Source organism: Cygnus atratus, chromosome 1 (genome assembly GCF_013377495.2).
Source record: "Cygnus atratus isolate AKBS03 ecotype Queensland, Australia chromosome 1, CAtr_DNAZoo_HiC_assembly, whole genome shotgun sequence".
Taxonomy (NCBI): domain Eukaryota; kingdom Metazoa; phylum Chordata; class Aves; order Anseriformes; family Anatidae; genus Cygnus; species Cygnus atratus.
In genome coordinates this window covers 118,654,470-118,726,558 of record NC_066362.1, presented here as the reverse complement: position 1 = coordinate 118,726,558, position 72,089 = coordinate 118,654,470, and positions in this window count along the sequence as shown.

The window sequence follows — 72,089 nt, the reverse complement described above, 5'->3', positions numbered from 1 at the left end:
GGCGGAAAAAACAGGCTGAAGTTACGTGTTTATCCATACAGCTGTGGAGAATAACATCGTAAAAATAACAGGCAAGCTTGTTCCTCTGGTCGTGCCTCCCTCCCTCTCAGTGAAAGATCCTCACTTCAAAGGGAAAATGTGAGCCCCCCCTCCCCCCCTTCTGCATTATTTTTTCCCCTGAAAATGTTTTTCCTCCGCATTTCCAAAGCATTGCCCAATTAATTACTTCTAGACAGCATCTCGCAGCACGGCTGAGCAATAACGAACAGATCCTTGTGGCTCACAAGCTGGTGGCTTAAAAAAAATGACTTTTAATCAGCCGAACGAGCACAGGGGCAAAGCCTATTGAACTCGAGCATAGCAGAGAGCCCAGAGCAGCACCAGGAGCAGAGCGTGGCTGCTCGGTGCTCGGTCTGGCCAGCGGCAGGAGCCTTCCCCCGGGCAGATCCCTGGAAGAGAATCATCAGGGAGCCACCTCGTGCACGCCGCTGCTGATCCCAGGCTGCTCATCAGGCAGTGAAATGGTTTGTGAAATGTTACGGCTCCGTCCCTCTCCCGCTCTCTCCCTTTTAAAGCCCCGTTTTTCAACCTGAGTGACTCCGATGAAAGCAGTCGGCACATGCTCCCCCTCCTCCACCAGCGCAAGGAAAGGTGCAGCAAAACTTCAGCTCTACCGACAAAAACCACGAAGCAGAAGTTGTGCTTGCCCTCCAGTGTCCCTGCTGCTTTCTCATTACAAACATTTTGGGACCAGCACTATCTTTTTACTCTCTGTACAGCATTAAAACACTGAGATCATCAGCATGCTTGCAATTTGCTACCGCAGCCTGGGTAACATAGGAGTAATAACAATTCCCACTCCATTTTCTGGTCCTGTTCCTAAACAGGATGGATGGAGACTTTTGTGAAGCGCACAGCTCTTTGTTCCTACGTTCCCTTGAGGTCTCAGACATTAAGATCCTTCAACATATCCTTGCTACACACTTCACGCGCTTTTTCTCCTAGCCAGAACCTGCCATCAGGAACCACATCCTGCCTCTGTATGCCTCTCTCTCTCGCTACAGAGCTTTGTTTAAACATATATATATACACTTAACTGTGTAGAGTTAAGGCCCAATCTGCTGATATTCTGGCAGTTAGCAACATGCCTCTCACACAGAAAATGCCTCAAAGCGCTGTGCAATTTTACTTACAGATTGCATCTTCCTTAATCTGATCAGTGAAATAATATTTACCATACTGGGTTAGTAGGAATCCTGCACTTGGGGTGAACGCTGGGAAATCTTTAGCAAAGACATTGTGCTGCCTTGCTAAAATTTCAAAACTCTGCAAGCATCGACCTGTGTGTGGGTTGAAGATGACCAGCTCGTGAAGATGCTGTTACATTTTCCTCCTCTCAAAATTTCAGTAAACTTTGCTGGCAGCTTCAGAAAAAAAATGCAGCTGGCTCCTCCGATCACCAGTGAATCACCTGGCCCACACATCAAGCATTGCCTCCTCCGGGCTGGAATGCAGCATGAGACGTTATGCAAAATTAATTAGCGTTGCACAGGTTGATTAAAAGCACTTCCTAGGGCAACAGACTGTTTCTGCCTCTCCTTTTTTTATTTTTATTTTTTAACAGAAAAGGAAAGGAAGAGAAGGGATGAGATTCCCCCATAACTGATGACTACAGAGCAAACCTGTGACTTCGGTGAGAGGTTCGTACCAGCTCCTGTTAAAGTTAATCTCCACCCGAGAAATGATAGCTCTCCCGAAAGCCGTAGCCATTTCACTCCAAGAGCTTGCTGTGATCTCTCCCGTGTTTCTTGCGCTAGCTGGGCACGACAATACCAAGCCTTGGACCTCCAGTTTGAGAAATTGCTTGTATTGTCCGCGAGTGTCACAATCACATTATCATCCATAATTGGCAGTGTACGGAGGAACTTCTTGGGGCCCTGCTAGCTTGTCACGGTCTGTCCCTTCTGCTTTGACCATGCTTGATGCAATACAGGGAGTACAAATGTGGCTTGATTGGATTAAGGCCTTTATTTCTGTGAGGTCTGCTACTATTCACAGAGGTTTAATTAAATTTGTGACCTCCAAGTGGTCAGGGAATGTGTGTCAAGTAAGACACATAGGAAAACTGATTCACGCTGCAAAAGCTTTGGAGGTGGACAATGCCATTTGAATCTTTTATGACACCGATACCAAGAGAAGGGCCGCGGCAGCATCAAGTGGTGCGGTTCCACTGAGCCTCTGGGCTCGAGCTGGGAAGGTGCAGGAGCCCAAGTGAAGGCCAGAGCTTCTCTTTTTATCCCCACCTGATCTTTACTGCTTAGTTGGTCCAGTTACACCAGGGCAGTGAAACTGAGAGACAACATCCGTGGCAGAGCCCGTGGAGCAACAGCACCGGAGGGCTCGGTGCTGCCGCTCCCTTCTCTCACACCCCAACCCACAGACGCTGGCAACTCCCTTCCTTAGGGCAATCCCTTCCTTTATCCACTCCCCTCTCGGTCTCCTGCTTGCCCCACACACACAGCAGCTCTGCCCTGCTCCAGCGCTTGGTGGAGAGAAAGTCATGCATGGACCCCTCCATGCAGATAAAGTCTCCCCGTTGTTGGAGAGAGGGGCAGGAAACACAGCAGTACAGCAGATCCTGCAGTGGAGACATGCCAAGCGAGGCACAAGATGAGTCTTGTGGACTTTATGGCCTCGGCACCTAGTAATTTTGGCAGCGCTGGGTAGGGCAGACTTTTCAGATTGTAATGCTGCCTTGGTCTAATTGCATTGACAAGTGTAATTTGTCAACGAAAAAAATTGCTACTTCAAACGCTGTGGGAACACTGGTGTGAGTTTGCCAGTACATTCCAGTCCACTACTTTGGGAAATGGGTATGTAGTCCCCGTATCACCACTGGAAGGAACCTCTTTGTCTGGTTTTCCAGGGAGCTGGTGGGCCCTCTGTTGTTGTTCATGGCAGCCTGGTAGGGACTTTTCCAGGAACATGGATTTCACTGAAAGCAGAGATAGAACAGGGATGTTGCCTCCAGGGAGATGGCAAGAAGCCTCTCCTTTCTGAGAAAAAAATCTCTTTGAATGCAAGAGAGGAGAGAAAGCAGATGTGTCTCAGGGATGAAGGGAGGGAGACGGTACCTCAGCATGTCTTTAGCCTAAAAGGATAGACGAGTTGTAGGCAGAGGTAGTATCTTTCATTAAACAAAGCAGTGCAGCTGGGAAAACAGCACGGCTTTTGGGAATGCAAGCCCTTCGTCAGGTCTGAAATAGAAGCAACAATCTCTCCAAGGTAAATACGGGTAAGGACAGTTGGGTTTATGCTAATCCATTGGTTGATCTGAGAGAAATGATAGCTGGTATCTGCAGAGCAGGGGGGGAGTGATAGGAAGAGGCAAATATTATCAAGGCAGTGGTGCTCAGTCTGAAAGGAACAATGGGGCTACATCCTGCCCCCAAGCCAGAGAAGAGCCGGGAGCACTGGGTGGTCTGCAATCCAAAGTAATGAGAGGCATTTATGCTGTGTCAGGCAGGGACCAAGTGAGGAGGAGAAGACCTGCACTGCCACACAACAGCAAGTCAGTGAGCACCAGGACGTAGTCACAGCACGGAGGGTAAAGGTGGAAGCAGAGGGACATCTGACATAAAAGAGGGGCGCTGTGATGGTGGAGGAGGGAAGCAGAAGATAAGGAAGCAGAAGAACAAAGCTGGGGAAGACAAGGAGTGACTGATAAAAGCACAACGGTGGGGGATGAGAGAAGACACACAGAGGGAGTTGTAAACAGTTGACAGATTGGGAAGCGTTCTGTAGGTGTTGAAAGGAAATTATAGAAAAGAGGACACACTTTTCTAGGAGGGAAGGAAAGACACTGCAGCTAAAAGAGAGCTCATAAATACTGCAAGGAGTGAGGGGAAGACACCTAAGCAAGGATCCCACTAAAACAAGGCTCCTGCCCTGTCTGCCAGTCAGGTGTTCCCTCTGACAAAACCAGTTCAGGGATCCAGAAGGAGCAGCTCAACCACCTATAATAAGCAAGAAACATTTAAAATGCCATAAAAAAAAAGAAATAGTTAAAAATGAAAGGCAGAAGAAGCCTGAAAAAGAGCCCAGAGGGGCTCCGACTGAAGTATTTCCAAATGCAGCAGGATTGGACCATCAAGAGGGCTTCTTTTCCAGATGTAAATAAATATGATGAAAATACACACATCCTGCAAAACAGCAAAGGATACTGTATGGTTTCAAAACATGTCTTATATCTGCAGGCAGCCCCCCTGCATATTTCTTTTTCCCGTTGCTTCAAACTGCTACGGAATTGCAGACACAAAACTTGGACAAATGTCATCTTATTAGAAGACATTTAGGATGTGTGTCTGTCATTTAGGATGAATTAAAACCTTGGAGATGAAATTGCCCGCTATCCTGAGGCACACACTGAGGTATATCTCAGCTTATTTTTACTCTGGTGGTATATGCTGGAGACATTGTCTTGTTCAGAGTGTCAAAAAAATCGGTCTTAACTTTGGCAAAATTGTAAAATAGCAATATTTTGTGTATTTGTTGTAACATGCATGCCTCTTCTCAAGCTTTGGCTTTGTGTCCTTATTGGGTTGGAGTTTTTTTTAACTATGACCCTAAATCTTACTGTCCTTACCCCTTAAATACAATAATCATACTTAATGTGGAGAAGGACACTCAGCAAATGGTCCTAGAGCTTTAAGATTTCTCTTCAAGGGCGTTATCAATAGTCTCTTGGCGAAAGAGCTCATGGCTTTCCTTCTGTCTGATGGTGCCCAAGTGACTCTGTAGTTTAAGCAAATAGCTTAGCAAATGTATTTCTAAGCAATCATCCTCTACACCATTCTCTGCGCACCAATGCCAGAGAAATACAGTAAGTGCCCCACTGCTCAAAGGATCCGATATATCCTCTTCCGTCCTCCAAAGCCTGCAGTTTGTAGTAAATGGCCAGTGCTATCAATTCAGTACCTGCCCTTGTCCCCTCTACACATTGCTGAGGTCTTCACAAGAAAGCTTGTAGGACAGTGGTCAAGGTTTGGAAAAAAGCATGTTTGCATATATCATGCACCCAGCACCGCCTGCTCAATTTAATCATTTCCCCAACTTATGGCAATCAGATAGTGAGCCCTATAGTCCACCTTAGCAGCCACCATGGCTTTGGGTCACAAAAAGAAGGGCCATGATCGTGCTTGGTCCTCTGATAGCATTCTGCCCAATTCACAAAGCTTCTCACCTGGGCCACCTGTGATCTTGGTCCGTTGCATCCCATGGGTACAGGCAAAACTCACTGCCATATCAAGATAATTCAGCCAACAGCCACCGTCTCCTGGGGCCATCTGTGTTGAACCTGCAGATCTTCCTCACTACATACGGGGCCAGCCGGCCATCAGCCTGTTTGCCAGCTGGGCCTCCGCATAGCTGCCCCATGTCTGCAGCAGATGGCTGGATCCACAGCACGTGTGGTAGCTGCCAGCACCTTCCCTGCGAGCAGGATAAAATCAGATGGACTCTCACATGCTGCCCTTCCTGGCACTGATTCCCAATGGACGCTTCAAGGTCAGGGATGGCTGAACAGAAGTCATCCCTGCTTGGGGCCATGAGGGGGACTGTCTTCCAAGCTGGTTGTTGTGGTCTTTCCTTTTCCAGCATCCCTGTCTCAGGAGCCCTCCCCTGCCAAAAAGCAGAGTCTGTGTTGCAGGAGCAAGCACAAGAAGACACTGGAGTATCTCATGATGAAACCAACCCTCTCTTCTTGCCAGTGCCTTCCACATACTGCTCTTGTCACTGACTTTTACTGAGATATACCCTTTTGCCTATCTGAGAAACCTGTGTGTCCAAGTGCACAGGAAATTGCCTGGTCCCCAGTCAGTTCCTTCTCTCTGCACTGGACAATCAGAGCAGATCCTGGGGAATGCTCCACATGGTTTGGGACATGGTGGTTCAAGTTCATCTTCCATGCTGGCTGAACCCAAATGCAGGATTAAGTCCATAGTAATTCATTGTTTCTACTTCTTGTTACAACCAGTGGCACTGGCAAAGGAGACCTGGTTGCTGGCTGCATTTCTTTCACACTTTTTACAGGTTTCTGCAGCCAGCAATGGTTTTAAGAGAGGGTTTCTCCAACCTGTGAATGCCCTTTTTGAACTGTCATATCTCCCAGTTCACAGAGTCTGGCAACCAGTCCCCGTATGAAACCACAATATATCCTTTTCCCTTGTTCAGGGGGACTTGTTCTTTAATATATCCTGACATGAAAATCTGCATGGTGACAGAGATGAAAGGGTCATCATACCAGAGTGTGAGTCACCTCAAGTTGCTGACATTACAGGAGTATAATCCTGTCGTGTAATCTATTCACCTGTGTTACTCCAACTATTTGACTTAGGATGTGTGAGTCTGCAGGACAGATCCTGGCTGCAGCATCATTGTGTATGAGGCTTGTAGCCACGTGGTTTTTCATCATTGTTGCTGGATAACATTAAGATGGGTGTTAAAACATTGCTTATCTGAGGTTTTTGAAGGCAAATATGGCCTTCAGCAAGGAGAGGGCTCCCTGTGCCTGTCCTATGCTGTGTAACATGGTGGAGAAGGGTAACCTCTCCCTCAGTGCCCTTCTCATGTGACCTACCCAAAAGGAGGAAAACAGATCTCCCCAATGGCCTACTTTAATGACTTTCTTTTTCTGTTTTTGTTTCTGAGAAAGTTGGGAGGTTACATTTTTCTTAACAATCAACTGAAGTCTGAGGCCTTCAGCCGGTGCTTACTAAATCTTGCTGAACTTAAAGGGCCTTGCCTGACTAAAACCAAAATAAAAACTGATTAGAGTCTTTATGATTTACATTATTTTCCCTAATTGTCCTATGATTGTGTGTGTCATTTCCCCTTTGATGTATTTTCCGCCTGTTGGGTGTTGCAATACCTTCCACACTCTTACAATGCGTCCAAGCCAAGGAGCCCAAGCGAAGGCCTACATCTAATGTTGGTCGCTCTTGGCTGTTTTTGAGGCCTCTCACATGGCTTGTGGCTAAAGTCTTGAGCCTGGAAATATGGAGGTTAGCCAAAGATGTGGTGACCCAGCTTCATCACCCCCTGCGAGGCCAGCAGCCTTGAGCTGGGCAGGCACTGGCAGGACATTGTGTTAGCAGCACTCCCCTTCACACCGGCTGGTGCTGTGCAGGCTGGCCCTGGCAGGTCCAGCTCCTGTAGAGGGAGAATGCTGAAAGAGGAACAGTATTTCACTCTATTAGCTCTCCCTTATCCTCACGAAATCTGCCACATGCCTAGTTATCTGTGGTGTGGCAGACGCTCCTCAGCTGGGAGGTGCGGTGTTGTACCCCAGCATGACTGACAGCAGTCCTGGGGCCCTGACTGCTGATGAATACCAGCAATGCCCCACATATAACGAGGACTTTACCTCTTCCCAGCTTGGAGAAGAGGAGGCCTGTGAGCAGCACCATCGCTTATAAGTAACTGTGCCTTTCAACTTCAATGACACGTCGCATCCATCCTTGAGCTCTTCCAAAAAATCCCTCCTGGGACTTTGCTTTCCTCGTAACTTGGTGTGACATGCATCGGCAAGGAGGCAGAGGAGGGTCTCCCTCGGCATCCGCTATGCCTCCTGTAAATGAAACGGCTGGAGTAGGGGCAAGGAGGGGGTTGTGGCGGAGAAAATAAATCACACCCTGTGTGTATGATGCCAGCGAGGCTCTGGAGCGGTTCTATGGGCCTTCGCTAAGGGGAATTCATATCCTCCATCGTTCAGGGACATGCTGTCAAACAGCGTTGCTTGGCTTGTGCCTCATCCAGCAGCCTCGCATATTTCCCAGGCCACCCCACTCCAATCTGCTTTCACCAAATGGTTTTCCCTTTTGGGGAGGGGAGGAAAAAAGCAGAAAAGCAGACCCAGGAAGCACATCGGAAAGCCCACCCGAGGGCTGCGGGAGGAGGGGAGGCAGCAGGTGAGCGGGAAGGACTGAGGGCAGGCTGAGCACACCAAGGGCTTTCACAACACAGGAATTCAGTGTCTTCCCCCCCTTGCACCCTCGTCTCAATTTAGCATGTATTCTCCTATGGTGTCGTAATTACTAGGATTACCAAATGAATCTTTTGCTTCTGTACACACCGGGCATTCAGCGGAGCTCTAATAGTTGTCATTAAGTTTTCAGGGAGGTGGGAGAAGATAAATTGAATGCATGCACTCCAGCACTGCGCAGAGCCCATTGATGGCTGCTGAGTAATGATTTTTTTCTAATTGGTGGAGAGCAGCGGCCCTAATGGATGGAGCCTCTCTGTGCATTTACACTGTCTCCTCAATCAATAACCCTCGCTGTGCCTGGCACGGAGGAGTTCCTGAAAGCCCCTTTGCAATAATGGATTGCTGGAGGTTACACAAACCGCTGCCTGCCGCTGAGTCAGCCCTCCGCCAGGCACCTCACGTGGGACAGGCACAACGGGCAGGGATGTCCTGCGGCCACCGGCACCCCGCAGGCAGCGCGAAAGGGTTTTGCTGCCTGCAGAGCCCGTGCAGGCTTGCAGGAGTGGGGACAGCTGGGAGGCTTTTTATTGGCTTTGCCTCAGGAAGTTTGGCTTTTTACGAGGAGGCTTTGTGGTTTTGTTCCCTCTCATCTTCTTAAAGAAAAATCCACAGGCCAGATCTTGAGTCTTTACTGAGGCCAAAATCATTGAGAGATCAGGCCACACGTCCCAGGCTGTGCAGAGCATGAGTCCAGCTGAGGGAGAGCAAGCTTTGACCCTCTTAAGCCATCATCCTGCACCACACGTGCACAGGCTGCTTGTATCTGAGCCTTCAGCATCCCTGTTTTCTGCTTTCCTCTCTGATGGATGATAAGCAAGTAACAGGTGCAAGGAGGCTCTTGAAATTCAGCCTCACCAGTGCATTTTCAAGAAGCAGACAGGTCTGACAGGTCAGGGGGAGACATGATAAAAGGGACATTATAAGGCATCTAAAAGGGAGGCTTCAACAGGGTGCCAGCCCAGCTTACCCTTCCTCCCCAAAGAAGAGCCTTTTACTGATAAAAAAAAATAAATGAAAGGGATTTCCATGGTTTGCTGAGATGTACGAACGACCAGGACTTGGCTTCTTCACTGCTACTCTGTTTCTGGGAGGACCACATCCTCACAGAGTGACATCCTCACTTCAGAGTGACAGCACATTTTCACCGTAAACTTCAAGCCCCCCAGAAAGGTTCCCCTAGCTGGGACCTTTTAGAAGTGAACCTGCCTTAGATATGTGGTCTGGACCCCAAAAACTCACAGTTACACCCTGTACTGTGTCTGCTCTTCTTGATTTGTTGTCAAGGCTTTTAAGCTTCATTGCTTGCCTGAGCTTTACCCAGCTACACATCCCAGGCCATAGCCACAGTTTCTGGAAGGGAGGTTCATGTGGGCAGGGGAGGGAGGGCTCGGGATGGCCCTGCTGGCATGGCTCACTGCTGTCAGTCCTGCTATAAATATATATAAATATGGATGGTTGTGATCTCCTCCGGCACTGAGGCATTTGGCATTTTCAGTTGTCCTCTGCAATGCTGCTTGGGCTCCTCAGAGCTTGTAACGCTCCCTGATCCTTCTCCCTGAGACTGAGCATGAGTTTAAGTTTTGCTCCCGGCTCACCTTGACTACAAGCTGAAAACACAGAAAGGTAAGACACAAGTGTGGGGATCTGGCCTCAAAACTCAAGACCAAGGCTCAGGCCTCGACCCTGGCAAGTGGAACGGCTGCATGGGGCTGTGTCGCAGGGAGCGTTTAGGTAGCATGATTTGCTGATTCCTCCAGGACAGAGGGCTTAGCACAGAGCAGGTCCCAGCATCCCTGCATCGCTCCTTGGGAACATGGCAGGGGACAGGAGGGTGAGCTGGGTCTCTGCTGTGTCACACACACCCCTGCTCGGCACAGTACCACTGAAAAGCATCCCCCAGGATGGAGGTCAGCAGAGGCTATTTCTACACCATCAGGTACACACCTTAGTTTCAGCTGAAGGTGTGGCAAGTAAGAGGGTTGTAGAAGAAGTATTTTTCTTTGATCTTGCGAGGGAATGACTACTGAATTGTTTTAGGAGGTGGAAGTCTGACTCACCCTCACTGTCACTCCTGACTCTTCCTCTGAGTGCAGGGAATGAATTTCTCTCCCTTTTGCAGGGGGAATCAGTCATACATAAGCCAGTTTCTCTCTGAGCAAGGAATGTCAGAGGGAGGCGGGTGGCTTCGTTCACCTGTTTTTCAGCAGCATCTCTCTCCAAGATGGACAGAGGTCCAGGCTCACAGAAGGTGAAGACTTGGAGGATTTCTGTTGACCACAGTGTGCCAAAACCCAGAGGGGAATAACCCCCCCCCCCATGCTCTGTGAGACCCTCCTGAGATCCTCCTGATCCCTAGTGCCTGAGGTCATCCCTGAGATGCCCAGGGTCATTGTCACAGGATGAAACATCCTGGTTTAGGGTCCTGGGGCTGCTCTTTGCCTGGGCCAGAAGTAGCCCATGTGTCCTAGGTGACAGAGTGCACACCAGGAGGACAGGGTGGGAGAAAGCACGAGGGAGGCACAGGCAGAGTGCCAGTGGGCAGAGAGGGGATATTAAGAAAGAAAAAGGGGCCAGGTAGGCCCTTCTGTAGGACAGAGGATCTCGGAAAGGAAACTCAAATAACTGTGACCATAGGGCAGAGCTGCAATGGCAGAGACGTGGAGCAGGAGCTCTCAGGGCAGCTGCTAAACTGAGCTCTGCAAAGGGGAAGGCTAGTAAGAAAATACCTAGATTGGGAAAAGCTCCTTAGCTAGCACAGAAGAAGCCAAAGCAATGGCAAAAGATAGCATTCAGGAGCAGGATCTGGCCCAGCTGTTGGCCCTGACTTGCCAGTGCAGATGGTGACAAAGGGGAAGGATCTGCCTCGTTCACTCTCGGTCATAGCTGTGTTAACTCATCAGTGCTGCAGGACTTAAAATAAATAGCTGGATTTTCAGAGCAGGACCACGATTCACCTCTCATCGAACACATTGTGTAAACTAGAGAGGGTCTGGGCCCCATGTCCCATCCCAGCAACATTGATCCTTGTGGTGGGGCTTGCTGATGGTCTCGCAGCACAACTTTGGGAAAATGGAGCACAAGATCAGGGGATCCACAATGCAGCCCGAAGGAACCCAGCCGTTAACTTACACTGCTGCTGCTTCACAGTCCACTGACTAGCAGGTGGCTCAGATCAATCAAACTGGAGACATTTCCACAAACCGTACTTTCTGCCTAGCTTTTGGAACTGGAAAAAACCTGTGGACACCATCCGTGTGCTCAGGCAAGGGGAACTACGGCAGCCAAGGCAGGAGTGTTCATGCCTCCCTTTTTCTGCCTCTGTTTTCCTGCAGCACACCCTTCCAGTGCAAGGAGCTACGTGAGTGCCTGCCTATCTGAGAGGCAAGTCAGCAGCGTGAACCAACGCAAGATGCCCTTTCTTGCTCATGGTGATGAACCTGTATTCTTTGTTTATTCACAGACCTCCTTAATCTAGAGGCAGTCATCTTCACCTCGGAAGCATAGCTTGCTCTTTGTTTATAAAAAGCACAACCTCCTCACCTGCGTTTGTGATTTCTCCCCTGCCCTGACAGCTCCTCAGGGACTCCAGACCTGTCCTCTGCAGCTTCTTTTCCTCACTTAGCTTCTGCTTTAAGAAGGCAATGTCTGCTTTGGACTTTATTACCAGGCAAAACAGGCAAACGAGGATCTTCCCAAACTATCGCTCAGAACAAACCCCAGTTCACATAATTTCAGCAAAAGAGCTTACAGTGAATGATGTGGGGATACACATTTCTATTATGGAAAAAGAAAAGAAAAAAAAAAAAAAAGAAAAGAAAAAGAAAGAAAAAAAAAAAAGAAAGGAGCTGTCTGAAAGAAAATTGCCATGAAGGAAATGGAGTGGGGCTCAGTCTCTCTGACAATCATGGTGATACAGCTTGCATGAGAATTTATTTCAGTATGCTTCTTCGGCACACACCAGACTCCTGGGGTGTTTCGGATCTCATTTCCTAACTTTCCTGATTGGAACTGTGGCGTGCATTTGCTTGACTTTTTCCTTTTACAGTATCATTTGGGGTCTTGCTTGGTTTCTCACAGCCTTCCTGCCCTGTGTGCCTCACCTCTTCCCCAGCCCCGCCACAGCCGGGAGAGATAAGGAAATGCTGAGCCTATGCCAATGACCGCAGCTCCAGTGAACTTCAATTCATTTCTGCCCTTCTCCCAGCAGGAAGCACTCCCTTCTGAGAGGCATTATCCCACCCATGGCTATTTACAGCAGTCAAGAGTTCAACTTTTTTTTCCCAAAGCATGTTCTGATTATAGTTCAGGGTAAAGGCTCCCCAAGAAAAGCAGAAACATCTCTTCCATACTTTCCAGCTCCAGAAAAAACAGCTGAGCTGGTCTCTCAGATGGTCTCCAGAGTCTCCAAGATCACGGAGTCAGTTGTAAAAGGTGCCAAGGGATAAATATGCTGGGGGAGTTTCAGATGCTCTCCCTTGACATGCGCAGCAGCTCACATGCTGGCCCAAGGACAGCAGCATCCTAGGTTCACAGCTGGCCTGAGGGTCTAGGTGAGGGTCTATTCCCGCTTTCTCCCCACGGTATTTTAATTTGACACAAGAGAGTTTCGTCTTCCAACTGCTGCTTCAGTTCAATCTCTTCTTTCAGGCTTTTTTTCATCTGATTTTGGGACGCCACACGTTTGACGCAAGAAATCCCTGCATTCGATTACACACCTTGGGGCAGAAGGCCAAAGTGGTGCTTAATAAACTGTCACCTCTGCCAAAAGCAGCAACATTAAATCCTGTGAAATGGGCAATTGCTGCAGCGGAGATAGCTTGAGCTGGTGCGCTGGCAGGACGACTGCCAATTGCCTCTTGGCAACTGCCGAGCCAGGTTCAGGAGCTTACACGTCGCTGCGAGCTCTGGCAGCGAGTCTCGGAGGCACCACATGCCCACGCATCCCGAGGGCAGCAAAGTCCCTCACATCAGTGCCTGCCACCCAGCCCGTGAAGTGGCATTGCATCAGCTCCAAGAGCAAGAAGGGAAAGAGAGAGAGATGTTCACTCAAACTGGCAGCTGCCTTTTGTTTCCCGATGGCAGCTGCCAGCAAGAGGCAGGCAGGGCAAGGGAAAAACACACAAGAGCAAAATGCTAGATGCAAAGCATATTACACGCTAGATTTAAAATAAAATAGCGTGCATGAGGGGTAAATATTCAGCATAACGCATGGCGACTCAGCCCCACCACTCTGCTTCCAGTTCCTAGGAGCTGTGGCACTGGGCTGCGCTGGCTGTCCTGGAAGAAAATTTTATAGGACGCGAGTGCCTGAACATTGGCTTTCTTCATCCGCTTGAGGCAGGTGAAAGAAGAAATATCACTTTGGTGGAGAAGGGTGGTCTGTGGCTGATCCTGTACAGTGGGCTCGTTGTTCCTCTCTCTCTTCTGACAGCCTGCTTGCTTCCTTTTCTCGCGGGAGTGCCTTTCAGTCAGTTTAAGGCTTTTGGCAGGGCAGCGGCTCTGGAGGCTGATCCCCTCCCTCAGCAGAAGCGGTGCTGGCAGCAATGCAGCACATCCCTCTCCTCCTCCACATCACCCCCAGCCAGCAACCCCAGCACCACCGCCAGCCATGGGGGAAGCCCTTTGCCAGGGCAGAATCCACTCTGCAATTGCTGCCAGGGCATAGTTAATCCTGGACAGGGTCCCTATCTGACATCCCTGTACTGAACGTCCCTGACCCTTCGCCTCCCCACCCATCCCAATGCCTTTCCTCATAGAGGCATGTCAGTGAGGGTGGTCACACCTTCCCCGCTCTGTTCGTGAGCACAGGTTTGGGCAACATGGTAAATTTGGCTCTGGGCTACCTGGTACCAAAATGCTTTGGCCACATGGCGCTCACTCTGCTGGTTGGAACTTGTTTTAATGGCTCTGACAGGCCAACTTTGTACCAGCAGCTTCTTCTGCCAGATCAGATATTGCTTACCCACCCCACTTTAACTTCATGCCATGTTCAATATCGTCTCCCTGCACCGAGCTCACTTCATGCCAGATCAGGTATCGTCCGTCCTCTCCCAGCCACAAAGCACAAAGCTGGCACACGTTCCCCACCGAGCGCCCCGGCTAATCCACCAGAAACACGATCACACACCTGCACCTGCTCCAGGCTGCAAGGCTCTGCTGCTCCTTACGAGGCAGCACCGGGCACCCCAGCACCACAGGAGCTGGCACCCAGGTGCCCCAGCACCGGCCAGGGCAGTGGCAGTGCCTGGAGGCTGTAAAAAATTAAAAATAAAAATAAAACAAATAAAAGAAACAGGTTACCGTGTTTTTCCTGCTGCCTCCATCTGCCAGAGCTAACTAAAATTAGTCAAGCCACGCGAAGAAAACGCCTTTCCTTTATTTACTTGTTCTGATCGGGGAGTGTAAACACACCTGAAGTGGGTCTGAGCTCTTTCTCAATGCAAGGAAATGTTTCAGAGCGATGAATCCAAGGAACCGGGATTATTTTGAATGTGTACGAGAGAAAGAAACATATTGTGTGAAAGCAAAGTGGCACTGAATGTGACCATGGAGACAAAACGTGGGTTTTTTTTTCAGCTCCTGCATGCAAGAGCAGCATTTCTCAAAGACAGCTTTTTTTTCTATTTCACCGTCTTTCTGTTTATTTTAAGTGAAGCCCTTTTTTATCTCTCTTTTTTTTTTTTTTTTTTTTTTTTTTTTAGGTTTAATCTTTGTATAGAACATACTCCGTGGCCCTGACAGAGGAAAAGAAGCAAAGTCCTACATCTATGAATGTGTTTAGAAACACCAAATGATCAAAGTCAACCCTGTGTGAGCAGCAGCTGAGTTACCCCTATTATCTTGCACTCCCGGGTTTGACAGACCGCATCACTCAGTGTGTTGATGGATCAGTCTTTGGTGCACGATGAATATTCACGGTGCATACTAAATTAACCAGGTGAGAACACACAGGTTTGTTTTGCATGTTAACTCTGTGTTAACGCTGCCCCTAAGTGGTTAAGTTGGTTTATTGCAAGTTAATTAGCCCTCATTTCAGGCAGTTATTTATTTATATGTCAAAGGCTGTCATGTTTTTCCTCTTTCAGCTTCGTGAGTAGGCCTCGCGTCTCTTTCTAGTTTGTGTTTGCATCCTGCTCTGTGTGGGTTTCACACAACCGCAACATTTACAGTCAACTCGGCTTGGAAAATATGGATACAGGGAAACATGGATGCCTACTACATTTTTATTGCTCGATCCAAGAGAGGCTGTGATCCTGTTAGCAGGCTCCTCTCCCCCAGCTCGTTTTAATTAGCATTTCAAGGGATGCTCGGTACAGCAAGCTGGTGAAGTCTGAAGTTCTGACGGGCTGCTTTTTGCCTCTTTGCTCCTGAATTAATGGGGTACTTCGCAACTGTTCAGCGCCTGGGCACTGCCTGCCCTTTTCCAAGGTGTGTTGATGTTTCTCCTCGTGCTCCCATCCTCCTGGGTGGATCACTGCGGCATGCCGAGATCACACCTTCCCCTCCCAGGGCAGCTGCTGGAGGACAGGTAGGTGTGGGCGCACCACCTAGCGCTGCCCGGGCTTCCCTTCTTCTCCGTGTGTGCCCACAGGGGAGGCAGATGAGGAAGAGGGGTGGCCATGTGCAGCTCGCTGTCTCTAAAGGGCTTTGTGACGAAACTGTGAACCAAATGGCTGCAGAGCTTGCCAACATGCTGGGCTTCGAGGTGCCGTTTTGAAATCATCCACAATCCTTGCTTTAGCTGCTTCTGGGCTGTGGCTGCCTTTTCAGGGACCGAACTGCCCCATGGAGAGTATTAATTATGTGGCCACCATGGCCCTTCAAAGTCCAAACAGGTGACTTCTTCAGCTCCTCATTTAATAGAGTTGAGTCCCATAGGTCAAAGCAGATTTTCATTTTGAAGTGCTTCTGCTCCCTTTGGGATGGTGTGCAGTAGAAATGCACGTTGGTGCTGACCCTGCCTCATCCTCCTCAGTGGGGTCAGGGTCCAAACAGGCAGGGAGAGTCCGCGGCAGCAGGCAGAGCGGTGTGGGCACGCTGGGCTTGTACCTCCGGAGACCTGGATTCAAATTTGCAGTCGAGTCTCTAGATGAGCAAAGGAAACCTGGTCAGTATCGCCATGCCAGCTTCCTGCATTGCACCATGCAGCACAGCTATCCATCCCTCCTCAGGGTCTGTCCGCAGCACAGGGGGAGGAAGGTGAGGAAGAGCAGTGGCAGTGCAGCTCAGGACACCTGGATATATTGGCAGGCTCTCTCGTGATTAACCCCGTGGATTTATCAGCCTCTTGTTTTCACAAGCTCTAAAATTCCTGTCTAAGACACCGTTAAAAATGAAGAGCCGTGAATCTTCAGGAGGGTCTCCAGGCTTCGGCACAGAGCACAGGCGGCTTTTCCTTCATGCCACCGCTGCCCTTCACCTTGAACGAGCGACATTTGTCTCCCATCCCCTTTGCTCATGAGCATGCAGACCGGAGTCCGGGGAGGCGTCTCGCTGCCTCCAGCTCTGTGCATCCATACGTTACCTCCTTGCAGCGCATCCAGCGCCAGGGCTCGGAGAGAGATGTCCAGCCCTTGCGAAGCTGGTGCTGGGGGGCTCGGGGGGGTGAGCAGATGTCCTGCCTTCCCCGATGCCCTGCCGGAGCTGCTCAGGGTGGAGCGCGTTGCTCTGCGGAGGAGCGAGGGCTGCCTTCATCCCGGCCTTGCGCAGCACGGTTGGACACGGCGTTAAGGAGTCCAGGCACTGGGATGCGAAATCAGACGCTACGGGCAGTGGGAGATGAGCTCGCTCATCCGAAAAAAGGTTTCAGGAGGGCATCACTGGGGGCACCCTTACAGGATCCCTGCTTCTCTGCTTCCTAAAAGCCTGCCACCACATCTCTGCAGTGCTGTGTTTCTGACTAGGGCTGAGAAAGTCTACATGAAAGCTGAGGGACTACCTTAAATACCCCTAACCAAGCCTTCTTAAAACTCCTATTAAAATACAAACACCGCAGTCAAGACGGCAGGCTGGAGATCTGCCCAGTGGCCAAATAAATCAAAATATTACACTGTTTGCAAGCGCCCATTAAAATCTGACAACTGGCTAGTTCCCAAGGCAGCATGGATCTGAAAGATAGAAACAACGTGACCCTTCCCGCTAAGCAGCCCGGGTTTATTGCCTGCCCTTTCAAAGCAGGGCTCTTAATGCCGTCCTTTTCCCAGGGGCTGTGGAAAGGGGTTGCCAGTGGCCGCGGCTCCTCACACCCCCAGCCAACACCGCCAGCCCCTGCCAGGGTTCCTCTTGCCCAGAAGTGCGGCTCAAAGCCTCGTGCCAGGATTGAGGCCAGCACAAAACCCAGCCATTTATCTGCATTCGCTGCCTTGGTGACGCCCGCGGGCACTTTCTGTGCTCTTGATCTGTTTTCCTAAATACGTTAATAAATGAAATGAAAGACAGAGAGGCTGGGAAAAAAAAAAAAAAGAGAAAACGAGCAGATTTTGATCTAGTAAGCAATTTAAATCTGGGCTGGCAAGCTGCATTCGTTCATTCATTAATTCAGTCGTGTGCTCAGAAAACCCCAGCAGGACTCCCTTCCAGTGCAAGAACTTCCGACTGTGAAATAAACCCCGCGTAACCAGATTAACTATGAGGTATGTATCAGCCAGGTCTCAGGCATTAATTCAAGTATACTTGCCGTGCGCTGCACATCGCCAAAGCCTGATTTCTGGATCAGGTGTTGCTTGCTGGCAGGCATAAACTCTCCGAAGTTTCCTGTCTTCCGCCTCCGCCTGTATTGCTGCTCCCTGCTCAATAAATAAAAAAGTATTATTATATGTGCTGTCAGGGAGTCTTGATTCAACTGTTAATAGCAACATTATCAATACCTTGTCTTTCAGTCTCACATAACTCAAAAGTGCTTGAACGGTTTTGTTCTGGCATTACGAAAATGAATCATTTTTGGGTTGAGCCCAAGCATAGAAAATCTCACCTTAAAACTTCAGCATTCGTAAATTCAGAATATATTTAGCGTGCAAAAACTGATGGGCAAGATAGAAATCTCTGCATAAGCTTAGTGTAGTCTTCCACCTAGCAAGTCTGTGCTATACTGAATCACCAGATGATTACTGTCTGTGTGAATAACTTCAATTATAGCATTATTATGTTATTTATCATTTGACAAATGAAGCAGGACGACAGCCTGTTTGCATCAGGTGCTGTACAAACATTTGGATGTGCTCAGACAAGATCCCGAGGACTATCCATAAAGTCAATGGGACATGAGGGGGAATCTTCAGACAAGGGCCCCTTTCCACGAGCAGGCTGATCTATGACCACCATAGCAAATGCTGCGGTCTGGCTTACCAACAAACAGCCTCGCCAAACTCCTGATTTTCTCTGCATGCTCCCCTGTGGACCAAGCAAAGGGGAACGAAGTCAGCATTAAGCCTGTTTGTACAGTCAGAGGCTATGAATGCATTTGTTTTAAAACTGGAGAGTGAGAGGGCTTGGGTTGTTTGGACTTTTTATTTTAACTTTTGTTTTGAAATCTTGATCTGTCCAGGCTTTTAAACCTTTTTTTATTATTATAGCCATCTAAAATATATTTTACAATGCAGCTGAAAGTCATGTATAGCCTCTACTGCAATTTCAATACTTTATTTCAATTCCAATTCCTCATTTGCTATGGGGAATCTAATGCATGATAATGATAACGCTTCAGTCATGGACTGAGCTGGGATCATCCCGTTGTTAGTGAGTTGTCCCTTCTCTCCTCATGGAGGTAAATGTTAAAACAAAACTCGGTCCCTGTGTTCTTCACTATGCAGAGAAGTTCATGCTGCCAGGACCTTTGTCATACCTGCTCTACAGATGAAAGTCTTTACTTCCCACTTTTATCAGTCTGGCACCTTTCAGGGATATTAGTTCAACTTTATGTTTTCAGCGAGTGCCTTTGCACACAGCATGCGTGTGTGTACCTGCTATCTCTCTGAAGTATGGAAAAGGCCACTTACCAGCTGGCCCAATTAATTCCCAGGCTTTCACTGAGCTGGAATTTGGAAACTCGATGTATTCTTTTAGCGTGGACTGCAAATCCCACTCTTTAAATTGGATCTTTCTATGCAAAGTCCTTGCTAAGTCATTGTTTTTTCTGGTGACATTCAGCTATTCAAGAGCCACGTCAAAGAGAGCAGAGATGAAAACACGCAAAAATGACTTTTGTCCTTCCTCTCATCTGGCTGTCAGGGAAGACGGGTTCACAGCTTGGAAAATTTATGTTCATCAGAGTCCTCCAGTGCTATTTATCCAGTTCTATTCCAAATAATATCCATGAAGATTTTTAGCTTGTTAGCAATGAAAATGCTTAGCTGACATTGATTTTGGAGCTACATGGTGCTGAATACAAGCTGGTGCTTCTGCTCTTGAGCCATTGGATGTAATGCAAGAGCATGATCAGAGGCTGGCTGAGATGAGAGTCTCCAAGGTGCATGTATTACCATTGCAGTGAAAAAAGCAGCCTCATCCCACCAACTTTAGAGAGTATCTGTGGCTTTTTGGTTCTTAGACATCTGTGAGCATCATCTTTTCTCATGCTAGTACAATCTGCTTTCTCTTTTCACAAGACTTCGAGGGACAGTGAAATCACTTCAAACCAATTTTATCACGTGAAAAAACAATTAACAGTGTTTCCAGGAGAGGAAAATTACAGGTATTCATCATGGATTCTGCAGTCACAAGCAGACCACAGGCATTTTTCCCCCTGACAACAGTATTTAGAATTGTATAATATTCTGTATTGTAACTTTTATTTCTAAATTCCATGAGTGAGGGATGCACAGTGGCTTTTAGCTCTGGGTTACACACATATGTGATAGATAAAAGACAAAGGGCCTCCTAGTCTCAGAAATACTTTCCCTCTGCCTGTGCTAAAGTCAAGTCATGCTTTTTTTTTTTTTTTCTTAAGCTTTGTAGGAGGAGCTTCTTCAGCTTCTCCTTACAGAGCAGGTTTGACAGGTCACAAATGATTCTTCCAGACATTTTAAGCCCCTTCTGCTTTCACAACAGCCTTTGCAAAGCAGACAAAGAGGAGAGAAGGAACTAAATGCTCCCATTTTCTGCCTTATCTCCTGCCATGAGCCTTGCCCAAGAGCAGGACGCAAGCTCCCACCTGCAGCCACATACATCTTCCTGCGCTTGTGGTAGGGCTCTGCTCACCTTACGAGCAGATGTGGGAGTACATTTGCTCTCATTCACACCAGAATAACTATTGAGTTGGTGGGAAGTTTCAACCTTTTTTGAAGTTATAGTCAATGCGTCCCTCTCAGAGCGGCTACTTTCAAAAATATAGTCTTCCTACTCTAGAAATGTGCCCAAATGCTTTCTTTCTCACCTCGCTGTATCAGAAACACCCAGGCTCTAAGCTCACTTCGCCCAGTCAGCCAGATGCTCTGTAGAACTTGTTGATATCTCCATTTAGTGTGCCAGCTGCAAACTGCATCACAGTAATTTTTTCCCCAGCCAACAAGACAACATCCACTAACTTCACTAGTCAGATTGGTGCAAATAAGAGCAGAACATGACTTTATCTTTTAGGCCGAGGAAAGCAACATCTTGCTTCTTCTGCTGTAAGGCTTTTTCTGCTGCGAGGGTAATGTGTCTTGTGCAGCCCAAATCCACCAGCTCAGCTCTGTGGCCCCCTGGATTTCAATCCTCAGATTCAAACACAGCAATGGTGGTCCAACTTTCCTTATGACTCCTCTTCAGAATATGGCTTAACAGGTGGGGACTTTATGAGAACAGCTGATCAAATGCCTCCTTCGTTATTCAGGCTAATTTCTTGAGTTCCCAGCCAATAGCAGAGACCTTGAGTGTAATGGCTCGGATCTCTAGCAGAGCATGATGCAAAACCAGACTCACATTTCGGCTAATACCTGAGGACCGGATTAAAAAAAATCTGTCTCAACACTGCTAACACATCCCACAGCAGAAGTCATCAACAACCCCAGTCTCAAGAAAGGCTGTGTGTCATTTCCTTGAAGGGTAGATGAGGACAAAGTGTATGCAGTGCATCCACACAGTACCAGGTTTACTGTGATTGTGCAACAGCAGGAAATGCCACTGAGCCATTAGTGTGTTTCAGAATACATTATGAACCACAGAACAGACACTAAATAATTTCTGTGCTGAATCAGAACAACAGAAAGCGGGTATTTGAGTAGCTTATACAGACTGAAACGAAGAAGACATGGACCAAAACCATTAGCCTAAGTTTACCTACTAGCGTGCTTTGTCCATAAAGCATTATAACATTGCAAGATCTGACGAACTTCAGAGAATCCAGACAGACTCTTGATGTATGGGTTTGCTTTTGAAAACTTCACTTTGGAGGCAAGAGAGATAGCCAGATATGTCCTGCATCTCAGGCTAATTGTACAAGAATATTTATTCCATTCAGTAAGTGTGCATCTGGTAGTGATGATTGCAAAGCTTGTAAGAAGGCCGATACTTCCTAGCAAGTGACATTTTTATGGTTAATAGAAACTGTCATAGAAACCACTTGGAGGGGGATATGTACAAGCTTGATTTCCAACTTAACTGTAAATCACTTCAGATTAGAATTAGATATCATGACAAAATCCTTCATCCTGTAAATTTCCAGAATGTAAGCAGCAGTGGCTCTGGGAGAAACTGTGATAAAACTAGAAGAAAAGTTTCTCATCCGGTTTTGACATCCAGCGTGCCTGAGATCATGTCTTCTCCGTAAACGATACCACATTACAAATGTGCCCGCTCTTTCATTTCTGGCTATTGCGTTAATAATAGGAAGTAGTCCTTCTTGTAGGCCAGGGCTCCTTGAGCAAGAGACTGTTCAAACGTGGAAGAGAAAGATGGGCGTCGTGCCAGAGACATCACAGGCAGCCTCAGACCCACGGTGCTGTAACAGTCTGAGTCATTCCCTGTGCTCCTACAAATACAAACAAGTACAATCCCAAGACCTAGCGGGGCTTACACCATCAGCCTGTTGAGATGAGTATGCAAGGGATGATGCTAAGGGTGACATGAGAGTTTCTCTGCCTAAATATTCTTATTCCTGTGGTGTTCATGCCACTGATCTCCTGAGAAATGCCCCAACAGCCTCACAGCAGTTTTGCAGTCACTGTAATGGTCAAAGGACATCAGTAAGGCAAAATCTGTGTGTAGAGACAATATCTTTTGTTAGACCAACTGATTATAGATGGGAAAATCAGGCAAGCTTCTGGACACAGATGTCCCTCTTCAGATCTCTAAAAGCCACTATTTGTAGTGCTGCCAAAGAAAAAAACAATCAGCACAAAATGACCACTGTTCTCCTGCATATTAGAGCTCGGCTTCACCCTTCCAGCAGGGGACTGAGTCAGGGATGGTCTTGCAACACCCACCTTTCAAAGGAGCCCATTTCCCTCTGGCAAGTGCGGGAGCACTCCCAGAGCCCTCTGGCAGTTGTATCTCCAAGCTGTGGGTCTCCATTCCTTTCCCCTGCTACAGAGGTGCCCCCGGCCCCTCTGACTTTACCCCCCTGCCTGCCTGGCTGAGAGATCTTGTTCCTTTTGGGCCTCACCCATGTATGACACGGAGAGGTCACAAAACCTCCTTTCCCCAACTTTCTTATTTTCACAGAGATGGAAAAGTTCCACGAGAACGTGGGGCAGTTCCTTAGAACAGTGTCTGTGCTGTTCTCAGCATGGGACAGCAGGGCCAACATACTTCTGCAATGGTAGTAATAGCACTCCAGCACTCAAGACCCAGGGCAACTTCACCAGGGAAACTCAAATTCTCCACAAATAGGAGAAAGACCCACGAGAAAACTTGGTATGAAACCAGTGGGAGATAGAAACCTACGCATTAAAATGTTTGAGACAGAGCACAGTTGCAGAGCCAGATTATATTCCAATTTGCAAGGGTCCCAGTACCCTCCTCCCATGGCTGAAGGACATTTCTTGGCTGCTCTCTTTCAGCTGGGCCCTGCTCCCAGCAGAGACAACAAATACAACAAATAACCATTTCAACTGAAGTGCCACTGCGCTGTACAGCATCGCTCTGCAGCCCTCGCCAAAGCACCAGTCACACACTATTTACCACAAGCTGGAGAATTCACTAAATCTGGCCTATTTTAAGTCAAACAGGGGCAGTTCCAGCCCTCACAAGGACAGCCCTGCCAGCTGCCCCCCCTCTTGCACAGCAGGGAGAGGAAGGGGGCATCCATGTCTGATACCTGGGCTGAGAGCAGCCACGGCAGCGTGCTCACGCAAGGAAATAGGTGGCTGGTGGGGAGTTACAATGGAAAAGCAATTGCACCGCACCTCTCAGAGGGTACAGGCACGTGTAAAAGGCTGCTAGCAGCCTGAGCCAATTAATTTCCATATTCCCTTTCAGTGAGATGTGGAAACGAAGCGTGTTGCATTCAGCATGGGATGCTTAGTACGGGGCGGGGGGGCGGGGGGGGGGGAAGGGGAAAGGGGAAAAAAAATGAATCAGCAATCAGTAAATTCAGAGGAGGGGCAGGAGGAATGGGTCTGAACAGATGAATCAGCATTGGTTTCAGGTGATGGAGGGAAGGAGGCATTTCTGCTCCACTGATTTGTGCAGCCTGATTGAAGTGAGCCCAGCACTGGCATTGCATAGGAATGGGAACTCTCTGATAGGCTGTGAACGCTATGAAGGGAAAAAATCCAGCAGTCGTGCAGACAACGTCTTCATTAAGTACATTTTGTGACCTCCCAGCTGATTGGACATTTTTTGACTGACTTATAGTAATGTTATAGACGTTTGGGGTTTGTTGTTTGTTGGTTTTTTAAGCGTATGGTGACAGTGTGTGGGGTAATGAATTTTAAGCAAGGCTGCATGAAATTCAATCACTTAATCTTAAATTACAAGCCACTGGCTGCCAAAGCAATTTTTGAGATGGAAATTCTTCTGATTCACAGATTCCTTTGCCTCTTTTAAGGAACAAATGAGTAAACAAACTAAGAAAATGCTATTTGCTTTTTCAGAATTTGCTAGCAGGGAAAGATTAAATTTCTTCAGTGGTATTTGGCAGTGCCTGCTTTCCCCTCTGTAGCAGGTATCTGGAAGAATATGATTCATGATGAACAGATATCATTTCCAACATTTCTCTGTTGTATAGCCAAGAGTTGAGCCTATTGTTTTAAACATTGCAGGGATGCTAATTAAGGTATACCAGAGATTACAAAACTTATTCCAGTAGCCTTGGAAGTCCTAGAGGAAGCAATGGGCCAAAAATATTTTTAGAGGATATATCAAAGAGATTGGTGATACTCTCAGAGTCCTTAGTCAGCCAGGTAAAACCTCTCGGGATTACCCAAGGATTACTCACACAAGTAATTGTTGCAGACTCAAAACTCTTCTGTGCTCACTCTCCAGCAATCAGGTTGTTGTAGGAAAAGCACTCTTAAAAAGAGACAAATAGCAAGGCATGAGTGCTTGACTGGGTGCTAAGAGGAATTAGACCTTCTGAAGACCTGGCCCTGGGTCTCATGCCCACACAAGAGACACAAAATGAGTAGAGGGTTACTCTGGTCTCACTCCAGTACAAACTGGGAGTCTGTGGTACTGGTTTCATGCACATGCACATGACCCGAGTCCTGTCTTCAGCCTCCCCACACCCTGCACACAGCAAACCTCCCAGAGGATACGGACCCAGAAATAGGCAAGAGGCACCTGTGCCCCTCTGGGGATTTGTGCCTCGGGGAGCAGCATGCTTTCCTGCTTCGCCTCATGGGGCTGCAGTGTGGCTGACCAGTGCACCAAGGACTGCAAGGCAATCTGGTGTCCTGGTAATGGGGCTGGGTGAGTGCCACCAGGTCAGGCAATATTTCACAGCAGCACGCACAGAGAAGAAGAGAGCAGACACTAACCTTCAGCATACTTGCTCCCTTGCGTCAAGTCCCTGCAGCTACCCATTTTCTGACTTTCTACCTTGAAAGAAAAAAAAAAGTGTTTTGAGGAATAAACATCACAAACCAATTCATTACAGGAGATTTTTATTCATTTGTTTACTTTCTAGATACATCAGACCCGCCTGAGACAGTCATACATGGTCATTGTAGTGTAAAATTATTCTCCCAAAGACATAATTACCAAGCAGGTAATCTTCTCTTAATAAACAGTATGTGGTCATGCACTTCCCTAAATTTTATTCAACCCAGAAAAAAAGGCTGCAAAACAAATGTGGCTTTCTTATTTCTCTCTCTCCTCCTTTATTTTGTGATTCAGGACATCCATGCATTATTGAGGCCTGCTCAACATGGAGCTGCCTTTAAAGCAGACTCTCTGCATTGAGGATTATGTGTGGATTATTGCTGAGAGATCATTCAGAATCAGAGCTAAGCATTTACCCAGAAATCATTTGTAATTCCAGTTGCCCCTTATTTTGGCTAATAACGGCTGTAAGGACAATTGGATCAGCGCTGTGTACCTGTCAGCTGCGCCGAAATTCCCAGTACAGTCCTGAATTGTGTGCTGCACGATTACCAAGGGAAGCTCAGCGCTGTGTCTTATCTTTTTTGTAAATCCTCTTAATGCGGTTGCTGCCGGATCCCCCACGCGCTACTGAATCAGCACCTTCTGTCAATCACTTGGAGGGGAGCTCTGCCTTCAGAGGAACTGATTCAGCAGGGCTGGGGACCACCACGTTGGCAGCACCAGCAGCACCAGCATCCCGAGAAAGGGGGAAACGCACTTCAGTGAGTGTGGATGCAGATGCAGGAAAAACAACGAGGGGGAGTAAGGGAGGAGGGAAAGAGCCAGAGGGTGAGGGAAAGGCTACAGGAGGGGGGAATAGTTCAGGGAACAGAGTGCCTAAGAGAGTTGGTTGTATGAGGGGAGGAGGAGAGAGGGGGAGAACAGAGGAAATGGAAGGAAAGAGGAGTCTGGAGGGAGAAGGGAAGAAGGGGGAGCAGGCAGACGAGTGGGCGCTGAGAACTCCAGACAAAGGCGTCCAGCAGCCACCTTCTTCCTCTGTTTCCCGTAGCACTGGTGGGGAGCTGCCCCTCGTCAGGCAGCCCCTACCCACACCGCGACAGAGGGGCTTTCTGCAGAGCAACGAGGCGAGCTGTGCTGATCCATGCGGCTGACACCAAGGACGGCAATTGACCACCACCAACATGAGTAACGTGACGTGATGTGATGCAGTGAGATAGGACGTGACGTGACGTGACATGAACAACCAGCAGCTCAGGGACCTGTCTCCCCACCCATCCTCTGCCTCTCCCTGCCCACCTGCCTGAGGAGAGGGGACAGGCAGGGCCTGGCTTCCCAAAGGGGCAGGACCCCCCCCCATGTCCATCCATGCCCCTCTCGCTGCTGCAAGCTAGCGCATATTTGGGTTTTAACCTCCGCTAGAAAGCGCCCCTCCCCAGGAGCAGGACACACACACTTGAGCCCTCAAGGCTCTTTGAAAAATCGATCTTTCCCAAGCTGTACGAGAAGGATCACTAAAACCTCCAGCCACTGCATCTCACCGCCACATAGTAGTTTTTTTTACACAAATCCTCGCCTGACTGACAGAAGAAGGGGAAAAAAAAAAAAAAAAAAAGTTCCTTGGGTGTTATCCATTTTGCATGCACATAAAAGATGAACTTCCCTTTGGAAACAAAATGCGCAGAGTTACGGTTTGAAAGGGGCCTCAATTTGGCTTCGACCGGGTGCAACTAATTGCGGCTGCGAGCGGCGGCAGGTGCGAGCAGGCAGCTGAGGCGCCCTCCCCCGCCGTTACCCCCCACAGAGCCCCGGCCTCCCTGGGGAGGCAGCACGGGGAAATGGAGGCCAGGGGGAACGCCGCGGGGCGAGCGGGGGGTTTGCAGGGCCCGCTCGGCTGCTTTGTGCCTGAGCATGGCAGGGCCCGATGGTACTGTCTCCACTGGTGTCAGATGGTTCTGGAAGGCCTCAGAAGGTTCTAGAAGGCCTCCCTGGGCCAGGAGCTGTGGGCTGCTACAATGATGATCCCCAGGCCAACTTCACTCCAGGTGAAGGCTGCTTTTTAACTGAGAAGTGGTCAGGCTCTGGGACAGGCTCCCCAGGGCAGTGGTCGCAGCACCGAGCCTGCCGCAGTTCAGGAAGCATTTGGACAATGCTCTCACACAACCTCAGCCAGGGAAGCGCAAAGCACACTTTGTCACTACCTTTCCTGAAAGCTCGTTTTGCCTGCAATGCTTTTAGCAGGGCAGACAATTGCATTTGCAGTCTTAATTCTTTCATTCTTTTTATGTCTTTTAAGAGTAACTGAATCACGGAGATAATGCACCGGCTTTCACAAAGGGGATCTATGATCCCACTGCCCACAGCCTTCTCCTCCCACTCCTACCCGTTCATCCCGTTACTTAGCAGCCCAGGGGATGAGACAAAGAGGGTGAGCCTGTCTGGGCAGGAGCTGTGGGTTTTCTCTGCCATGTCCAGGCACACTGAGGGACCGTCAGTTGTGACCAAATGGCAGACTTGGGCAGTTTGAGTGCCTGGCCCAAGCTCCCGAGTAACAGAGGCAGTGAAGGATGTCTCAAAATTCATTCCTGAAGGAGCTAGAGCACATCCTTCAGGGGCAAAAAGAAACCCTAATCCCAATTTGAAGCTGTTGGTGTTTGCCCCCACAGTCCTTGGTAATTAGTTCCACTGGTTAATTACCCTCACTGTTAAACATCTGCACCTTATTTGTAGTCAAAATTTGTCTGGCTTCCAGCTTCCAGTTGGATCATATTACCATTGCATCAGCTAGATTGAAAAGCCTTCTATTATCACATTTCTGTTCTCCATGTCAGTACTCAGGGACTGTGATCAAGTCATCCTCTCCACTTCGTCTTCATTAAGTTAAACAGATGGAGCGTCTCCACCAGTCTGTCACTACACACCATGTTCTCCAGTACTTAGTCATTTTGCTCCATGGCCTGTCGTGGATTCATCCTCACCTCAGCCACAATCTTCCTGAACTGTTAAGACACACTCATCTTTTTTAGGGTCTTTCCCTTCTAGCTCTGGAGTCTCCAGACAGGACTGTGGTCTATACTCTGTTTTTGGATGTAAGTCCTAGTGTTTGATTACAGAGAAGGATACATTTTTTAGGTTTGTACCCATCTCATTAAGCAACTGAGACCATGATGCCGTGATGATACCTGTTTTACTCTTTAGCCAGAGTTTTCACTGTTACGGAGTTTCCTGGAAAATAGCGGGGCTGGGAGAGCAGCCATCACTTCCCTCCACTGAACTTCCAATTGCACAATTGGAACAACTTCCAACAGCACTAAGGTGTTGCCTCTGAGTTCTGCTGGAGACCTAATCTTTTCCTTTGTTGCAGTCCCTAATGCTGCTGGGTTTATTTGGGTGAAAAAATAAGTTATCCTTAGTGGTGGATAGTGGATAGATAGTCAGTAGGTTCATACAGAAGTGGATGCCATTTCTTCTTAAACAATCCTCACTGGGGAATCGCCACCTCCCATGTATTCCCAGAGAGCTCAAGTGTGCCACTAATGGTAAGCAAACTGCTTCATGATGGGCCACCAAAAAAATCCAGACCAGTGTTTATGTTGTTGTTCTTTTTCCCTAAGGGAGACATGGAGCGGCTTTCCCTGTGCCTGCACACAGCACAGAGCTGAGACTGCAGCTCCGCAGCACAAGCAGCTTTTGTTCGTATAACCACACACACGGCATGGGAGCAGATGCAGCTCTGAAGCACAGAAACAGAGGTGGTGCAGGCAGCCCATGGGCCCATCTCCTGTCTCAGGAAGTGTAAATGCAGTGGGATTTCCCTGTGATTCCCAGAGCTGAGTGCTGAATCCTGAGCCTGCACTGCCAGTGAAACCCCACACAGCAGCATCAAGGTTTCTAGGTCTTCAGTCGCCAAGTATCTGTTAGGCAGACAGTAGGAAGGTGAAAGTTAATGCCCTATCACCTCTTTTTCCTTCCCCTTTCAATACTGAATTGCTTCATAACTAGCTAAAGCTTTGCTTGCCCACTGCAGTGACTTCTGTGGGTGTCACACGGATGCTGCAGGACAGCAGAAGAAAAGCGGTGTGTTGAGGCCACATGTATGTGGGCAGAAGGGTTTCTGTGGCGATTGCCCCTGTTGGATTTGCACACCATGTGAAAACCTTCAAGGATGCCAGTGAAGTGCTGGTAACAGGAGCACGTCCAAACACTGTGCACACTGCTGCTTTCTGATTGTCTCGTTCCTGGGTTGAGGAATCAGCTATGCTGTAATCAGGGATGACCTATGTTTTGGATATTGCACATGGAGCCAAAATTGTGGTGAGCAAAGCCTTGCAACTACTTAAACGAATGGGAGCTTTGCCAGTGACTTCAATGGATCTATGATTTCACCATGACATCTGTCGTGCATTAGCTACATCGGTATCGATGTAGCAGGCTGAAAACCAAGGCCTGGCCTATGCCAGTTTAGAGTCAGCGGAGGAGTGCTGATACCAGTATTTGGGGGACAGCCAGAGCCAGATACAGCACTTTCATTATTGGTATAACTGCAACCAGGCTTGGGGGTAGTGAAGCTTTTATTGTCCTGGTAAAAATGATCCCTCTCATCAAAAATTATATTGGTGCAAAACCACTGGGGAGGGAGACTTGGTTTTCATGTCTCTGTGATCAGGATGTACTGCCAAATTCACAAGTGCACCTTAACGTGCATTTCACTAACACAAAACACTATGAATAAAATAAAAGTACTACATTGTTTCACTACCACATGGACTAAAAAGAAAATATTTTTATAGTATGAAACATTATTTTCATGCATAAAATAATGTTTAAAAAAGCTGTGTAAATAACCGAACACAGAAATCTAAGTAAAATTAGCCACACACAAAAATAAAATAAAATAAAATAAAAATCTAGAGTCTCTGCACAACTCTAATAAATATCCCAAATATCTGGACTAAATAACAGAAGTCTGGTAAACATTTCAACTTCGAAAAAAGAAAACAATAAGTCCTGGCTTTAAAATAGCTTCTCCTTTCTGCAATTTTTTTTTTCTCACAGTCCAAGTAACAGAGTGAAGAAGAACCTGATCCAATTCCCATAGGTCTCATTAATGAACCTGAAAAGAGAATGTGCTGGAATTGCTGAGGGCTCTCACTCCATTTAAAACGTGTAACAAAACCAAAAAATACCTACCTGCAGTGTTTCGGGGATATACAAAGTTTGTGTTCAGAACTGCATGGCTGGAGATTTCTGGCACAGACAGCACACTAAATCTTCTGAGTTTCCAGCTGTGCCCCTTGCCAAAGTCTCGATGCAAAGCCGGAGCCAGGTCCTGCCTGCCCGTAGAAGATGGAGGTCTCCTCTGCCACTATCCCTGTTCCTTACAGCGGGACCACTCACAGCCAGGCTGCATGCAGAGCCTGGTGTCAGCTGCCCATGGGGCTGAACTTCCCAGTTATTCCGTGCTTCTTAATTGAGTGTCCCTCACCCTGGGCTTGCTTTTCTGAAGCGTATCGATGAGGGTTTCCACACCCCTGCTTAGTTCAGACACAGGGCCAAGAATTGAGTGGTGCGACGTACTGGTTGCTCTGCTCCGGGGACCGGCAGCTGATGCTGGGCCTGAAGCACGCTTTGTTTTTCCCCTTGCCGCGGAGGGAGTGGGAAGCAGTTCCTGGATGCAGCGATGATGCACAGTGCTTTGGGAACTACAGCCGTTCGTTCCTGGGTGTGTGAAATCAAGATCCAGTTAATCCACCCACGCACCAGCCTCACCTTTCCTTGCAGCATTGTGAAAATGTGCAGCCTAAGCTATGGTCTAGCTCTCCAAGCTATTGCATTCTTCTGTCTGTATCAATTTGGCTCTTATGTCCTAGGCAATACCAACACAGCCGATCCAAAATGGGTTATCTGGGTTGGGGATCCTGGCTCAGCACAGTACAAATAGAGGACCAGATGCAAACCTTTACTTTGGGTTCCCGCCATCTCAAATCTACATGAGTAGAGCTAATTTTGTTCCAAAGAAAATGAAGATTGTCTGTTTTTTACCTCCCACGTCCTTCACATAGTCTGTTTTTGTTTACTGAGACTGGGGTTACTCAGCCTTTTATCAGGTCTTATTTAGGAAGACTGAAATGCTCAGTCCCTCCTACTTCTTCATATCCAGTCCTCTGCTCTTGTTGGCAGTCACGTCTTTTTATACCATTTATAAACTGATCAAGTGCTGTCTAAAAACTAGTTACAAATATATTTTGTTGTTGTTGTTGTTCCCACTGCTCATATTGAAAAGGTGCTCCAGAACCTCCTATTTCAGTCACGCTTTTTTGCTTAGCATGATGGCAACTCCAAATAAGGGAAGGCAGTCCAAAAGGAATAAATAATATTGTGCGGAGAAGAAAAGCAACTAACCTACACATTATCATTAAACAACAGGACGTGACAGGCAGTGTAATGTTTCTGGTTTTGTTGTGAGTCAGGAAGATGAAGGTCATGTGATATCAGCTCTCTCTGCAGCACAATAAACCTTATTAACATTATAAGATAAAAATAAATATTCAACAATTAAGGGAAAAAAGGGTCACACGTTTGCATCTGCTGGGGATTATTGACAGCAATCTGACATTACCATCAGCTAAACCCACTGCTCTATTTTGTCCAGAGTTTCTAAAGCCATTATATAATGATCAGTCTAATAAAGTCTAGATTAGAGGCATTTCTCTTGTGTACAAAGAGATTGGCTTTTGGGTTGCCTTTTGGAAAAGCAACATTATTCTTAGGGAGAGAAAGAGTTAGTTGTCTCTAACAGCGATCCTGATGAAAAATGTAAACTGTCTGAGGCCATTTCAGACCTCTGGCAATATTTTATGCTAACAGGTTTATGTCTGAATTAACAAAGTTCTCTAACCACTTAGTCTGTTAAAACGCAGTTATTTTTCCCCCTTGCTAGGAAAGCATGTGCCAACCTAAATTTGGATTGTGTTCATTACCATTTGCAATCACCTGGTGTCAGAGGCCATGTGAATCCTGTGAGTTTATCTGATTTGAGTGTGATGCATCCAAATGTACCTTTCAACTTGTTTCTTCATGCTGTGCGTGTCCAGAGTGTTTTGCAGTAATACCATAAGCCCCTACAAGTGCATAGATAGGAAGGAGCAGAGTAAGATACTGTCCCTTGGGTACCACATAGCTCGGAGGAAGGTGCTGAATTTGAATCATCCTATATCCACTGACCCAGCATCAGAATGCATGCTGCCTTTCTTTTCTTCTTTTGTTTCTTAAAATGGGGTGGGGGAGCGCTAGGGCAGGGCAAATGTCACTTAACGAAAAGATGTTATCAAGGCAGGTAGCACCAAGGTATGACTCCTCTCATACACCATTTTATGGCACACATGAAGATTCACAACACAGCATTGACATCTACCAGCTACTGCCTGCCACAGGCCTTGCCCTCTGCTGCTCCAAGGCCTGGGACCACGGATTGAGGGGTGAAGGACCTCAGCCCAGCTTCAGCCCTCCTCGCTCAGAACCGTGAGCTGCCCACAGTAGTGGGTGGCACAGTACCCAGGTTACCAAATTTTGCTCTGGGGTCTTTAAAGGCAGGAGTTACTAGCAGATACGTGGCACTGCACAGACACAGCTGCCTTGCTTCCCCAAACCAAGCTGGCCCAGCACGGTGCTTCGCCTTGTGTCTCTATGGTTCATTTCCAGTTAATTAAAATCTTCTGAAAACTTTAGTCAGCTGGAACATCCATCTTATCCTTGCTCTCTTTTGAGAAACACAGGGCTGATTTCAGCCCTGGGGGGACTGTCTACATTGGCCTGGGAAATCATGTTAATACTTTTCAAAAAAAAAAAACTTTGCCTATAAACACTTTTCTTGCCTGAGAGGCAACAGCAGTTTCACTTGGCTACCAGAGGCCAAGTTCTTTAAAACTGGTTTGTATAAGGCAGTTTTACAAACCACGTTAAAGAGATGCTAGGCCCCGTTTGCATTAGCACCTTTGTCAAGGAGATTATGTCTAGCTCCAGATCATTAGGGAAATGATAAGACATTTTTCCTCTTGCCAGCTCAAGCCAGGCCTGAGATTTGCACCACAGATTTTGGGCAAAAGGCCAGTACTGGGACACTGCAGTCCTAAAAGCAGCTTCCTCAGCTGTACCAGGAGCCTGCCCGTAAGAGCAGGCTGGCCATTGCAAGGGGTGCAGGAAGCCAGTTTGGCTGACAGAGGCTTCCAGATAAAAATATATCCATCTGTGTTCAGGGCAGCTGGTAAAACGCAGTCCCAGTTGCATTTTCTCCAAAGGTTCTCTCTGAACTCAGGACACTTTGCAAACAATATTCCTGACCCTGGCTGGCATGATCCTGTGAGCACTGCTGCAGAGTTCTCTCCTGATGGGGACTGGTTGCAGTCAGGGCCATTTGTTGTCCCAGGCCAGATAGGTTTGGGTGACTTTGTTCACCCACAGATATGAACATCTGGCACTGTTTTAAATCCTTTGTCAACCAGATAGGGAGACAGGCAGGATAAGATGCCCCAGCACTTAGAACAGGCCTGTACCTGCAGCTTCTCCTCCTTAGGATTCCTGCTTTCACTAAGATTAACACAACCTGATAAACTGGGATTAGAATAAAAGCAAGTTTTGTAAAGTTCTACAGAGTAGCCATGGACCAAATAAGCTTTGGCCTACCTGCATTAGCAATGAAGTGACAACTGGCCACTCGTGTGAGCCATTTTTGCATATCTCCTCACAAATGCCTCAGTATCACTGCTTTTAAATGCTGTGGCACTGGTTTCCAGGAGTAGCTCACCAGAACAGGGGTACAGCAAGAAAGATCTCCAGGTAGGGGCACAGATCCTACCCAATTGTAAATGCATAATGTATATCCGTAAGCTTCTGTATCATATGGAAGTTCAGAGACAGATAGGTGGAAGAATATGGACCTTAGTTTGGGTCACGTGCTGCATGGGTGATTTTTTGATTGCTTGGGGTTGTGGCATCCCTTACGGAAAAGGATAGCATTTGTTTTATTGTCTTTGGAGGAAGAATACATATTTGCCTTGGCATTACTAAAGAATTAAGTCCTTCGTTGCGTCCCATTGACAATTAGCTTTTAGCGCATTTAGGCTCTGCCTGTGTAACACTTTTCTGTAGTGCTTTTAAATCCAGGAATAGATACAGGTCGGGCTTGTTTCTAGAGTCTGGACATGCCCAGGGATTCTTCCACACAGCCCTGACATGTTTCTCCCTCCTTTGGCTGACACAGTTCAGCCCCTTTGCAAGGTACTAGCCACCAGCAATTAGTACTGGAGTCCCAAGGGACTTCAAAGGAAGGAAGGAAAGGGTGCACTTATGGGACAAAATTTACTTTTTTTGTCTTCTGTAAAATTCATTTGGGAATTCAACGTTCAAGAGTGCCTTTTCTTTATCTGCTGTACGCTAGTGGCCTCCTAGTCAATGCTAGTCAGACACCTTCCTCTCCTGACCCTTCTGATAACTTGTTCTTAACATGAGCTGACCTGCTTTAGAAGGACACATTCTTTTAATTTTAGATCAGCAGTGTTTTGCTGTTAGCCAGTTGCCTTGAAATCACTCTTATGTCAGGTGAAAGTAAAATGCAAATATAAATATTTATATGCAACTCCCCAAACAGACCACACAGTTAAAAAAGATGTACACACAGAAATGCTAAAGTCTTTCTGTAGCCATTCTGGTAAGTCCAGAGAGACTCAAAGCTTTCCATCAAAATATATTCACTTCATCTCCTCCAAAAGCTTAATTACCTTTAAATGTTTCAAAGGGCAGTCTTGCTGCTCTTCCAATGAAAACAAGCACTCTCACTCTGAGATGCAAATGTCAATGCACTAGACCGAGTTGTTGCATCCTGTTCTTGACTTGACTAAATCAGCAACTCCTTCACTCATTGAGGGTTAAATTGTCCTCCCCCTGCAAAAAAAAAATAACGATGCACTGTGACTCATCTTCAGTGCAAGTGTCTGTGTCCGTTAAATGCTGCATTTTATTTCAATCCAAGCATTAGCCAACACACTTACTACAAGCATCACCAAGGGTAAACATGCATAGTTCATTAATCGTTCTTGATTGACACCAGACATTGTAGTCATTGACTAGTGCAAGGCAACAATGGGATGGAGGGGTTCAAGCCTAACAACTTCTCTTTTCAGGACTCCAGGAACAGTCTTATTTCCTACTTACTCCAGGTTCAGCCCCCTGGGAAATGTGTTCCTGCCCACTACCCACTCCCTGCCAGCAAGGTAAGAAAGAGCAAGTGGTTAGTACATAGAGAAGCTGCACTGAGATACTATTGTCCATTTGTAGGGCAGGTGTTGGCTACTAGGAAAGTAGCCAAGGCATATAGGAAAGCAAAAAGAGGAGAGTACTAGGTACTCTTCTAGCTAAGACTGCATCTGAGCTGGTCTCTTTGGTTCGTGGGGATCTGTGAGCTCTGAACACCATTGTATCCCACCTTTTCTCTGTTTCATAAAGTTGCTTGTAGCATCAAGAAGCAGACACTTGCAAGCACTCTTTTAGAGAGTATGATTAACTTATTTTCATGCATAGAAGGGAAAACACCTGGTATTAAACGGAGTGTTCTCAAATGTGATGTTTGGGAGGAAGCCTGTCAGAAGAAGGACTGGACAAAGCTATTTGGTCACCTTGACAAGACAACTGAGTGATATAAATGAATATTTGTAACTGGCTGCACTTTTTCCCTTTGGAGACTCACTCCAGCCCCTTTCTCTAGACCTGGCACAAAAGCAGTGCAGCTGCTAATGCCTTTCCCAGCATTCTGAAGGTTTCTCCACAAAATTTTCTCCCACTCATCACAAACTTCCTCCCACTGAAGACACATCCCTTAATCTGACCATTCACCGGTCCCTGTGCTATCACTGCCTGCAACTGTCAGTTTTCAAGCATAATAGGGATGCCTTGCCAGATCCCCTCTCTGTGGGCCATCACAATTTATTCTGTCTTTCAAGAGGCACAACCTTTTTAAAATCCCTCTCAAGTCCAATGGAAGACTCAGCAGCTATCTGTATCTCTGGCACAGGCTAGGGCACTTGCCAAGGCAAGGCTGTCCAGCCAACATGTGTACAATTGCAAGAGACTCTGCAAAACCCCTCATCAGGGACAAATTAAATTGCTGTATCTCTCTCCAAAATCATTTTTTAAATTGCCTTCTGGAGGGAGACCTTTCTAGGAAGTTACTCTCATCTCCTGCCAGAACCAGAGATCCATATTTTCCTTTAGCAGTCCCTCACCAATTGCTGTCCCTGTAGAAGTTACACTCCTTTACGTGAGGTTACCACACTCAGCTTTCTCAAGCCCAAGTCACCCAAGCCTGTGGGGCCTGAGTAGATCCCCTGTGGAATCAGAAGGACTATATGCAGATGTAAGAATTCCTCTGTGTGCAATACAGATCCGGTTGTGTTCCCATCTCTTCCACAGTCTGACGGATGAAAAAAGGACCATCTGTGAGTCACCTGCTACAATTCTGCAGTGAGGGGACAGTCAGGGTAACTTTCCTGACTTGGATAAAGTTCACATGTGGCCTTTGCTTACATAAAAAGCTGTTTTGAAAGACAAATTCTTGATTTGGAATGTTGAGGTGACATCAAACAGTACATTCATGTACTGCTGAATGATTTCTCAGTGGAAGATACACCTTCATCAGGACCATCTGTCCCATGGTACAATGTGATTAATTCACTCGCTTGTCCTGAGTCTCTTCACTGTTACACTGGTTCTCCAGTTGTGTTCCATCAGTGACTGTAGCAGTTCTCCCTGGTTTGTACCAGGAAGAGAAAGACACACAGACTTACAGTTTTCAAAAATAAAGGAATAGCATTTCCAACAAAATGTAGCACAACATGGTTTTGATACCACAGGGACAACTGTAAGGCAGCCCTCCTTCTGTCAGCAGTGTGCCCTGGCAGCCAGGAGGGCCAACCAAACCCTGGGGTGCATGAGGCACAGCACTGCTAGCTGGTCGAGCGAAGGGATTGTCCTGCTCTGCTCTGTGCTGGTGCGGCCTCACCTTGAGAACTGCATGCAATTTGGGGCACCACAGTATAAGAAGGATGTAAAACTATTAGAGAGTGTCCAAAGGAGGGCTACGAAGATGGTGAAGGGTCTAGAGGGCAAGACGTATGAGGAGCGGCTGAGGTCCCTTGGTTTGTTCAGCCCAGAGCAGAGCAGGCTGAGGGGAGGCCTCATGGCGGCCTGCAGCTCCCTCACGAGGGGAGCGGAGGGGCAGGCGCTGAGCTCTGCTCTCTGGGGACAGCCACAGGCCCTGAGGGAATGGCATGGAGCTGGGACAGGGGAGGGTCAGGCTGGGTGTTAGGAAAGGGTCTGCACCCAGAGGGTGGTCGGGCACTGGGACAGGCTCCCCAGGGCAGTGGTCACGACACTGAGTCTGATGGAGTTCAAGAAGCATTTGGACAACGCTCTCAGACATAGGGTCTGATTTTTGGGTGGTCATGTTTGGGGCCCGGAGTTGGACTCGATGATCCTTGTGGGTCCCTTCCAACTCAGGATATTCTGTGATTCTATGATTCTATGAATCTATGTCTGTGATGTTCCTCAAACTACAGCTTTCTTCTTCACCTAGGACAATGAGGGAAATATTGTTAAAGGCAAATTTTGAAGCTTCCTGGTGCTGCTACCTTTGCCTTTCTGGCCTCTCTGTAGAGAAAGGACAGGAGACTGACCACTGACTAAGGATGAGAGCTATGGACAATTTTTCCATTTCCTGGTGCAGTGCAGTGTGTTGGAGTTTGATCCAATCTATGCAGTGAATTCCACGCCCTTGACCTCTTTGCTTTTCATTTATGCTTCTGTCACAGTTAGCTAGATATCATCAGATAGGCCAGAAGTGAGCAATTCCCCTGTGCATGTGCTTCAGGAAGAGTCTAATCCCAGCTCTAGCCAGTGAAAGCTTTTGGGAAGAAACACCTGACACCAGGAAAAAAAACAACGCCAAATCTGAGCATGAGAAGAAAGCCGAGACAAAATTCCCCATAAAAGGCCATCTACTGCTCACACCCACTGCTCCTTAGACAGGAAAACCTCTTAAAAGACCTCTGCTGGTTCTCACTCTTTGAGGCTCCGTAGATGTACGTATATGCGTGTGAAGCAGATAGAGAGGAGAGGCATGTCAAAGTGTTGCTTTCTCTCTGCTAACGGTTGCAGACAGACCCGACACTTAGAGCATGAGATAGCATCGCACCCGATTTACATCAAAGCTACTGCTACCTCTTCTTCACAAAGAAAAAAAAAAAAAAAAGCTAGCATACATTTCAGTTACTTAATTCTCAGCTGTAGGTAGAGCAGAAGGCAGCATTCGAACCACAGATAATGATGCTGGGAGAATACCCACAGAGTGATTGGGAGCTACTTATCGTTCAGAATGATCCTCCATTTTATGTTCTCCTGTTACCCACAAGGCCCTCTGTCCTATTACTGATAGCAGGTGTTAGGTATTTACAGCCTTCTGCACCTTCCTTCTACATTTTGACTGTGTTACTGTACAATTCCTAAGCTTCCATGAGATTCTTAAGCACTAGCAAAGATCGAGTCCCATCCAGGGGCAGAAGACGGTGAACATCCCACGTGTGCTCATGCTACAGCACTGATGCTACTTCACCATTATTAATCCTTGTGTAGAGGGAGAATCCAGGACCACTGCATTGTATGTGCTTCCCCTGATGTGACATCTTCTAAGCTCACACTAAGTTAACCTCTACGTTCCTGTGTCTTCACTGTTGTTGTAACACTGGCGCTAATTTTTCTAGGCCATAAAGGGAAAGCGCAACTTTCTCTTCTTCAAAAAAAGTAGGTTTTCATGGTTCGTTTCCATAAAGCCCAATGCATTATGCATTATCTCATTCAAAGGTAAATAGTGGATACACACATGGATGAAAGATTAAATCCTGGAAATTCTAAACAATTGGCAGGAGGCATAACCATGGCAAATTGATTCTGCTACCCCTCTGCAAAAAAGAAATGAAAGAATATTTGTGCATTTTTAAAATGACATGTAAGATTTAAACACACTTGGGGTTTGGTTTCTTTGATTCTTTTTTTTTTTTTTTTTTTTTAATGAAAGCACATAGTAATTATCAGAAAGTTCCTTGATTGAAAAGATTATTTTAAAACAAATCTCTGGCAACCTCACTCATTGCTCATCTACAGTATTATGGGTCTAAGTACCTGAAAAACAATGGCTGTATCTATCACAGCAATGATGTGGAGAGGCAAACAGAGGGGCACAGAGCTCCATGCAGTCTTTAAAAAAGAAAACAGTCCTTAAAGAAAATTGCATTGTCCCAGAGAAAAAGGTTAATTTAAATACGTAGGTGGTCTTGCTTGATTGGTTGGTTTTGTGTCAACCCTGACCCTACAGTAACCCCGGTCTTACTGATCAAAGGGATTATGCTACAGGCTCCAGGGCTGAGTTTGTAGTCTCTGTGTATTGCCGCTCGTAGAGCTGTAGTTTGCTGTCTGAGGACATCAACACTCTTGCTGTCCTTACTGCCCTTCATGTGGGCTCAAAGGGGTTTAAGGTGTTGATGTACAGTCTGATAGCACAAATCTTTATTTTCCATCCCGTATCCCAGCCTGGCAGCAGGGAAAGCATAGTGACAACACCGTCCACAGAGAAGGTAAGGGGCTCTGAGCACACCAGGTATTATTGCTGCTGTACCTGCACAGATTTGATGTCAAGCTGATCAAGCAGGCAATTTCAGTAACTCTCTGCTCCTTCTCTACCTGGAACGTTTAGTGCACCCAGTGCACAGCACTAAGAGCAGACACTATAAAGAAAGCCTTGCTGCCACTGCCTCTGTTAGCCAGTAAGGTAGCAATTCTATTTTATGGCCACTGGGGCCAGACAAGTCTCTTTTTCCTGTCCCTGTTTGCTCTGTATTACACCCGACTGTGTGTAAGCACGCATGCGCACAGAAAGTGTATACATGAGCTCGTGTTGGCTGGAGGAAGGTGAGGATGGTGCGTGTCAGAACAAACATGCAGCCTCCATACAACCTCTAGATCCATTACCCTTTGCTAAGGGCCACCTTGCTTTTCCGTAGGCAGATACGTGCTCTTGCATAGTGGCCTGGCCACCTGCAGTATAATTCACTCTACGTCTCACCTGATGAAGTCCCCATTTCAGGAGGAATACGAAAATAAAGGGACTGGTCTCCATGCTGCCCAGTCTCCACAGGCTGGCACCTGTGCCCTTGCCTCCTATGGATCTCACGCACCTCAACGGCACTGCTGATGCATTCGACAACCAGACGTGGCTCTGTATGTCTCCAGGCAGCCCTTATATCAATTCCATGGTGTTACACTGGAAAAAATACTCAGGCCCTGTCTAGACAGGGGGGAATCAAACAGGCTTACATCAATATAAGACCAATACTAATAAAATATTACCTTTACCAAGGATGGATTCATGCCTAGCTGTACGCCAAGGCCTTTCAAAAGCGCCTGAAGAGGGCATGTAGTCCCTCTGTCCCTGTCGAAACGCACAGAAATCTGTCCAGTTGCATGATGCGATACTCTTAAGATTCATGCAACGTGTCTACTGCTGCATCCTGCCTCTGTAAAGCAGGCAATGAACACTCGGTTGCAACTTCAGTTTTGCCTCTTGCCGAGGTCACCAGTTAGTCATCCACAGCCCTGAGCAGCAAGGAGGAGCGTCTGTGACTGCATTCCTTCAGCACAGGGGAAGTGCAGGGTGGAGCAGTAACCACCAGCTGACACTGTTTGCCATCACTGACACGCTTGCTCATGACGAGGCTCAGGAGGACACTGTCTGCTCCTTGAAAGTTGCCTTGTTTACTTGTTCCTGGGCCCATTCTCAGCCCGGCACACACACACACATGCACATGCTCACCCACTCGTCTCTCAGGAGAAGACTAGAAAGACAGGCTACCAGGGAAACGATAGCAGCTCTCCCACCCACCGTTGCTTGACGTTTGTTTTTGTTTCTCCAGGTGGCTTTTCTGTGGTAGCAGAACACCTCGCTGCTCAGATTTTGACTTCTGTCAGCTCTTATCGTCCGTGTTGGACATGGCCGTCAGAGACACAGTTCTGAGCAACCACTAAGGAAGGTCAGAGAAGAAATGCCCCCTTTCCCTCTGCTTTCTTTTTCAATCTTACAGCTGTCAGCAAGGCCTCATACAACTCCCTCTTCAAACTCTTACAAAGATGGAGTCTGAACCTTTTCAGGCCTTTAGTACCTAATAATAACTGGGACATTGGTCACATCTCAGCCTGTAGAGTGGGTCTGTTCTTTACAGGTTTTCTTATACACCGTAGTAGTTGTGTCGGAACTCAAGGCAGTCCCACTGGTGTTCAGGTTTCATCTGCTAATCCCAGAGGATTTCATTACTCCCTCAGAATCTTTTTTCCTAGCAAGATTTCACATTGCCAGATAAGTTCCTCCGTTGTCTGCGAGCATTAGAGTCTCCCTGTCCCACAGCTATTGGATATAAAGTGGCAGAGCAGTGGGGTCTGTCTAGTTGTTTTATTGTCACTACATTCGGGAGATTTTTTTTTTTTAGCCAGTATTCTTCTCATTGAAAAATGTTTTTTCCATTGTCCTGAAACGATTGTCGGATTCAGTGTGGACTTACCAAATTGCTTTCCTGGAAAAAATGTCAGGATTATGTTCACAAAGCTGAGTGTAAGACAGCCACTTTTTATTCACTCATAAAGGATGTGGGAGTCCTGGGTTTAATTTCCTCCTCTGCCTGGGGGAACTTGAACCAGCATCACTTATCTCCCAGGAGAATACCACAAGGTTGTGCTGTGCTGCATACTAAGGTGGATTGTTCTTACTCCCCACCATTGATGTGTCCCGGTCTGTGCAGAAAGTCTTTCCAGACCCCTAGCTGAGACCTTCATGTGGACATGGTTCATCTGGCTTCCCCAGTGTGTGCTAACGAGTATTGCACTATTAAGGAGTATGAGAGCACCGTTGACAGAGTGCCTCTCCTAGGATACCCCTACTGTCATGGCTGTGTTACTCTCCTGGGAAAGAAGGGCAGGCACAGCAGCAGAAGAGGGCATTACACATCCTACACAAGCACTACATCAGGCAGACCCGTATGCTAAAGCTCACCATGGTAAGAAAATACAGCTCAATTTGTTAAAGAAAATTACTTGTAGAAGTCAGCACAAGTTAAAGATGGGAAGACCAAATTAGTTCAAACAGAAAGTCTTCCTGATATCAGCCAAGGACTGTGCTGAAATCAGGCCTGATGTACACGACCTGATGCCAAAATCAATGGACCAAAAATTGTGTGCCAGGAGCTAGACCTAATGGTGACTGCTGGCATGTTCATCATCCTCTGGGGGCATCCATTTTGGTATTGATGCTTGGACAGATGGACAGATGGACAGAGAGGAGAAATCTTTACAGTTGTTATGGCCAACTTTGAGACCTAAGTTTCCACTGTGACACTGTTAGCACTTAGTTACTCGATCTGATCAGACCTTCTGGCGAGTTTCTGGCCAGGAAACGCATTGCTAGCTCCACCAACATCAGCTCAGTCCTGGAAATCCACTTGGAAGATGAGGTTTGGGGTTGTAATGTCACCCCTCTCTTAGTTGCTTTGTAGTTTCCTCAAACGCTTCTCTCTTTTTTCTCTCTTTCACCTTCCATTTAATCAAACCATCCTGGACAGGAGGTTGCGCAACAAAGCTGCGAACTGCAGTCAGGGAAAGCGATGTCTAAATGAGACAGACACTGGTACATATTTCCTAGATCTCAGAGGGGCTGATAAGGCCATGTGTCGTGCTTGTCTCTCTCTAGCAGTGAGGCTGCAAATAAAAGTCAACACCAGAAAAGGAAGTCATATTTTTTTGTCTTTGCCGTCCTTTTCCCTCCCTTTGTGCATACACGTGTCTTCAAGTCAGCAGAGGGGAGTCCAAAAATGAGTAGCAACAACAGATCCAGTCCGTCTCGATGAGTGTCCCTCTTTCCCCAAGAACAGCTACTGCTGCTATGAACTTAAATAAAAGGAGGGATGCATTGCTATAAAAACTGTTGACAACTAAGGGGAGAGGAATAATGGATGCTTTTAGAAAGGAAAGTCTTACTTAATACTTTATTTTTCAAGTGCTTAAACTGTTTTTCCTCCTTTTTGTGTATCTTTAATTAAAGGTTAAAAGACTTCTACTGGTGATTGTTTGCCATGGTAACCAAGTAGGCTGAGGTCTCTGAATTCAAAACCCCAAACCTTTTTAAGTGTTTAAAGTTGCAGAGTGTTGGGGTCATGTTAGCATCTTTGACTCACTGAGCCTACTTTTTCCCCTGAAATGAACATGTCTGTTCCCTAACAACCTGGCCACCAGGCTGCAGAGGGACAGCCCTCTCACCTCCACCCTCCCCCTGTGAATCTGACCCCTTCCTCTCACTTCTCTTTTGGGTGCTTGAATGTTTCATTTTGAATTAAATGCAATTTTCATTATGAAACATGGCTATTTCTTTGCAGTTTGACAGCAAGAGAAAAAAAACCTAACCAAACTCATCCGTTCCTACAGTGGTGATGTTTTCTTCTTTTCTGCTGAACCAAACTGCACTTATTCATACCTTGCTGCTATTTTTAAGAGCGGGGCCCGGCTGTATGACATTCAGGGGCACCGCTAAGACTCCAACAGCAGAGTACACATCATAGTATGTGCTAGTTAGTTTAGAGAAATGACTGGCAAAGTCATTTTTGCAATGAGTGCTGTCTGTATCAATGCACGTGTGCGTATTTATTACATTAGTCACCTCAGCTACTAGAATGACTTGCAATTAAGATTGCTGTAGTACCTGAAATGTCACATTGCTCGTCTCTGTTCTGAAAGGGGCACTGCCTTAACCAGATAAGGCAAGGAAAGACATATGAGGGCATGACCAGACTTATCCCTATAACCATGTTAGAATGGCTAAAAATGTTACCACGCCTCAGCGAAGAAATATCTTTTAGCTGAGACAGGGTCACTGGACACGTGCAAGCTCTCAGTCTCTTGTACTGCAAAGATGAGTTTCAGGTGTGGAAGAGACTAACCCATTATACTTTGCATTTGCAATAGACCGGGAGTACATGCCCATACAGTTTTGCTTTGTCTCTTTGCTGAGAGACAACAATCTCCAACCACAGTGGCACACATTTCATAAGTTCCTGAAGCATGACACAAAGCATCCTCTGAACATAAGCTGAGATGCAAGCGAAGCAATTAGCATAGGAGTACCCACATGGCTGACGTGTTGCGCCAGTTGGCTTGTATTCAGAACCTGGCATGAGTTTACATCTTGTCTCACGTGAAGCATGGAGCCAGGACCTGCCCCTCCAGCAGGATGTGGGCGGGTGACTCCTGCTAGGGCTTTCCGGGAACTCCATGCTGCTATTCAGAGCAGGTCTTAAAGGATCACAACGCAGGGCACCAATGTTCCTCCTCTCTTTGCCTCTCCTGTGAACCTTCCATTGCTTTCTCACCAGCAGAACAGTCCTGGTCTTTGTTTACAGGGCCCTTTCCTTCATCCCATGTAGATGAAAAATTAGATTACTAATTTTTATTACTAATAATTATCCACTTTCTGAAAGTGGGTAAATCAATGAAATTAGGAAAGAACAATAACATTGATAACACAATATTGGGATGTGTATATGGTATAGACAATCCATCCATCCTACCCTCTTGCTCCTCTAAACCGATTGGCATACAAGGTCAAACTGTGGCACAAAAACCCAACAGCATGTGTTGTTGGTGGTGGGTTTTTTTGGTTTTTTTTTTGTGTGTTTTTTTTTTCCACACAAGACTATTTCACTTACGTCAACAGCTTGAAACAAAATGATAAACGAGTTTCTATGTATCTGGGTCTCCAGGAGAGGAAAAGGCGGTGAGTTTATATTTTCTGCCATCCTTTTTCCTTTAAAGTTTTGTATTTCATGAATTGCTCATGCCACAAATGTTTTCATAGTAAACGTGGAGGAAAGAACAAGATTATCTGCCCTGAATAGTAGCAAACTTACTGATTTGGACAAATTCTCACCTGTCAGATGCTGGAAGAGCTTCTGTGGAGTTACACTGAAGTACCCAAGCCAAAGGTTTCGAGCATTTTTTTTTGAAGGAAGTACTTAAAGTGACTTATGTGCTAGTTCAGGCTGCTGTGTTGGTTTTAGATGAAACACAAACTTCTTTTAAATTATTTTTTTTTCAAAAAAGAAAAATTGTCTCATCAGTTCCCTAAAGGCCTGCATTGCAGGGCTCTATGGTCGGCTTCTTTATTATTTCAAAGCAATTCTCCAAATGCTTGCGATCTTTCACACACCTTCTAATTTGTATGCCAGGATGTAAAGTTTTCTGTGGTTGTGGAAGTCCTTACTGAATGTCAGTGTTACTCCGTGGAAACACCTGACTAAGTAGGAGCCATCTAACCCCTGGGAGTTATTGACTGCTGCCTCCAAGGGCATAATTAGCAAGTGGCAGAACTTGCCACATGGGTCATGTTTTACAAGAGCCCACAGTATCAGTATTGATTATGATTAGATTAGACTGGGCTGATGGTAAATGCTTATATAAGTTATGAGGTTTTCAGGCAAATAGTGAATATCCTGTCATGAGCACCACCAAGCACATTTTTAACACAACTTTAAAATGATAGTTATGAACATCGTATACACAATACCTCATGGTGTGAATATACGTGAGAGACAGAGCTTGACAGAGAAAAGCCAGATTCTTTTATTTAACACCTTACAAGTTAAAGGTACAAATGAGTTCAACACACTGAGGGGTAATTTTACATTAAAAAGAAGAGCTTACGGAAACCTCAATTCTATGTAAGCCTGCCAGCTAATGGTGTGCATATAGAAGATGGCAGCAAATACAATTGGGCTGGCATGCCATGTGCTACTGCCTTGACACTGACTCTAAGATTTTCGTAAACTTGCACAAGGGAGAATGTTACTTTTTAGTCCCTCAAAATATGTAGGTGTTTTTCTGCCTCCTTAAAATTCCTTGCATCTTTCAGAAAATTCCTGCTTTATTCAACAAAGACGGAAGGAGTCAAGACAATTTTGCTGCCCAAGCCAGGGCGTCTGCTGCCCTTTAGACATGCTGGAGCATCCAAGACGTCTGCGCACAGCTGCAGACATGACAGAGGACCTAACAGATACCATGCCTTTGTAAGGCTGCTGCTGAAGGGAATCCTGAAGTATCTCATATATCTCTTGTTGCCTAAGGTTAGGCAGCTGAATCTCACCCATTTTTTATTTTCATGTTCCACTTGAATTTCCTAATGTCTTCTGACCCTTTTTCCCCTCCCCTTTCTTATTCTTTCTTCCTCAGTAACAAAGACGGAAAAGTCTATAAGGAAGAGAGAAAAAGAAAGAAGAAAAAAAAAGGAAAAAAAAAGGAGCATTACTTAATTTTAAAAGGGATCAGAAATGTAAAAACCCAACAAAGTATTTTCTTTGTTTTAAAGTGAATTGCAGTTGTGTGTTTTACCCTTTTTTCTGATCTGCTCTATGTACTAATGCCTGGAAAACCCTCCACCTCATCTGTGAATGCTCTTTTCTCAAGTATAAACAACCTACAGATTGACTCAAACGCCTCATTGTGCCATGAGCGATCAGATGGTGCAAACGGCGCAGTGAAGCTTCTCACAGCAGCAGCTCAGGTTAGAGCCGCCTGCGTGGTCTGGAAGACAAGTTAGAGGGCCATGAACAGTGATGTTGTTGCTGACCTCCTGAATGGCCTTGGTTGTTCCACTTCATCTTCACCGGGATAGCAGAAAAGAGTAATGAACCCCAGCAAAAGTGTCATGAAGATTATTTTAAAGTATTAGAAGTGCAGGTCCTGTAAGAATTATTTCAAAACCTCACCTAAGAGAGGAGCTGGTTTTACTGGCAAATGAGCATAGAAAATGAGAATAGAAATTGCCCTTCTAGCAGGAAAGGCAGCAGATCCTCAGACTGTGAAGTCTGTGGGTGTTTGTGTGTGTGTGTATGAAGCAGGGGATGAAGCAATAATTTACTGTTTTCCAAAAAGCAGCAGATGGATCTAACCGCCTTGATATTGGAAGTGCGTGGTCCTAGCATTGTTGATTTAACTGAGCTGTCCTTCCAGCCCTGGCTCAGTGAGAAGCTATGGCCACAGCCAGACTTGTGCCTGGATGTAGCTCTGGAGAGCAGGGAGGTTCTGTGGCAGAGGATCTGGGGCTCACCGCTGGCCAAGGGCCTTGCCTTTTCCAAGGAAAGCTCCAAGAGAAGTTACCATCCTGTCTTGAGAAATCAGACCACAGAAAATGAAAGGAGTTCCCACCAGCCTTTCGAACCCAAGCATGTCCTGAAACACTACAGGCTCCAGAAAGCAGATGTATGCAGTTTGCTCAGATAAGAAAAGCTGCATTATGAAACTTCTGTTGCTGCTTTCATATTTCAATGCCTTTAATTTTCTTTTCCTCTGAGGTTTTATCTTCTCCTGGGCACAAGGCAATGCCAAGTCTCGGGTTCTCTGCCATTAGGGTGGCCTAGCTTTGAAGGTAACACCATCACCCTGATAAACCTGATGCTGAGGGCCCTCCAATGCCCTTCAGGCAAACATGCAATAGCCTTCTTCTGCATAGTTGGCAAACGAAACGGTCCTGGTGATGGGAGAGGCTGACAAAGAAAGGATTTGTGGCCCTGGTACAGATGACAGGCCAACTGTCATGTGCAATATGCTGGCCTCACTGGCTCTGAAGATCGTGGCAGGTAAGAAATAGCAGGGAGTTTTGTACTCGTCTCTGTGCCCATCTCCTTATTTACCTTTCTCAGCACGGAAATTTTCAACCAGTGTGGCCTGACAGGCCTGCCGTAATTCCACCTCCACCAGTGTCCTCTCACAGCATGCAGCCTGGGATGAAGCAGGGAAAACCCAGACACAGCTGTGCTGTGATGCACAGAGCTGCATCCAACCATAGGCTGCTGCTACTGCTCAGGAGTAAGGAAAAACGGCACAGCCTCTCTTCATCAGCACCTTCATGGTGTTACCCGTAGCCCTCCACACTTGTGCTACCAGGCAAATTATATAAGCAGAGCTGTGAGAGGCAGCAAAGACTCTCCAGTATCCTTGGGTGATAATGTTTGGTTGTTTTCACAGCCTTTCCTCGAGCCAAGTTTACAAAAAGAGGCAGAGAGTAGTCCAAAAGTGAGCTCAGGAGAAAAACGCAAATTGGAGGGAACAGACGGACTCTCTCTCACCCAGCCAGCAGACTACACGGGAGGCAGCTTACGTTTACTCTCGCTGTTCCCTGAGAAGTCTGTCCTCTTCCAATCCCCCCTGACACGGGTTTTTCTCCCCAGCAGCAGCAGGATCCTGTTTCTCTACCACTGTGATTTCTTGGTACCAACTATGTCCTGCCTCCAAACAGCTGGGACCCAGCCCCACCACTGGGACCTGCTCTGGCCAGGGTGAGGGATCCAAGTGCCAGCCCTGGAAGTTCATGCTGGGGCAATCTAAAAGGTTATATTAAAGCAGAACACTGTCGTCAAGACCTCTCCTTTGGTGATCACTGACTTTGTTGCACTGATGGCAGAAGAGGTCACTGTGCCTTGACGGAGCCCTGGCACAGGCTGCCCAGAGAGCGGTGGGGTCTCCTCCTTGGGGATCTCCAAAAGCCGCCTGGGCCTGGGCCTGGGCAGCCTGCTCTGGGTGGCCCTGCTTGGGCAGGGCTTGGAGCAGGTGGCCTCCAGGGGTCCCTGCCAGCCTCATCCCCTGGAGCAGGGCTGAACGGCCGCACCGCAGGCTGGCTGCTCCGTGCAGCGGAGGGCTTGTCGAGATGCGGCTGCGAACACCCCGTGGCAGGGCGCCTCCTTCGTGCCTCCGGCAGCACCGAGCACGAGGGGTGAGGCAGGGGGCCGGTGCCTCGCCGGCCCCTCCTGGCACTCCCCAAACATAAATGTTTATTAATAATAACCACGCAACAGAGAGAGCCAAAAAGAGCAGACCCTGCAAAAACAGCGCAACAGTTACCTGCCAACCGAACCCTAGCAGCAGCAGCAACAATAAACACAGTGCAAGTAGAAATTATCAAAGACAACTTGGGAGGAAACCACAAGAAATGGCAGTTGAGCCTTATTAGTGCTATAAATCATAGAACTGGTTTCAGTTCCTGCAGCTCCTCGCAAGCCGTGTGACGCTGCCTCTCGCGCAGCAAGCAATAGGGGTCTGCACAGCCTGGAGGCACAAAACAAAGCAGGCGGGGAAAAGCGCCGCTTTTTACCAAAGTAATTCTTAATTTAATTGTAAATCAAAGGTGGGGGGTTTCTGTTGCTGTCTGAGAGCGATGAAGAGGAGAGCAAGACAAGTGTGAGGTGGGAGAAACGTGGACTTTCTGGGGTTTAGAAACTTCTTTAAATGCGTGTTCCAGGAAGACACTCTCATAAGACTATTCACTTGTTTACTTACTTTTTTTAAAGATTTACCACCGTTGTGCTCTGCATTTGCTAGGTTATCCTTATACCCATCGTGCATCCTGAGGTGCTTTTTTTCCTCCAGAGGTAACTTTGACAATGGGAGCTGCACTGTTTGATTCCTCCTCTGACTCTTCTCTGAAGTGGAGGGGGCAGAGGGAAGGCTTAGTTCCCCTCACCTCCAGTTTTAACAGTGCTTGAAGCTTCTTGAAGGGCACGATCATTTTTTCGTGAGATGCTCCCATCCCTAGCCATTGATGTGCGTCATTGATTATCCTTCTTTTCCTGCGCAGGAAATTCATTCCGCACTGAATTCTCTCAGCAGGACCGAGCAGGACTCACCAATAACCACTGTTATCTACCTTGGCCAGTGAAGCAGTGAACCTAAGAATTAATAATAATCATTACTTATTTTTAGTATTATTTAAGGGGTGGCAATGTGCTCAGCATAGCAAGAGACCAAAAATGGAGGCAGTCATGGCCTCAGATGCTTTCGTCCTGGAAATGCCTGCCACGAGGGAAGATTTGTGCTCCCAGCAGTAGCACCAGAGACACAAACATGGAGAGGAATCCCAAGCACTAAACTGCGTTTTTAAAGCACCCCTAAACAAGAGCACCCGGATGACGGTGTGATGCCCCGGTGCACCGCGGCACTGCGAGGAATACCTGGCAATGACACGACGCCAGCAGCTGGGGAGTAGCACAGCGTGGCACAGCAAACCAAAGGGTGAAGGCTCAGACCAGGGTGCTCTAACAAGTCCAGAGGAGGAGCAAGTGGAGTTCCCTGTCTTACTGGGCTTGCTTTAAGTTTGAATTATTGATTGCCTTCACCTGGGCAGCAAGAAGACAAGAGTCAGAGCAGCCCGATTGCTTTTGTTCTCGGAAACTGATCCTTAACCATCTCGTATGAAATACGGTACAAGCCTTTCACATCCTCAGGCTCAGGCTAGATGAAGGGGTTGTGCCTGGGACTGCACATTGGGGGTGGAAGCACCACCAGGACGGTGAAGGCTGATTACAAGGCACCCATGTGGGCACTGATAGACACTCGAGCTTGCTTGTGTCGTCTGTATGTCTGAAATGCCTAATAAAATGAGGTGAAAAAATGATAAATACCAAGCAGTATTTTTGCCCCACCCTGTATTATTTCCCTGCGGCAGCACCAAGCTTTTGGGGGGCAGATTTTCTCAACCAACTGAGCTGTGCTTTGCCATAGCACAAGCTCAGAGAAGATGCCATGGTGGCTTCAGCCTGCCACCCAACTCCCATTTGGGCCTTGGTGCAACCGCTTCAGTTAGAGACATCTTAAAAAGGCTGAACGTAACCCACTCTTCCAGTCAGACAGGGAAACCACAGGTTCTGCATTGCCAGCAGCTACCCAGAGGGAAAGGCACGGCCCAGATGGACCGTTTCCAGACTACATGTACCGTGGCTGGGGCAGAAGCAGAAGGTGAGCTGTTCGTGCTTCTGAGCATTGAGCGACCAGCAGCAAATGGGTCGTGCAGAGACACTTCTCTGCGTTTGCTGAGCTGCAGAAGGCCATTCGGTCTGTAGGCTGGTGCGAGGCTGGGGAGCAGCAGATTCACAGCGCAGCCCTGGCAGGGGACAGCAGCTGACACTACGGTTTGGTGATCACAGACTGAGGCAGACGAAGCTGTCCCGGCATCCCCTGCCTCCTGCCACCAGTTCTCACCCTGAGGTCATCTTCCTCTTTGGCCTCACGAGAACTGATCCCACACACGCACTTTTTTTTTTTTCTTGGTTAATTTTAATCCAGACTAATTCCCTCATTCAGGTCACCGCGTGGCCTCACATGCTCTTGCATCCAGCAAGGGAGTGAGCTCTGGGGAGCAGGAGAGGGCAGCCAGCAGGAGAGCTTTATTCTGCTTACTACAGCAACTGTGTACTGCCACTGTGGTTTTGGGGTTTTGTTTGGGTTTTTCAAAGGGGAACTCTCAACAGAGGGCAGAACATTCAAGCTCTGGCACTGTGACTGGCTTAAGACTCCAACACATTCACAGGGATCTTGTTCTCCAGAGTCAGAAAAACTCACACATGAGTTTGTCTCAGATGTGGAACAACTGCAGGCTCTGCTAACGCGCTTCTGCGTTACAGGCAACCTCATAAAAGTTGTAGGGCATGAAGGGCATATGGTACGAACTCCTCAGACTTGCTGGGCACACACCCTGTGCTGGTTCTGGTGCCTTGCCAACTTTCTGGGTGTAAAGAAAATCTATCCCGTTGTCTCAAGTCCAGGACAGCCTGGATTTCTTGCTGCCGTGCTGTAGGGCAGCCTGCAGCAGTGCATCAGGTGCTGAAATATTTTATGTAGCTGCTGTTGCTAGTGACCGGCAAAGCAAAGAGTAATAGGATACGTGGCTTTGTTCTGACTCAGCCTGGTTGTTCTTTTGTGTGTGGGACCCCTGCTTTCAGTAGCAGTACCTATATATGCCTGCTTGAAATGACTGTGAAGCTCGGGCTTGATCTACCGCTGTCTTGCTCAGGGAACTGGGCTTTGTGCAGTTTCTGAAAATAAGCGCCTCACACCAAGAGTTACCCAAAAGCACATCGCTTCCTTTTCATCAACCAGCTCATGAAGCCCTAAAATTCAGCTGCTTCTCCCAGCGTCTTCTGATTCCTGCAGCACCAAGCCTGGAGCCTGGTACATTCCAGTGCAGGGAGCATCCAGGAGCTGTACGTGGTTTTGCAGGGACCAGGGGATGGGTGACGCAGGGAGCTTCCGTAATAAGCTGCTGCTTCTGACCTGATCCACCACACAGCACGGGAGCTCTCCCTTGGGATGGAGGACCGCCACGTGGAACATTTCTGGTGGGGTGGGAGGACTGGCACATCACCTCGTCACACAAAGGTTTTAATCTGCTGCCAAAGCTTGCATCGTGTGCCAGAGGATGAGCCAGACTACAGGAAGTGAGGAGAGGCATACAGAGGTAAAAGAGGAGGGTGTCGACCTTCTCAGATAGGTTGGTTGCTGGAAAGGAAGGGTTAGGATGCAATATCCAGTAGCCCTGGACCAAGCACACATGTGATCCGTAATGCCAGGATTCCTTCCGTTCTTCAGGCAGCACAATGAAAATACACACTTCACTCAGGATTTTTTAAGCAATTAATCTGTACGAGTCTCCAGGAACTCACTCCATACTTCCAGGCCTTGCTCCTCAATCCCATCAGCACAAAAAGTGGAACAGTTTATCAGTTAGAGCATAAATGCACAAACTAAACTAAAAATCTGTGATACTGGGCTTGTCCTGGCGACACTGGCTAGAGCTTTGGCATGTCACTGATGTATCGAGGACTCCATTTCCCAACTCATAAAGTGCAGTGTATGTCTAAGGATGCAAAATGCCCGAGATAGAGCCAACTTGTGAATGATGCCAGTCATCTCGCCAGATCCAAACAGAACTGCTTCCAACATGGGACTGAGATACTGGGAACCGCAATGGCCTTTGACGTGTGATGGTTAGCATGGTCTGTCTCATCGTGATAAAGCTGCTGTCACCTCTAGCTGCCTTCACTGTCACCAGCCTTTGCCTTCTGCTGGATGCTTCCCCCACCCACGCTGTCCTCTGCTCCCTTCTGTGCCATGCAGACCCAAAATCAGCTCCCAAAAACTGTTTCTGCTGTCCTGGCCCCCTCCATCGCTGCATTTCCTTCTGAAGTGAACCAGGCTCCAGATTTTGATATCGCTCGGTTACGGGGAACCAGCATCTGATTAGACCCTCCGAGCGGCATTATCTTCCCACCCCTCTCATTACTTAGAGCTATTGTGAAGACAATAGATGATCAGATGTGCCCAGGGAAACAGCTGGGGTAAGCACAAGGATAGAAAAGCTAACTTAGGAGAAAAGGCACCGAGAGAAAAACAGTGAACCGCACTTTCAAGTTTTGCCAGCATAGCAAAGAGTGTGGGAACAAATTACAACCGTCAGTGAGATACCTCTGGCAATGAAAGCCCCAGTTTCTTCAGGAAACTGGTGTAACTTACACTGGCAAAAGCTGTATCTCCAGTAGGAGTTTGTCAGAAAACCCTTCCCAGGGTAGAGAGAGCCAGCAATATTAAAAGGCAATAATATAGCCCAGCTGTAGGAAGCCTCTTTTCATGGGGAGAAATATTTTCCTGTGACAAGTCTCAAGCAGTTAAGCTCCAGAGAGCTTCACAGTACAGGCAGAAGCTTTGTACATTTTCTATATGAATATGTATTTAATTATGGCTCCAATGCAGAACACATTAACATAAATAAAGAGGAGAAATAGATAGCAGGAAAGGGGGGGATCAGGGGGGGAGGAAAGGTCTGGTTTTCACCTGTCTCGGTTAGCAGCAGCCCTCGCTCTTTGTTGTTCTGGGGAGGAGCCGTGCTCGGACCTTGCAGCATTTCCCTCTGCTCCGGGGAGCTGGAATCAGCCTCCTCAGCTCGGCTGGTCCTGCTTCGGGCTTAGCACACGTAGGACTGTGGTCAGATAACCAGGAACCAGAACAAAAAAGAGACAAAACGTGTTGAGAGACAGAGGGGAAGAAGGGAGGTTTTTTTTTTGTTTTTTTGGTTTTTTTTCTGGCAATCTGCAGATGGCCATTTGCAGAAGAGGGCCTTGAGAAGAGGAAAGCACGGCCACAGGAAACTCTCTCCATGCATTTTTCAGAGCATTTACTCAAGGGGAGGCATCCCCCCGGCCAGCAGAGCTTTCCTCTGAACACAGGCATCCACCACAGGCACAGCAGCTCAGCTGAGGCAGCTTTCCAGTGCTGTGACTCCAGCCTTTCCTTTACCTGTCAGGTGCAGAGAGAAGGTAAACTTTGAAGACAAGGCAGAAAGATTCCCCTTCCTCTGCCCCTCCGTCCTGCAGGACTGTCCCCTCACATTTGCATAATCATCCTGCTACCCTGCCCGGTACCTGGTGGTGACTTGTAGCCCATCAACTTTCTGAAGTAAATAAATCACGACCTTTGCAGAGGACACAAAAGTATTCTTCAATTGAAGCTCTGCCCTGAGTGCTGTGGTCCAGCGATAAAGATCTCACGTTTCTTTCTTATTTTTTTTTTCTTTTTAAGTAGGGGCCTTTGTCAGAGGCCAAATATTCTCTCATTTCTTTAGCAACACTCTCCTGTGCTCATCCTCAATGGGACTTCCCAACAATGTCCTCAAAGATGTGATGAACTTCCAAAATGGGCAATACTGATTGATCTTTCATCACTATCCTTCAAAAATGCACTCTGAGGGAAATATAAACCTGAACCCTTGACAGAAATCCCTCCCCTTCATTTGTGCTGAAGTCGTTTTGTAATCCTGTCCCAGCATCACTAGCAGCAGCTGAATCCCACCTCAATGCTCAACAGCCAAGCAGAAACCACCTGTGCCTGGTTTGTTTTTAGGAAGCACCTTCACATGAAGCTCTCTGCTCAAAGCAGGCCAAACCCAGACAACTCCTTCAGTACGCATGGCTACCTGGTGTCACAGCATCACAGGATGGCTGAGGATGGAAGGAAGGGCTGGAGACTGTCTGGTCCAACCCCCTGCTCAAGAGGGGCCACCCAGAACAGGTTGCCCAGGACCATGCCCAGGAGGCTTTAAAGATCTCCAGGTAGGGAGACTCTACTCCCTAAAGTAGGGTAAGCGCCCAATCTGTTGTAAAGGTCTGTTGTCACCAGCGGAGTTGACAGGGTTAATAGTAAAAGGACTTATTTTCTTTGGAAAATAATTTTTAAAAAAATCTATAGCGCAGACAGGGGCAGAATGTTTTAGCCTCTTGTGGTCAAGGCTGGCTGATCCTCATACCTACATTCAGGGTTGCCCCAACAAGTGCAAAGCTGTTTAATTATTGACAAAGGAACAAGTCCTCCACCCAGACTACACTTCATTTTGGGATGAAAAAGCAACTCCATCCAAACTGGCAGAGCTTTAAAGTTCTGCCTCTTTGTACTCTTAGCATCGGTGCACATGAAGAAAATACAAGGCCTGGCCTGGCCTAAGCAATGAGTGCTTAATATTTCTTTTGCATACCCTAGCAAATCAGTGTGTGATTTGAAAATGTCATTGCACAGCTGTGTGTCTGGTGTGTATTGCTGCAAACGGGTGTAGGATGAAGGGCACAAAGAAGAAAAATAGCAGAGATCCTGCAAGCTACTTACCTCTCTGTGGCGTGACTTCAGTGGCACTTGCTGCAAAGCAGAGGTGGAGTGCTGTACTTCTGCACGTCCAGGAGGGTGCCTCTGCAGGAGGTTAAACCTGGCCTCTGAGAGGGGACATGCTGCCAGGAGCACGTATGGGCTGCCCATAACCTCTGCTGCTTTAAGTGCAGGTAGTACCTGTGAGCTCTTGCTTTTCTGTGGGCTTAGAACAGCGATGGCTAAGGTCTGCAATGAAAAGTACCCAAAAACAATCTTCTAATCCTTCTTTTGGTAGCAAAAATGAAGCTCCATTTTTTTATCCCTGCAAATCTACTGCATTTATTGCTTTAATAAGGAATTGTGGGATCTGTATCTTCCATACATCCCCAGCTGGCTATCCATAGCTCCTCGAGCAGCACTTCCATGGATCATAACCAACTTTGCATGAGACCTGGCCTGCCAGAAAAGACAGGAGCAGGCACAGCTCCACACACCAAGTCACCCCTAGTGGTTTTTGTGGTAAGTCCCTCTGGGGCTTCCCCAGCTGCTCCCACTAACAGCCTGACATACTTCAGTAGTGTCCCTGGCAGTGAACAAGGAGCAGGTTGAACTGAGGGTACCAAAGCCATCCTGCAGTGGTAGGTCACCGTGTGCCTTTCAAAATGTGAGCAGAGAGACATTCTGGGGAAAGCGTACTGCTTGTACCGTCCAGCTCTGGAGATAAATAGAGGACAAGGCTCCGTGGCTGCCAGTTTGGCACCTTTCATGGATAATAAAATACACTCAATGCTTTTCAGGCTTTTCTACAAATAATCAGAACTGTTTGTAACTACGTTGAAGGAATTAGGGTTTTTAGACTGTGTTGGAATGATTAAATAGAGGCCTTTCTTTCAGAAGGGCATGAAATTTAGCTGAAAAGCAGGGTTTGTGAGTTTTCCTCCAGGCAAGTTAGCCAGGACAAACTGGCAGGAAGGAAGGCAGGCTCTCTGAGAGGGAGGATTTCCCCAGGTGGCACAGGCTCAGAGAGCCCACTGACCTCCCTGCTCTGCCTGCCTCCCACTCTGTTCAGCCTCTGGGGCATGTAGGGGGGCTTGTTGCAAGCCCCATGGCAGCGTGCAGGAGGGGAGAGGACTGAGGGACGAGCTGGGGAGAGACTTTAAATATTCCTGGGGGAAGGTGGGAGGGAACATGAAGGAAGAGGTGCTTCAGGAATGGCCAGAGAGTGGACCGAGTAGTGCTGGGGAAATAGATCTGTGAGTTGTCAGCACAGAAATGATCGCTGAAGTGTGCGGCAGGATGTAGCCACTTAAGGACCAAGTGAGAAGTGGGGAGAGGGACTGAGGCGATGTCTGAGGAAGGCTTGTAGAAGGGAGGAGAAAAGCCCTCAAAGAAGACAGTGCAGGAACACCTCGAGAGGAAGGATGAAAACCAGGAGCGTGAAAGGCTCTGGAGCACCTCAGGAAGAAAGCTGTTAGATAAAGAAGGAATGATCCACATCAAAGGCAGGCCACAGGCTGGGATGGAAGCTCCAGAGTGTGCCAGGAATAACAACAGTGCCTTGGCTCATGCCTTGTTCCTTCCCCCCTGCAGCACCATCCCCTTCTTTACATTTCGTCTTCAGGGCGGGGACCTGTCCCTTCTCCCCGTCAAGCAGTTCAAGCAGTTGTTTGCCATTTGTACCGAGAATATTAATTGGATGAGCATGCATGTGTGCTTTTAAATATAGGGGGGAATATAACCCTGAAACTACCCTGCCTTTGATTTACTTAATTGAATGCCATCCTAAGAGTTCAAAACACTACATAAAGTCCTTCCCATCTCTCCTCACCTCTATGGAAATCAGGAGGCTCTATCAGAGAAGGAAATTATATATCATGGTAGAAAAGAACGAATTGTTTTGGCTTCTGCTTTTTCAGTTTCCCAGAACCATCCCCTACATAGATGCAACAGTCTCGGAATGAAAATTCAACCTTAAATGCGCATAAAGTATACATGCAATTCTTCAGACTTTGGCTAACCTCTCTTCACTCATTTCTGCTCTCCTGCTGCCACAGAAAGCCCCCCTTTCCATGCTAGCTCTCTGCCTCCAGCACCGTCCACGCACCCCAACTTGCAACAACAACTTGCAAGATCCCAGTTCTTCCAGCCCTTGTCCGAGCAGTAAGAGCTGGGTTCAGCCCAGAGAGCCTTTAAATATATTCCTAAATATTTATACTGTAGTTAGCACTGATCCTGGAAGGAATGTAAGTGTTTCTTTGTGCGTCTCTAGCTCCAGTGGCACTTAAAGCATGTACATAAAGGCTTTGCTAAACAGGAGTGGGCCTTAATGCACACTTAATTACTTTGCAGTCTGGGCCCAAATGTTTGCCTATATTGCAGTGATCAAGCTCTGTCTCTTGATTTCCTGTCTGCAGCACAGGGATAAAGAAAGCAGATGATGATGTGAGATGGAGACTCCATTGGCCTGACCTTGGGATTGCTGAATAGCTCATGACTGGCAAAATCCTGGATTGATTTCAGTTGGATTTTATGAGGTATGGAGCTGGAAAGACTGAATTTTTCCCTCCTCATTACACGGCAATGACTATCCTAGCCATGGCTCCTCACTCCGTATCTGGTATTTCCCATGTCAGAGGGGATGCCAAGTACTTTCTTCCCAATGTTCAGAGTGCCCTGGTTTTTAACCTTTTTAAATTGGTAGACCCTGCATATTTTCTAAGGCAGATGTGGCCCCCCTCAGTAGTCATGGGGCAGAGCTTATGACAATACTGAAACTAGTTTTCCATGCTGCTTTTCATGGACTCTTACAGGCAAGCTGTTGAAGTCCACAGAGAACTGAATGCAAAGCATGCCCTTGCCTCTTACACAAAGGCTTTCTTCTCTTCACAGTTTCAAGTGCCACCAATGACTACTGGTATGTGAAAAGCACCGTTTGAATTTAGACCTGGACAAAGTCCCTGTAAATGAAAACTTATTACCATTTTGCCTTTCCCATTTAAGTTAACCTATTCTCTGCTCTCAGTAAAACCAAATTGTAATGCTCCAGATTTTCTGCAAGGGAACATTGTCTTAATAATCATTTAGTATGTAGAATAGGAAGCCATTAATAGTAAGTAACAAAGAAGAAAAAAGATTACTTCCTTTTAATCTTCCGTTTATTCTGTGGGTAGCTAATAATTACTTAGACATTAAGGCCTGTTACCATTACTTGCTAAGTTTCAGAGAGCCCTGTTTCTACAGTCTTATTTAAAAACGGTAGAGGAAACCACCTATCTAATACAAACAATTTCTGAGGGTATAGTCACAGAGACCCCAGATCAGACAGTAAAGGTTTTTAGGCACCTGCCACTCACTAAACCCAATGAAAATTAGACTGCTAATGCCCTTACAAGCCTGGATCCTTGTGACTACAGCATTTGCTGTCAAGTGTTATGATGGCAGAAACTTGAGCTGAAATTACAGCCTACATCCACTCATAAGGGACACAAGCTGTTTCTCTGAAGTTGTTTAATTTTTATTTTTAAACCAGAACTGCAGGACAAGCCCTTCCTTTCCATCACTGCAGTGTCAATAGAAGCCTTATTTTCAGGCTCTGATAACAACAACAAAAAAAAAAAAGGGGGGGGCAAACCAGTTGTGCCATATTTGCTCAGTATCAAAAACAATGATATAAAATGTGTAGCATCTGTGTCTTCAGCTGCCGTTTCAGGGAGCAGACCTCTCCTTCCACCAGCAAGAAGCCCACGACCAAGCTGGTGTGAGCAGTCAGAGCTGGAGAGCAGTCACGGACCGGTTGCAGGGCCCCAGCAGCCCTGGCTATTTCTGGCTTTGCGACCAGCTGGGTGAGCATGAGTAGGTCACTCACAGGGGCAGGGCTGAAAAGCTTTGCCAGCACAAATCACCTGCTCTACATCCTGCAATGGGCTTGCTGTGCCTTCACAGAGGATTTGCACAAGGGGTGGTTTCACCCATGCTCAGTCATCCTCTGAGCTTTGTGGGCTTGGACGGAGCAGCCTGCCCAGAAGAGCTCAGAGCTGATGGTCCTCCAGGTGAACCACACATCTAACCCTTCTCCCTGGGTTTTGACAAGGGGAGGAAATACAGCAGTAGTGTTTGGCAGGAGGTGAACTGCTGGTGGTTGAGAGCACATCATCATCTCTTATTTTCAGTATCCTTACCCATGTCAGTGTTTAAGTATGAGCAACAGCTCACACACAACCTGAGTGCAGCCACAACACATAGACATGCTCATGAATCATTTTACACCTATGTGTAGAGGTGCAAGAGCCACCATCAAAGGCAGCAGAAGAAACTGGTGTCGATGTGGTGGGATCGTGCCCTTCCTCCAGGTCTCATCAAGGCAGGACACCAACACTGACTGAAAAGACTGGGCCAAGCCTAACAGTGAAGGCATACGCAGCCCCATAAGGGTGCTGCCACCCAGAAAGCTGCTGCTGGCCGTCTCAGCTAGCTGGATGGTGTGGCGGGGCTGGCGTGTCCCTCCATTCTCCTGCCCCCACCACAGCCCCTCTGCTGGGGCCCACTCAAACGCTGTTATGGCACCTATGATCCAAAGTAGTCGTGTACGGGACTGTAAAATGCCACTCCATAAGGTTATTGGGAAGCAAAGGAAACCCTCAGGCAGCTCCCGTGGTGTTTCTCCTCCGGCTGCAGGCAAGGCGCTGCTGTCACTGCAGGAGCAAGGCCTCCTCGGCGCAGGGCCCCGGATTCAGCCATTTGTTTCCCTTCCCGATCTGACAGGGCAGAGACAGGTTTTATTGAGCCGCTGAGCAACTCGTGAGGCCTGTCTATTCACCAAGGCTTTTCTGAGCGCGTGGGCTGAGAGGTTTATTGGATCGGGGGATAATTTAGTATCCATTTTTCACAGCATGTCCATTCATATTAACTCACCCTCACGGTCTGTTTCCGTCCCCCACCCCCAAGGTACAGGAGGGATAATGGTAGGGAAGCTCCTGGGCTGTGGCTGACACTTGTGGTGGGACCCCTGGATCCCCTGGGCACCTTCCTGGGCTCTCTGCCCTCTCAGCATGGGCAGGAGCAGGGTCCTGGATCACCTTTGGCACCACCACTCCTTTCTTTCAGGGTGGGAGGAAGAGGCCCCCATGAAATCTGTCAACACACTCACCCCCTGCCACCACTCTACTACCCCACGCCACCTTTTCACAGTAGAGGTGAGGGCTGTTTCTAGACAACACACAACCCACAAGAGAACCCACACATCCCAAAACAAAGCCTTCCACACCATTTATTGCAATAGCAGAAAAGTTTGAACAGAGAAAATGTGGGCCCACTGAATAGGGAAAGTGATTTGGTGACAGGGAACAAAGATAAGGCTAAGGTACTCAATGCTTTCACTTCTGTGGTCCTCGTTGTCAAGGTCTACCAAGCTTCTAAGCTTAGAAGCAAGATTCAAGGAGGAAAATTACCAGCAAGTGGATAGGCATTAAGTCGGGGATTGCCTGAGATCCCTTCAAGTCCACGAGACCCAACACGTACATCCAGGAGTGCCAAGAGAGCTGGCCTGTGTCCTTGAAGGCCACTTTAACATCTGTTAAAGCCTGTGGAGGGCTGGGGATTCCCCTGACAAGTGGAGAAAGGCAAATATGAGGCCTGCTCACACCTACAGGATGGTCATCAAGAAAAGTGAACTGGGAACTTCACCTGTGTGCATGGCAGGAGACAACAGGCATAAATTGAAACAAGAGCCATTTAGAGTAGATACGAGGAAAAGAAATCCCCCGGGAGGCCAGTCTAGCAGTGGAGCAGGCTGCCCAGAGAGGCTGTACAGGCTGTGTCCTGTGAGGTTTCAATCCCTGACCAGACACAGCCCTGAGCAGCCTGGTCTGGCCTGAGGCTGACTCTGCTCTGAGCCTCCCGCATCCTGTCCGATCTGAATTATTCTGTGATCCCATGCTGAGTTGAATTGGACAACAGTAGGAAATTAAAAATACAGAAATATAATCCTACTGTTGACACAAGTATCCCCTATTCTCCAGACTGCTTTAGTACTCAGTCTGCTCTGACTTATGCAAGAAGCCAGATTAGCTCTCAGCCAGGGCAGCAATACAGATGTGCCCTCGCTACTCCTTTGCCTATGCCAGCCTGAAGGCTTGAGGCTGCTGCTGCTGCTAAGACTCAGATGCATAAAAAGCAACTACAGAGGGTGACTGCTTCTGTAAGGAACCAGTCACCGTCACCTCCGCTCCTTTTCCCGACTCCCTTCTTCTTTCCCTCTCCCATTGCTCCTTCAGTAAAATCAGGAGCAAGAAACCAAGGCCCCAGGGCTCATCTTATAGTCTCTGTGCCCACCTCTCCCTCTGTCCCCCTCTACTCCCTAAACCTAGAGGGACTTCTGCCAGGCCACAGCCTCTCTCTGTGGGGTAACAGCAGTGCCCTCCAGAAACCACAGGTTGAGCAGCCAAACAACATTAAAGTTCCTTTCACCCTCCTCCCTAGCTGTGGCTGAGGCCAAGTGCTGTTCAGCGAGTTGTAAGGAACAGGAACCTCATCACAAGCAGCCCTGGCCAGAGAGAAAATTTGGAGGGAAGGCTACAGCAACCTCATGCTTAGAAAAGATGCTTGAACTCCCCTCCTAAGTGGTCATGGAAGCTATTTTCATCTTCAGCCGCTGCAGATTTGTTCCTGGGATGGTGGCTGCACTGAGTGGCTGACACAGACCTGAGAATCAATCAAAAGTAATTGAAACAGAAGAGGCTCAGCAATCAACCTATTAGGTTGCTGGAGCCAGAAAAATGCCGCTATGAGGAGCCAGAGAAAGGGGAACTGACTTTCCTTCTGAAAACTTAATGTGAGGAAGAAGCTACAGCTGCACAGTCCTTTCCTACAAGAAGAATGGAAATCTGTGGAATTCTCCTTCTGTGTGTTTTTGTCCCCTTTAATGGGAAGGAGAGAAAGGAAAGAAACCATTAAACCGTTAGCTGTAAAAAATACCATCTCGTTCTCTTTTCTTTCCCTCATTCCCCCCCTCCACATGCAATAAAATGATTCTTTGCTCTCAATTGTTGTCTGCTGTGGCAGCGGTTGGAATGGGCTTTGTTTTTCTTCACTTCGCTGCTCCTCACCGGAGGACTTCGCTGGCTGCAGCAAGCTATTAAGCTGGTTGCTGGCTCTCTTCTGTCAGAACGGGAGCTGCTGCTGGAGTCCAGTTATTTGCAGTCACCTGCATGAATCGGCTCCCGCAAAGTCAGACTGTGGAGCCGCCAACAAGAGCATGAGTCAAAGTGTTAGGGGGCTGCCATCCCCCACTAATTAACAGTGTATGCCCCTCCATCATCCCTCACCCAGATTTCAAACCTTCTGGCAGATGCCCCAAGGGGAGTTGCAGGGGTGAGCTTAAATATTTCATCTATATCATTAGAGCAAGAAAAAAATTAAGGTAATTTTTATATATATATATATATATATAAATTTATATATATATAGGAGGTGGAAAGCTAAACCACTTACATTCATGATAAGAGATGTGCAAAGAGAAAATACAGCACAGAGAATCTGAATTTGGAAAGGACTACCATGTATGCCAGTAAGCAGTATCTTATCAGCCTTCTCCTAGACCTGAGATTTGATGGCCACACAGCCACCTCTCCTATATAGGTAGCATGCTGAGCCGAATTACTTTGGCTACAGAGGATGTACTGATTTGACCCTGATACCAGAGACTCTTGTTGACTCTGAATTCTGCACAACACATCCTTGGTTGGATGTGGTTATGAAACATAATAACCCCTGTTACTGTCTGGATGAGATACATCAATCTCTCATTAATTTGAAGGGAATTAAAACAAAGTTTCCCCTTTCCTCCTCATCCAGGCAATACAGCATGGCAGGGAGGCAGTGAGATTTGATATTATATTTTAATCCTTGTGGTGGGAACAAACCAGCAGACCAAGAGGACTGGACTTCATTTCTGGGGTGATTTGAGCAGTTCTGCCTTGTTTGCAATATGAATAGCCTGAATACATAATGCTGTACGTGTTCCTGGAAGTCCCCTGCACCAGGGACTTTTCCATGGGCTGGGCAGGCTATGGAGAGGGCACTTGCACCGCTGAGGTTTATGCAAGGGTGTTCCAACTGACAGAGGTTTTATCAGGTCAAAGGGAAATATTTCCTGGGCTCTACAAAGCAGTGCTCCAAGTTTTATCAGTACTAACTGCTTTTTGAGGCTATCACTGAAAATGTCCAGGCAAACTGCAGATTTGAGGACTTTAGCAACTCATGCCAGCATCAAGCCTGTGCCTGTACAACGGTACAAGCACTGCCCAGATTACCATCAACCACAGTTTATGTGAGAGACGTGCTCTCCCTGTGGGTTTAAGCAATAACTCTCCAAACACACCTTCAGAAAGCATATTGCTTTCATGAGTTTACGTGAAATAGGGTGGGGGAGGGGGAACGAGGAATTAATTTCAGCAAAGAGAAATTTTGTCTCTATGTCCTAATACTGCTAAGAGAAAAAAAAAAAAAATCCCCACTCACCCCCTACAGCAGTGCTAGATTCAGTGCTAGATTATCCTCCTCCTAGGGAGCAAAGACAATGGTGCCAAGCACTGCTCAGGAATAATGCTGGACTAATACAGGAGCTCATAATTGCAGGAAAACTGTGTCCTAAAGCAAGCCTCCCAGCAAACGCCGAATCATCAGAAATGCAGTGTCCTTCCGCCATCATCTGCAAACAGCATCTGAGAGAGGTGTGATTAGACCACAAAGTTTGGAGCTGGGACCATCCAAATTCTGTTGCTGGTTCTGATATGTCCCTCACGTGCACCTGGGGAGCGTTTAATAGGGCTCGGATGTTCAGAGGTTCTTAACATCTGTCACTCAAAGACCTTCTAATGCTTAAATCTGCCAAAAAACAGAGAGTTAACCTGAAAACAGACAGAAAAGGAAATAAGTTTAGTACTTATAATGTGCTTTTAAGAAGAAAAGGGACTGAGTATTACTTTTAGATTTTATGCACTAGAAAGCTGGAAGATATAAAGATGAAAAGGGGGATAAGAATGATATTAGTACTGAGAGTGTTGTTGGGTCATTGCTGTTGTTTTACAGGTACCTTCATCAAATAAATGCATGGATTATACGCACCACGAAGGAATCATTCTGGACAGGTGATGTTTATTCCATCAAAGGGACGCTCTCAAAGGACACGCAAAGTCCCCTAAACTTTCCAGGATTAGCAGTGAATGACCTAATATCTCCTCCCACCACTGGTGCCTAACACTTTACAGAAATTTATGCACAGAATGTGACAACTTGTCATGAAATGCTCAACTTCACGTATCCCATTTTCCTGCAGAGTTCTCTGCATAATATATAAACAGAGGGGGGTGGGGGAAATCGCTCTGAAAGCTCCTGCCAACTCACATCTATTTCATTCTTTTCTTTTGAAAAGAAACCTATTCCAGATGGTTTATCATTAGAACTTTTAAAATCTCTGACGTTATGAAAAACCGGGGAGAAAATACGTAAGATCAGGTCTAGCGTGGCCTGAATGCACTCCTGAGAGCTTTCCGTGCTGGACCTGTGCCCATAGGTACGCCTCTGCTGCAGGAAGCAATGGACTGCCCCAGGTCAGCACAGCCAGCCAGCGGGCACTGCTGATGGGGCAGGATTTGGGCCAGCCTGTGACTGGACAACCTCTTTTCCTTCTCCTCAGAGATCTTCCTCTTCCCAGGGCTTGTGCACCCACGGTACCCCATGAGCAAACATGCCCAGACCGATGCCAGCAAAGTCATCCTAGCTGTGACCCAGGCAAGCTGCCCACGTTTCTGCCAGGGCTCCCGTGACAAGCAGCAGTGTGAGCAGGAGCTGCAGTACCTCCCCCTGCATTGCATGCGCCCTCCTGGGTGTCAGCACTGCAGCGGGGCAGGCAGCCAGCACGCTGAGGGATGTTTTAAGCCAGGCCTCTGAGACAAACCTCTGCTTTCAATAAAGTGCCACAGGATCTTTAATGCCCATGCCGAGCAGGCAGCTGTTACCCAAAGGACATTCTCCACCCTAAAATTACATGGAAATTATTTGCCTCTGAAGCTATGTTTAGCCTACAGAGATTCAAACATATAATTCTGGGATATCTGGTTATTTGATTAAAATGCTAATATAGCCACCTAACTGCTAATGCTGCCAACCAACCGCGCTCCCTAGGGCAGCGCTGTATATTGGGTTTTCGTGCCTGACGCTAAGCCAGGGTCTCACCCTAAACCAGGGGATCACGATCACAGCTTTAAGCCCTCCCCAGCAGCGACTCGGGAGGGCAGCCAGCTCACGGGCTAGAAAGGATGCTCAGAGTCATTCCAGGCAATTTCCTTCTCCCGCTGTAAGCTCCTGAGCAGTGGCTGCTGTGGCGGGTTCCTGGGAGTCACACCTTACACTGAGAAACCGTGCTTTTTAAAAAGGAGTGGCTAAGTATGGGAATGGGTGCCACAAGCTTTTCCCAGCACCTTTCTTAACTGCCTTTTGCTCACTGTCACTACGAGGACTGGGAGTTCTGCATTCAACATTTCCTCTGTGAAAATGAGCTCTCATTTCATCCAGAATCACCTCTGTGCCACATTACTTAAAATTCATAATTTGGCATAGTCAATTATTTCCATTGAAAAATCCATGTACCCAGATGCTCAAAACCAATATTAAGTATGAAGGAACTCACTGCACATTTTTTTAAGCTCCTGCTACGAACAAACGTTCCTTCATCCTGCGTCCTTTTCCCATCTCAGGGTCTCAGCAAAGAGCTCTGCCCCAGCAACACCAGGTGATTTCATGACAAATAGATCTAAGCTCTTCTTTTAACAATCCCCGTGGTTTGTCACTGTTTCTATTCATTTTTCAGTAGTCCCTTCTCACTGAGAAGGGCACAGAAGCACTCCTTACACTCCAGGCTGGTGACAGGGATGGCACACGAGGCTGGCAGTGTGCTGCACTTCGTGGTGTCCCTGCCTGTACCAGCCGCCTTGCCGCTGCTCCACAGGAATCGGGAGAGAGCCTGAGAGGGTACTTTTTCAGAACGAGGAGGGGAAGGATGAGTGTACATGCCTGATTAGTTACAGGCAATTAAACACGTCTAGCTTCCCCTTGCCTCTCATCCCTAACCTCCAGCCAGTGGAACAGCTCGGTGAGCAGAAATGGAGCAAAGCCGTCTCCCCATGCATGAACCCTACATCCCCTCGCCTTTACAGCATGGTGCCTGAACTCTCAGTCCCCGGGGAAGGAAGCCGTTTACACAGGATGAGCACAGGGCCGTAAGGAAGGAGGCCACCCCTCCCTGCCAGCCTGTCCTGCTTCTCAGCCACAGGGCAAAACCCTCTCCTGTGCTCCCTGGAGCTGCTGCTCGCCTCGAACCAGAGCAGAGGTGGCTTTTGGAGATGCAGGGTTGCAAGAAACTTCTGTGACCCTCCGGTTTGCAGGCCCTTGAGCTTCCCTGGCTGAACCCTGATCTGACCCAGGGCACTTTCCTTACAGCAACACTCTGTCTCGATCTAATTTAAAAGCTGCTTTCGCTCCAGCACCTGTCCTCCCTGGCGCTTCTGCTGCCCACGAGCAGCGCAGCATCAGGGGTTCTACCCCAGGCTCGCTGCCATCCCAGGTTGGGAAGGATCAGGCCGCTCATCCCCTTGCTCCTGTCCTCCCCCAGGGACTGCCATGCCACCTCCTAGGACCCCATCTCCCCGTTCCTCCTACGGCCTCTGGTTCCGTGGCCAAGCCCAGCAGGCTCACCCTCACTTCCTGCCGCCTCTGCCACTTCCACCTCCAGGGAACAGGCTCCAGGCAGCCTCTCGCTGCTTAAAGAAAGAGGTGGGTGGGGAGAGAGTCCCTCAAGCTACATGGAGAAGCCAAATTTGCAGTCAGAAAGGCAAAAGCTGTTCCTCCTCCCCAGCACACTCATCCCTTCCAGGCCTTCTCCCCAGAGTGAGTTTTACCCTGCTGTGTTGGACCCTTCCCCAGCCGAGACTCCCAGGCCCAGTCCATTAATGCAGACGAAAAGGAAAGGTGCTCGTTGGCATTACCCACCACCTGCTCTGTCCTTTGCACAGCTGGGCATGCTTCCACATCCCAGCAGAGCTGCAGACAAGGGCCACAGGTCAGCCTTCCCTCCTACTCCCTGGGCTACGTTTTGCGCCAGGAGCCCTGCCTGCTCTGACAGAAAATCCCATGCAGTCCCAATGATGTTTTCTCCTTCCAGCCGCCTCTGTTGCTACTGCTGCTGAAGCTGCAATGAGAGCTGGTGAGGCCGGTGCTTATTTCATTACAGCCTGAACCTCTTCTGAACGGGGCACGGGTACATGGACGGGAAACGCTGACGAAAAAAGCCCATAGGACTGGGCGCACTAAAGCATGTAACTGTGATTGAACACGGTCATCACCAAAAATTCACTTCAGCTGAACACATCTGAGCTTTAAGTGCTGGCAAGAACAAATCAGGATCCATTTAAACCCGTGTTGCCAAGTGTCATCATTTTACCAAGACCCTGTGATACCCAATATCAGCGGCCCATCTTCTGCTTTCACACTAATTGGATTCAGCCATACTGAATGCATAGCAACTCAAATACGGACAACAGGTACGCTTCCAAAATGTCTTATCCTCACCAACACTGAGCCAAAAGCCACGTTAAATGTTGTGTTGAATAACACAGCAAACAATTGTGTTCAGATTTGAGAAAATATTGAACTGAGGACACAGCACACAGAGGAGGATTGAAAATAAAAGTAAAGAAGTTGAAAGCATCCTTACCTTTCTCTGAGGTCTCTCTTCACACCCAGCATGCCTGTCATGGCCCTGATCTACCTCGCACAGCCCAAACCTTCTGTCCTGCTCTCCCTACACATCTTTTTAGCCATCTGCTGTGAGTTACTTTTATTCTGAATAAAACTGAGTTTTACTCCAAGTTACTTGCTGTCAATCCAAAGCATCTCTGCTTAACTACAGGCATGAGGAACATTAGAAACTATTTCCCTAGAAGGGTACTGGGGTGTTATTTGATACACGGGTCAGAATAGAGGACGTGGTCTAGATTTGACCAAGACAAAGTTTAAAAGTGGCCTGGATAAATGGGGCTTCACTGTAGAGTAGACAAGGTTAGAGGTCAGCCTTTGCAGAGAAAGAAGAAGAAAAGAGTACTGATCCATGTGGGTAATTTCTGCAAAAAGCAGACTTATTTATCAAAAGCTGAATTGATCTAGCTTGCACAACATTAAAGCCAAAGAATAAATAATAAACAGCACCTCCATTTGTCACATGGGGAAAAGAACAAAAGTGCACAACTGGGAAAATGTAATTTGGAGAAAAGTCCAATACGGAAAAAAATAAGGCCAAGTTGCACTAGCAAAATAAAACCAACCTGAGATTTATTAGAGACCATTGTGTGTTCTGTGCTGTATTTCTTTATTCAAATAAAGCCCTGTTTGAATTCCTCTGAGATGACTTTTCAGCAGCATTTAGCGCATTGCAAGGCAGGGCTCGAGGGTCACGAGTTCAAGAAAGGGCTTGTGTTCCTCTGTCCTCCAGCCACCCGATCTGAGCTACAGGCATGACTTATTCAGCTGTGGTGATGCTGCTGGTGGGAGGGAATAGTCTGCCTCGTGCATTAGCATCTCCTGTAAATTATCTTAGGAACAAGACTGATATAGCTACAGACTGAAGCAGCATTTCAGCTGTCCTAGCCTGGAGGGAAACTACAGCCGGTGGCAAAAAAATAAATAAATAAATAAATAAAATAAAATAAAAAAAGAGAGAGAGAGAGAGAGAAAAATGTAATTTTGGAGGGCGCAGTATGAAAATTTTTAACTGCATTATTTGCACAACCCAAACAGCAATAAAACACAAATGTGTTGGAATAGCTTATTCTCCTCTGGCTTCAAGCAATGCAGGAAGATCCGCTGTTAGGTCTCCTGATGCCACTTTTTCTTTTTTTTTCTTCTTTTTTTTCCCTTTTTATTATTAGCCTCCTACATTTTCCCTGCCTTTAACGGTAAATTGCTTTCCAATCAGCAGCCTGTGACAAGGCTAACCAGAGGCAGCCGGAGCCCGCGCCGTGCAGGGCCCCGGCAGAAGGCGACGGCTCCTATTCACGGCAGGGACACCTCCGTGGTGTTTGTCTTACCTCCCGTGACCCTTTGGGATCAGGGAGCCCTGACCACAATGCTCAGGTGGTGGAAAAAAAAAAAAAAAAGAACACACAGAAATCCTGCTGGACTTGCAGCTGGGGGAGAAACAACCTCAGGAACTGGGAAAGGAGCTGTCAGCCTTCATTATTAATATCCAGCTGTTAATATTTAATGTCATAAAACCGCGGCTCCCTCCGCAGCCTAGTCATCAGACATGCAGGGGTCACACCAGCCAGAATCCTTTAGACAGACGATTCAATGTCCCCGTGCTTTAGCTTCATGCCAGGACTGCTAAAGGTGTTCTAGATGTATTTGAGATTAAATGCTAGAAGCTTTAATAAAGCCTGAGAGAAGGGAAGGGAAGGGAAGGGAAGGGAAGGGAAGGGAAGGGAAGGGAAGGGAAGGGAAGGGAAGGGAAGGGAAGGGAAGGGAAGGGAAGGGAAGGGAAGGGAAGGGAAGGGAAGGGAAGGGAAGGGAAGGGAAGGGAAGGGAAGGGAAGGGAAGGGAAGGGAAGGGAAGGGAAGGGAAGGGAAGGGAAGGGAAGGGAAGGGAAGGGAAGGGAAGGGAAGGGAAGGGAAGGGAAGGGGAGGGACTGTGTTCCCAGGCACTGTGGCATGTGCTGAGGAGCGGAAGGCAAAGTGTGCAAGGAAACACAACTGCATGCCTGAGCTCTTCCTTTAGCAGGCAAAGGGAGACAGGGAGAGGGCCTCTAACACAGCAGGCAGGCAGGGGATACTTGAGTGGCTGTTTTCAGAGCCTTCACCCTTGCAGCATCACAGAAGAGCCAGACCCGAGCAGTGCTAGCGGGCAGTCTTCCCCTCGGCAGGAGCAGGAGTGCATCACCTCTCCTGGCACGGAGCCATGGTCCCACGTCCCCCTGCCAATCCCGGGCTCCCCCTGCAGCGGTTCCGCCTGCTCTGCCAGCGCTGCCACTACAGCTGCCTCGCAGTATTAATTTTTAAAGACTCCTTGCTCCTCCCGGGTATAGATTCAGAGGCAGCTCCAGGAGCCCGCACACGCATGCATACCAGCGCGGCGCGGCAGCCAAACGCGTCAAATGCGATTTTAAGGGAGAAAGGGAGAATGAAAAGAGCAGCCAGAGTGTCTTGGCACACAGCAGATACACGTGGTGCCCCGTGCTACGTCTGCTCCTTCTTGGCCTCCCCTGCCTCTCCTGCCTCCACCTGTAAGCTCAGCATTGATTTCTTTCCTTCTCTTACACAACGGTGTAGTCGGAGGGGCAGGAGCACCCCAGGCAATGAAGAAACATAAGTAATGAGAATCCTCCGAGCACGTTAGTCAGCGTGACATGAAGACAGCTGAGACGGTCCACAAAGCATCGGTCAGATCCAGCAGAGCTCATTAGCTCTGGCTTGGGGCTACTGCTGCCAGACCCGGGGTAGAGCAAGGTCCCAGGTGCCTCTGAACTGCGCTCCGGGCTCCAGGCTGCCTCGCCGGTGCCTCTGCTACAGCACAGCCCCTCGGCTAGGCGAAGCGCTGTGCAGCACGGTGCAGAGATGTCTGAGAGGCTCTTCAGGGGAAAAAAAATGGATGCAGCAGTGCCCGTAGGGAGGTGGAGCTATTAAACCGAGCCGGGCTTGAGCTGGCCTTATGCAGTGCCCTCGGGTGCCTCAGCCCTCCATCCCCAGGACCCGTGTTTTGGATGAGCAACCCAATTAAAGCGCCTCTGGATGGTGACGAACCGACTGCAGGCTGCTGCTAGAACGGGGTGAGCATGACTGCGGTGGTCACATGCGAGAAGCAGGACAGAGCAAACCTCCTCTTCCACCACACTCAGCCGTGGTCAGCGTGGCTATTCACAGATAGCACCAGCCTGTCTGTGGATAACAGTAACTTCAGACAGCTCCTGCAAACTGGGACAACAAGAGAGCTCCAGCAGTTAATTATAGTAAATATTTACATAGCGGCCGGGCCCTTCAAATTTAGAAGGAATAGTTAATGCAAGGACATGCCCTTTAACCATCCCATTTTATTACACAAACCACTAGGGAGCCCAGCACACTAAGATTTGCAAATGAAGTGTTTGATATCGGCTGAGACATTAAACTACTTACCTAGTGCTATAAAATGCATAGGTACAGTACATCATTCTTTTTTGCAGAAATTTCAACCCCATTTACTTTACTTAACTCTTCCCGTGCGTTTAGTGTTTTGTTCGCCACAAAGAAAAACGGCGCAGAGCCCTAAATAAACCTGGTGCCACGGCTCAGCAGAGTCTGTCTTAAAATAAAACTGCTTTCCCTGTTGCTGTTACTAAATTTGGCATCACTTATGTAGATTCTATTGATGTGTCTAATCTACTTAACATCCACGATGTTCTCCTATTAACTGG